The following is a 72089-nucleotide window of genomic DNA, read 5'->3' as shown; positions in this document are numbered from 1 at the left end:
ACAGCAGACATCATATATTGTAGTATGGGTGGATGGATCGATACCTACAGTACAGATACTACCACTAGAAGGTCTTGTTTTGATATCAATATATCAATACTCAGTGGGATCAATTGATCCACTCATGTTTTGATCACATTCTGGGCACATGCACGCTTTGCTCCCTTGCTGCTGTTGTGTGCATGTACAGAACAATTCATACAATGAACTGTTGTCATTTACCATTAGAAACTGTTGTGTTGTGTAGAAGCATGTGAAATTATATATATATATATATATATATATATATATATATATATACACACACACAGTTCTGATAAGGTCACTTCTTTGAATCAGATCAATTTTGTGTTGTCATCTGTAGCTGCAACACAACAAAAGTTGACCCAGGTTTGACAGTTCAACCATGCATTGTTGCTGCACAGTGCATCAACACAGTGGTTTCATGGTTATTGGATTCATTGCTAATGACAGAGTGGACTAAAATAAAGAATTTTATCAGGCTTAATGTAGCCATTACCCATTGATTTAAATATGCACTGAGCTGTGATGTCAGTCTTGCAAATTGGATTGGGGCATCCCTATCATTAACTCAGTAAAGATGACCACACATCTATCCTGTGCACAATGACTTTCAGCTGTACAGTTTTCACTTTTTGTTGATGCAATGAAAGTAGTCTCACTAATTTACAAGCTTTCATAAATGGCATAATTTGTGTGAATTTTATTGGACTCTTACAGTAGACCTTAAGATAATTTAAGATTTCTTAAAATTAAGCTTCAGGATTTACAATTTCTTCAGTCTCTTAAAACCTCGGTGTATTTCTTCAAACAGCCTCCCTTCCTTGCTGTCTGCCAGTGTGTTGGCCAGTCTGCCCTCTGCAGTAGATCCCAGTGTTTAATCCAACAGATCTCAGACAAAAGGCCGCTGAGAGCACCATGTCTGGCACCACAGGCACTATGGGCTTCCTGTTATGCTACATCATTTGAGCCATGATAAACTCAAACTCAGCTGATCTTGGAGTAGCATGCAGAACACATTTACATACAAACAGGGAAGAACGGATACACACCAACATATGGATGCCTACACAAGCATATGTATGGCATTATGTGTGCCTGCATATTTTCTTCATACCAGGCAATATGTTTCCCCCGCCCACACTATTGTCAGGGAAATTAGCATAGCTCTTGCAATAAGTTGCAGTAGATTTTCTCTAAGACACACAGAGGCAGAGAAATTAAACAAAATGTTGTGGTAAAAAAAACAGAAAGAAAAGCATCATGGGTGGAGAGACAAATGGAACAGGTGCAAATATTGCACACAAAGAGGCCAAACAGAGAAGCCAGTGTCAAGCACATGGAGGCGTTTGTGCGAGAGCAGAAATATTTAGAAGGCTAAAAACAGTGGTGGCACTTAGACTCCACATCCATCACAGAGGAGACTGCTGTGTTTGTCCAAAGGAGAGGACTGTGTGGGTGTGAGCAGACTGCAAAGTTAGCTGGCTAGGTGGCTGGCCATGAGACGAAAATCTTGTGGATTTTACACACATGCACGCCCTCACGCACAAACACTAGTGCAGTGTATGAGGATTTCCAATATGATGGATAAAACTGTTGGACAATGGGAGCAAGAAATGACTAATTCCACTGAGAATTTTAGATATTTTAATTCATTTTTAAACAAAAGAAAAACATGCATCAGTCTGGTAGTTAAATAGCTGGTGAATGAGGCAGTGGTATTTTAATGCAAGTCTCAGAGATCATTTGCAGCAGCAAATTTGAAACAAATATGATGCTACTTAGATTATACATATTATATATAATGTTTATACTGATTGTGTTGATGGTCAACATTTAATTTGTTTATAATACATGCTTAAGCATGATTAGCATTTTTTATGGTTCTGTTACTAATGGACCTCGTGTGTTTTCAGTCTGTCATTTGTGTCTTTGATGGCATCCACAGATTTCAATTACATTTTTCTAAAAGTTTCTGCAAGCTGCAGATTGTGTTACAGTGCAGCCATGAGCTCGTGCTAATAACCGAGAGGTGGATTCCTTTAGCATCAATACTGGGTTCACCCATTTCTATCTAAGCAGGTTTCCAGGTTTTTCCATTATTAGGTAAATCTCTTTTTCACCACACCAATTAGTTGTTATTGTAACAGATAAGACTGTATCATATTAAACATCTTAAAAATCACTCTCTCTAGAGTCACCAAAGCCAAAAATTTCTCTAATATTAGGTTGTCTTTTAGCTGAGGAATGAATTCTGTTTTACGTCCAGAGTCAAGCTGTTGCTTCACTTTCCAGAGGGTTTCTGAAATGTCACTGCCTTCAGAGCTGAATGCCTGAGCTCTGACTGGTGCCATTTGTTAGGCCACAGCAGCTTAGTGCCTGTAAAGGTTTCTGCTTCCCTGGATCTGTTCCAAAGATGTCAGTGCTAACATACAAAGCCAAAAAGGTTTCCAACCTGCAGGTTGGGACCCACACAGGAGTCACTTTTGTTTTAGTCCACCCCCCAATATTACCATCTAGAATGACCTTTACAGTCAGTTTTATTAGCTCAAATGAATTACAATAGTTCAATACATTAGTTCACTGACATTTTTTGGGTTGAGTTAAATCTTGATAACACACATTTATAATGCACCTTGTGGCACATGGCTCAAGTTGACACTGATCTTCACCAAACTATGGCTCTGGAAAATGGACATTTTGGAGGGCTCTAAGGACTTGTTACATACATAAGATAATTAACTGCTGAAAAGGTCTGTGGGCCTATTAAAAGGTTATGCAACTCTTATCAGAGCTTCTTGCTTCAACACAGCACCTTTGGATTGTTTCTACTATTTTGAGCAGAAATCTCTCTCAAATCCCTCCCATAACCTTCTCTCTGGGCCTTTAATACATTTTTAATCCAGCTTTGCCTGCATGGGGACATTTGCATCTTACTGTAATGTCATTACCTTCAAGTGTTATTTTGCTAAAAACCATAGGGGAGAGAATGAATCATTGTCACTGAGCTCTTTGGATCCCTTAAGGAAGGAGGAGAGACAATATCCCTCCTTGACATTCGATGAATAATCTACTCTCCGTGAACAGGGCGTCCTTGCTAGATAACAAAATGCCACGCATGTCAAATCGGTGAGAAAATGACTGTCCAGCAGAGCACAACAGGCTAACAGCCAACACCACCACAAGGTTTCTATCACCAGTCCCATCAAAAGATGCCTCCCTGCCCAGCTAGAGAGCTGTGTGCCAACACTTCTGTCGTCTTCGAAGGCTCTTGGAGAGCGAGGGAAGGAGGAGAAACTGTGTGCCTTTCATAGTGATGGACAGAGTTAAAGTCTCTGCATAATGCTGAAGTAATTTTCACAGCATATGTTGCAGAAAATTACATCTGCCTGGTGTGAAGACCAGTACACTGTGCACCTCTAGATCGTATAAAAGATGGGTGAATGAATGCTTATGTGTTTGTATGTGATGGGAAAATTTAACTCTTGGTTAGTTTATGAAGTCACTCTCGCAGTCATCAGTGTTTTCACTTTGTTTATATTTTCTTAGTCTTACTATGTACGTGGAAGCTACTCCTCAGGAAAAATTTACCAAAATCAGTGACTGATGACTGAGCTGTGTTCCATCTGCCACTCTATACCAGTGGCCCAGCTCAGTTAAATTTATACAGCGAAAGGAAAACACCTTAGAGAGACACAGAAAGAGAAAAGAGACCTTTCCTGTGACAATAAATAAATAGGTTTCTGTACTTGTCACCTTGATATGTGTTTTGCCCAGGTATTTTTACCATTAGTTTCGACATAGTGCATCAGAGAAACAACCATCGAGGGAAAGGGCTTAATGAGCTCTTTGTCTTACTCAATTTTCAGGTCCTATATAATGCCTTTTTTTTTATTTGGTATGTTGTAAAGTGGTTCTGCTTTTTAGCTTGCTGTTTCTGCAAATAATGAAATAACTACTGCACAATCCCCCCAGGAAAATGAGCTGTGTTTGTTTTCTAAATAGAGCTTACTCATTATTTATTCTGTTATTTATTTGCTCTATGCTGTTATCGCTTGATACCGAGGGTGTAGTGGTAAATAATTATGGGTAAATTATGATCATCTCAGGGCAAAACAACCACAAGTATAAGCAAAGATTAATTCTTTTTCTTTTTTTTTTAAAGACCCACTTCTCATGTAACTTAATAAATTCATACCTCAAAACAAAATAAGTTGTTAAAATGTTGCATTTAGCTTTTCCAAAAGTGACTTGTGATGGTTTTCAAATCAGTCATATCTATTGTATGGTTAAGGTAAAGTTAAATTCACACAGTGGTAACTCCTTGTTTAAGGCCAAAGAAAGACTGTGTTCTTGGTTGAAAGAAAATAATATTAACCGTTGGTAAAAGTCAAGATGGACACCAGATCTCCAGAGTCTAAGTCACACACTTGGTGTGTACAACCATCCATCCACACTGGCCTGCATCCATATGCTACCTTCACACACATTCAGATGTTGGGTTCTTCTGTTGACAAGTATGGTGACCTGGTGACTATTGACTGTTCATACCAAGGGGAAAGCTCTATTAGTGCTACTCTTCATTTGGCAGAACAAGGTTATATAAAACTAAATGATCTGGCAATCTAATATAATTGTAGCATTCAATTCAAAACTGAACCTCAAAAGCAGGACACAGAGAGAGATGTCTAACAGTTTAAGAGTTTCATTGGAAGCCAAAGTCTTTAATCTGATGAGGGAGGTAGAGGGAGAAGCAGTTGCAGGGGTGGGTAGCTAAGGGCTGAGTGGGACTGGGCAGAGCAGGATAAGAGGCTCAGTGAAGAAACAATTTGAAAGACAGTGACAAACAACAGAGGTAGCTGATGAACAAGCTCTGAAGCACAGAAGACGTAAAAGCAAGAGAAAAAACATGCACAAGACCAAGTGAGAGCAAAAGCTGAGGACTGAGCTGGGGCTGAAATACTGCAGCAGGTTAAGGTGTTGATTAGGTGATGAGCAGCAGGTGTGCAGGAGACTTGGCAGGAGCAGGAACCAGGAAACCACACCCAGCAGGACACACACACACCCATACACACAGAGACAACGAATGAGGACAAACAAATCACATAAGGGAGGGGATCAACAGACGGAAACAAAATGAGAAGGAAGGGTGGAACAGCCTTTAACAATAGCTTCTGTTTGGTTCTCTGTTTCCCAAAAGGCCAGCACTGTCAAGATGGATGGCTAACAGTCAATGGCACAATATTCTTTATTCTTGTTAACCAATCTAGTATAGTTAGTTTTCTGCAAGCTAATAGGGGCAAGTCTATTGTAATGAACTAATTTTAGTCTAAAATTTATACAGGCTTGTGTGACCGAAGCATTCAGGTGTAACAATGCTACACAACTCTGCTTTTGCCAGTGATTACACAACATGTAACATTTATCAAATACTGTTTCCTTTCCTAACCAGGGTGCTTTTGTGGCGTAAGCCTGGCCATGGGTGGGGCTCTGGATGTGAGCCCCACCCTCTGGTATCAGTTGTGTGCTTTGTGCGACCGCCCTCAACCACCTCCCAGTGACATCTCTAAATAAATGTTGTGCTTCAATCATTCAAAAAATATGCCGCCCCTGAACATAATCCAGCCAGTGATTATTTTTCCCCACAAAGCGTATTTGCTGTTGCACATAAGTTGTACAGAAATGTAATTTCTCTGAAAATGACTGACTGTACAAGGTAGATTAAACCAAGAAAATCCGAAGGTTTGATGCATTGCACTGCAGTTTTGTTGGCAACTTCATCACCACTATGAGCACACAAGTTGGTCCAACACGCATGCTTTTCCTGACCTTGTATGCTTCCACCCCACAGGCAAAATCCTGCCTAATGCATATTGCCTTTGACACACTATCCTCCAGTGGTTTGACATCTCCCACACTAGACCTATATAAACCTGCAGAAATAGATGGGTCGGCAAACTTTGTCCTCCGTCTCAGCACGAACTCAGTCTTCAAGTGCTGCATGATACCTTGGTTTTATGAAATACAGATACTGTTTTCCATTATGTACACCTCATGAAATGCAGCTTGATGAAACAGTAATCTTCTTTACTGAACATTCAATGAAATTATATGTTTTTGTAGATGGAGCAGGGTAGGGTTTTTTCTCCCTTCTTTTTTATTGCATTGTTCTCTGCCGTCAAACAATACATTTTATTTGGCTTCCATGAGTGCTTCCCTTTGCTGTCGTTTCTCTTCATATTAAATTAAATCAAAATGTCATGTGTTTTGCCGCAGTCATTACTTTGTAAACTTTTGGACTTCCAAAGTAAATAAAAGTATCTCTCAGCAGCCTTTATTCCTCTCATATTTTCGTTTTTATTTTTCATTCTCACAAGCAGCTCTCTTGGATTCATGCCCTCGTGAAAAACACTGCCTTTTCTCAGTGACATATACAGTATTTTCCATTTGTTTCTGAGTGGTAGTTTGAACATTTGAAGGTGCATGAATTCAAGAAGAATGACTCAAGAAACTTACAGTTCACTTAAAGACAGAAAACCATTTGAAGAAGAAATTCAAATCATGCTTCACAGAACGTGCAGAACACAGTCAGCATTGGAGAATTTCATGCTCAGGCATGTCTGCAGAAAATCTGTCAAAAGGGACAGTGAGCCTTGACACAGAGGTGAGAAAGTATTAGAGCAGACAGATGACATTAAGTGTAGTTGTATAAGAGGTATAAGATATTGTTCTCACTGAGAAAGATTCAGTCAGTGTAAAGCAGTAATACTTCTGCGTTCTGAGTAAGTCACACCACAGACAAATGTGCTATTAACAACCAAATTTCAGTGGTTAAAAAAATATGCAAATACATAGAATTAGGAATAAATAAGAAGCTCTCTCTACTCGGGGACGCTGGGGGCGTGTCCGCTGAAGGCGCTGAAACCACGCCCACTCTAATGCTGCAGCACAGTGACCGTTAGCATCCAGTTTATGCAGTCATATTAGTGATGTTTATTAATAGAGAAAAACAAAGTATAATGATGTCACACTGAAACTAACTTGGTGATAACAAGTGTGTTATTATGGCAACAAGTGTGTTACTGCCTTACTCTAACCAATTTGATCCCTCATCTGCAAGAGGTTACACACATAGACACACACAAACACACACTGATAGACAGTGAGCAATTTCAGTGGGACAGGAGGGTAAAGGCCTGGGCAGGAGATGGTCAGTTCAGAGGATTCCCGTTGAAAGTGTTTGTAAAACTAACCAGAGTGAAATGGTCAATAACCTTTAATAACCCCCCCCCCCGGGCAACCCTTAAGGATAAGATTAAGGATGGGATGGGAGGGATGGTATCTACATGGAAATCTTTGGATATGCAATGTTGATGGCTGAGAAACTATATGGAAATGCTAATGACTGTACAACATCTGTGTGCTTTTTGTGTATGCATACTACACTCTCTTCTGTGACCCTAGTGGTGGGCTTGTTGTCTTCATTCGGTGTTACATGATTGCTTTGGACACCTGTTATGAGCCAAGCGGTCGTGCTCTGTATATCTGCTTTCCGACTCGAGTCGAGCGGAGATGTTTAAATGTTTCACCAGCCCCACCCAGCCCATTCCCAGCCAAATCCATTTCATCCTCTCTGCAAGCTCAGTTACAGACAGATCCTTTCATCCCCCAAAGAGGTGCCCTGCGCTTCAGTGAAACAGCGTGACAGACAAAAGCTTGGGGGGACGCCTGTGGCCAGCCCACAGTCTCATCTCCTATCCATAATCTAGCCTGCCTCTGCCATTGCAGATTACCTCCATGGAAACCAGTGGTGCTTGGCTGTGTGAGCTGCTGGCAGCAATGGCAGCTGCATATGTAATGACACCATATTCTTGCACTGACAGAACAAGATAAACATTCTCTTCTTCTCAGACACATGCAAACATGTCTGCAGTGTTACCCAGAGTTTTTGTTGCTGGGCGATTTTGAAAGTGAGAGTGAAAGGTTATCATGTCTCTGTACGGCTGAGGACTTTAGTCCACCGTACATGGACGTAATCCGCACTTCCAAAGAGAAAGGGATTACTGGAGATGAAAGGATTCTGAACAAGAGATTTTAAAAGGACTATTAATGCCACCATATGCACAGAAATTCACAAGCTTAGGCACAAAAAATATGGTTAGACTGAAGTATGGTATCAGTCAACCTCTACAACATTTGTTATGAAGACTAGAATGAAGTTATTGCTTTTCCGTTTTTTTCACCTTTTTTCAGTTTTCTTCTTCTCGGTTTTTGTCCCACTTCTTTCCCCCCTGCTTCTTAGGCATTGTCTCCTTCTCTTTCTGGTCATTCTTTCTGTATCTTCCTTTCCCTCCTGTGTGTTTTCTTTTTCTCATTCTCCTCCTTCTGCTTTGTATCCTTATCTTTCCTCTTCACCCTCCTCTCCTCTTCCTTCTTTTCCCGGTCATCCTTTTGATCTCTTTTCTTCTTCGGAGTTGTTTTTTCTCCTCGTATCCTTTATCCTCTTTCCTCTCGTTTTCCTTATGCTTTGTCTTTTTAGATTTCACCTTCTCCATCCTCTTCCGCTATTATATATTCTTCAGCTTTTTTCCTTCTTACATCCTTTGTTTCTCCTTATTTTTTCTTTTCATTCATGTCCTTTTCTTTCCTCCACTTCTCCTCCTCTCTCATTTCTGTTCTCCTTTGCCTGCTTCTTTCTCCTTTTCCTTCATCTCCTTATATTTGTTTTTGCCCTACCTTTCCTTCCCCTCACTCTTCTTTTTACTTTTTCACATCTTTTGTTTCCTTTTCCTTACTCATTGTTTGTCTCTTTCTTCTCATTATCTTTTTCCTTCATCTCCCTATTTTCCTTGGTTTCCTCTTTCTTAACCCCTTTCTCCCCTTTTCCAGATCAGGTATATAAATTGTGGAAAAACATGTAGTGTTTGTTTTTTTCCCCCATTTTTTTGTGGGCAAATAGTGAAATTGAATGATCAAACAGCAGCAGATTGAATATTGGCACAGAATATCAGCTATCAACAGCTTTTATCCATGTTTCCATCCCAAACCCAAGAATTAAATGTGACAATAACATGTAATAAATGCCAGCAGCTACTGAGTGTGTTTACCTCATACAGCATTAAAGTGCCAGTCACGTTGATATAGCAATAACAGAGACACTGACTAACACCGAAACCTACAGTATTATAATACAGGCATGCTGATTAAATAACCACCCAACGACACTTCCTACAGTCTGCCTGCTCATTTATTTTTAGAGGTCCCTGCAGTGTTCAACACACTGAAGCAATAATTCTGGCAGAGCCTTTGATTTATCCATCACAGCACAGAAAAGCCATAATACATATTGCTGTTTTTCATATATGTGGGCACATGTGTGTGCTTGAAAATTAATATTTAACAAAATTAATATGTTGTGGTGGTGTCTGTTTACTGTATATCCCTCTGTGAGAGGATAAATCCTGCTGATGTGTTGCTGTGATTCATGCACTCATGCTTTCCACACAGGGTTGATTTAGTCGGGGAGTTATGGGTCATTGAGGAGGGCATGTACTGTACTGAGGGTCTGGAATGATGGCATATGAAAAAAGACCAGTGTGATAAGGCTGACAAACTACTTTTTCGAGCCCTGTTTGTTATTAATGAACAGCTAACAAGACAAATGCACAGTGAGGGTGAAAATGTACACCTCAATAATCAGGACTTCCCTGCGCCATGCCTCCTCACTCTCTAAATCTTCCCAGCATCCCTCATTCACCTGGTAGTTTATTGACAGTGGGAAATATTTATTCTGCTGTCTGTAAACTGAGGTTAGCTATGGTAATGCACCATGCCTTATTGTGAAAAACATCCTTTCGCAACACCAATCCTTCAGTAAGACTGATCTCTGAAAGGCCTCAGAAAAAGAGGCAGTGGTGTTATGCAGAGGGCTACTGAGAAATGCAGAATGTGTTAGGAGAAGAATCCCTCTGTAAGAAGTAAACAGAACAGCAGTGAATGGCAGCAACTGTGTGTGATAAGTCCATGTAACCAGTTACTTATTCAGAGTATAGAACAGAACATTTTCTTTCTGACATTTTATCTCTGAAGAATACCAAAAGCCTTCTGTTTATTAAAAATTTTCAGACATTGCTCTCAGGGTTGGCACAGTTCCGTGGCTTGCTGTACTAGATGAACTTGAGTTCAAGTACTGGTTGTTTAAATGAAAAGTCTCACTAAAACCAGCTGTAACACTGCTAGTAGACAAGCACAGATAAGACCCAAAGTCAAGACTTTACTAGTACAACAGCAAGCTAACCTCTGTGTATGTGGATTAATTACTGATGAGATGCAGCTGGCAGATAGATGACTGTAACTGACCCAGACAGGTGATCTACAGAGATGCAGAAAGAGGGTGGCTAGTGACTAGTGGGCAGGTGAGGAAGGGGAGAAGAATCTAGAAAAAGTCAGTCTTCTTGCAAACATCAGCGGTTTAACCTCACCATAAACTGTGAGTCAAAGTGTTCAACCACTTCTGAAAAACATGACATTTTCCTTCATGGTTGGGCTGTGTTAGCCACATCTCTATGATGCAACACAGATACAAAAAGTTGGACATTGATCTAATCTCAAAAATAACCAGCAATGCAAGTGGCTGATCTTCAAGAGGCAAAGCTTTTCTAATTTTATTTTAATGGTTATATGCTTTTCAGATTGACTTAAACTGGGTTCAACACAGAGTTAGTGCTGAAAGCTCAGCTCAGTGCTGATTTGCTCTCATCTCATTTATGAAAAAGAACTGTCAAATTCATCCTGATGAAAAGCCATACTTATCAAACCAGAGCAGATATGAAGTCTATGGAGAGCTGTAGATATTCTCCATGTTTAAGTTTCTTGTTCAGCCTTACTGTAATTAGAACAGGACTAAATTTAAAATAATTGAAACTGTAAAATCTAAGCAGTATTCAACACTCAGGGTAGCGCTGCAGTGAGGCTTACCATTATTACTCTCTCTGTAGGAAAGCAGCGGTTCATGCCGCTGCAAAGTAATTCTACTGGTGATCATGTATAGACAGCCTGAGGCTGTCTGGGTGTGTTTGTATTTGAGGCTGCAGAGGAAGGAGAGGGAGAATGAGCAGGGTCACCATGACACCAAGTTCACATAAAAGTTATATTTTAGCAGCTGCACAGAAGGAACCAGACAGTAAAGTGTGGTTAAAATCTGTTTAGACTGCAGCATCTGTAACTTCATCAAGATGAAATTTAATCACTGAACAGATGAGGACCTAACCTGCAAAAAATGTTTTTCCAAAGATTTAATATGTAACATTTTGTTTCCTCAGATGTTCCTGGAGCTGTTTGATCAGCATCCACAATTAGCAGAAATTTTCCAGCTGTGGCAAGCTCCTCAGTTGTGCATTGTAACCAAACAAATTTCATATGCATAGTGACATATTTGAGTTTTTCTCAATTTTCCAATGTAATTTTTTCAGTGCAGTGTGGTGCATTCACACCGGAAAATTTAGAATTGCTATGTAGAATGTAATAGTGACACTGCTATTTTTTTCCAGCTCTTGGGAGCAAACAGGACCCAACCAAGGGCAGAAACAAGATTATGCTTTAATAACATGACTTACTCCCACTTGACTCTGAAGCTTTACAAATGATCTGGTTTAGCTCACCTAACACATACAGCATCTGACACATACCCAGAGAAAAAAAATTCACCTACAAATTTCATTCACACCCAGCCATTATCCTGTGTCCTGGAGGGATAAAGAGCTAATTAGAAAGAGTACAGGGGTCCTTATGAAGTCCAGAAAGGTTGCAGAAGTTTGCTTTGTAATCACCTAGATTCAGAGAGTACATGCTCTCAGGGATATGCCTTAATATCAAACCAATTTTGAAATGATTTACCTGCAAGGGAAGTAAACAATTTAGCAGCGGCTTTTATCGACTGGGCAAAAATTGCTTATTGTGCAAGAAGAAATGCAACTTGAGTAAACTCCATTAGAAAGAATGTGCAAGAGGTATATCCCATCGTTTCCCCTCCCCCTCTATTGTTATCATTACTCCTCATTCTCCAAATTCTCTGTGCCTGATATAACCAATAATAATTCAGCCAAGAGAATCCATTTTCTGTGTTGCTATTATTAAAATGCTAGACTATACTGTCAAATTCCACTGTAATTTCTCTCTCTGTGTTTATCTGTTTCTGTCTCTGAAATCAATCATCAGTAATCATAACAACAAGAAAGATGGCTGTCTTTCTTTCTAACTCTCCTTGTGTCTGAAACACCTGCAGACAAACCTCAAGGTCTCTATTGTCTCTCCGTAGTGAATGGTGAAACTGCTATGGGAAAGAATGACCTTTTAATCCAGGTGGCTCCATGTGTAGTGTGGCACTGGCTGGCAGCAACAAACCTCTTTCACATGATCTATCAGAAAATATAGTTGCCATCTGGATGAACAAGCTCAACTGCAGGGTGTTTTTACACAGAGAAAATACCAACTTTATCTCATGCAAGGATGGTGAATTTTACAGTTTCTTATTACGGAGTATGGACACTGTGGGGGAAAGATGCAGGCATTTTTTTGTGGCTATGCCAACAAGTATGATGGATAAGGAATTCAAAATCACTAAACATCAGAGGTGCATTTTACCTCCAGACCTCTGGTGAGGTATTGAAGTTCCGGCTGATAATCAATCAAAGAGACAACAGTCGTTCTTGCAAACACACTGGTATTGGTTTCCTTTTTTGAAAAATGTAGAAAGCGACATGCTGTGGGCCTTAAACTTTATCAAAGTATAATAAGTAGGGCAGCTTTCACAAGTGAAATTCTGCCATTTGGACTGTTTGGTTTCATTTCTGAAGGCAATAGAATGACTCGTCCTCTTTAATGACTATTTATAAAAGAAATGTAAAGTTTGGGAAATATTCACTCAGTGGCCATTATTATCAAATGCTTCCCTTGGTCCTAAGGATCTCTGAATAACTAGCACTGGGATTTAACCCTTAAGACTCTTAAGGTCAGTGCAATGTACAACCCTGAGGATGGGCAAAAACACCATGTCAGAATCCATTCCTGTCAGCCAAGGACAGAAATCTGATGCTGCAGTTGGCACGTGTTCACTAAAACTGGACAGTTGAAAACTGGAAAAACGTAGCCTGGTTAGTCTTCTGCACTCTTACTTCCCCCCTTGCTACATAAAAGGTGGACTACACCCTGCATTGGCACTTAACGTTCAAATTGGAATTATGTCTGAAAGTGTGACATTTTTCATTGCGTTACTTGTTGGTGGACTGGTTTATATTTATTGTTCCATCTTTTGAATTGTACTGATTCAATCCTTTATGCGTACATATGTTTTGATGGCCTTCAGTCTCAACATTTATATATAACCTGTTGTTCACATTGTTCCAACCTGAAATCACTTGCAGGAAGTTATACACACAGTAAAAACCATCATTTATTTCCTCAGTTACATTGATTGTTTGTTCCCAAAGTTTGAGCAAAGAGGCCACAGCAATTGATTTTGAAGTGATGTGAATTCAAACTTTGGCTATCAGTGTCCTGCAAGCCAATCAGAGAGCTCAATAATCTGGACAACAGAAACCAAAAGTGCTTACTTCATAACGGGGGGGTGTACCTTACTTTTACTGAATTCAAGCTGCATCCTCAGAAACCTTTTTCAGATCGGGCCAAACAGTAGTTCATCACACATGAATAGCACGGGCAACATAAGGGAGCCAGAGTCATCCTATGCATTCCACAATATGCAAATAATATTCCAATTTAAATTCATGTTTGTTTTATGACTCACTGGGACATATATATAACAGCCAGTTCCCAACTCAGTGTGCAGTTTTTTTTTTAACTACTCCACAGGCACAGTTATTGCTATCACATCTGATCATGATTCACTGTGTCCTTGCGATTTATCATGAAAGGCAGGTGATGACATTCCAGTTCTCTGGATGTAGCGAACGTGTGTGAATCCAGTGACCCATACAAGGGTCAGAGCCATAATGTTCACACTGCCAAAGACCTGGCAAAATTCCTCCTGAATTAGCTCATAACAGTGCAGACAAAGCTCTACATGTAGAGCTAATGTGCAGGACTTGTCACCCAGGTTACACTATCTCTGTACTGTGTAATGATGTGAGAGCATCTCGAGCTCTGCCGGCTCTTTATACTGCAGAATGGAGATTCACCCAGCGCAAAGGAAAGTAATAAATTACTCTGGCATGATCTGAGTTCTGCATAAGTCAGGAGGAGCCACCATGGAAGAAACAGATTGTAGATTGTTTTGTGTGCAGAGGGGGAATGGGGGAGGTTGGTTGTGGCGTTTAGATTAATACCTCTGCCTGCTTTATAAAATGCCTCTGAATCTGTAAGTGCAATGTAAGCTATAACGTAAATGTGAGATACATTATATTCAATACTACATGTATGACTTTGGGATTAAGCAGTGATTTGCCTATTTTGTCAGTGAGTGAAAATATTACTTACTGTGTGATATCCAGGAGCTCTTTGACTCTCATTCAGAGATGGCACATGCAGGCAGCTGTTTATGATTAATGTCATTACCCTGCACACTGGTAGAAGGAAGTGCCTTGTGGTTCAAACCAGCAGCAATGAAACAGAAAGAGCTGCCATTTGTGGGAAGATTTAGTAAATATATAAGAGTGTGATACCACTAAACCAGAAAAGAAATAAATAAAATAAATAATAAATAATAAAAGCTATATTCTCATATAATACATACAATGATTGATGATTAATAAAAACCCAAGAGGGAACTAAATGTCAAAATACTAAACCCTGAATATTAATCATCAGTCGATATTAATCAGTCAGCTAGGACCTTTCTGCTCTAACTTGCTGAAATTCAACAAATGTTTCTGACATCTGACAATGTGTTTACAAATCAAACAGGCACATTTATAGATTTGTAAACGTCAGCTCAGCAGCAGAAAGCTTTATAGCTTTATAGAAACACTGGAAATTTACTGAGCTGTATTGCTGCTCTCAACTCTTTAATCTCTCTGAGCTATTAAAGCTGGCAGAAATAGTACAACCTATCTACATTTGCTATTGTATCACATTGTTCTGTGTGGCATTGTTTTATTTCTGTTCTACCTGAAAGTCAGTGAACCCAGATCCAAGCAATGCCCCTGGTAAGACATTCAAAAATCTTAACTGCACCAGAACAGTTGACCTTCTCATAATTTTGTTATTCATGATTTCTGTTTGAGGATAGATGCTATGGCTTCTGAAGAGCAAAGGGATTGTGCATGCAGATCTAAACTTGAGAATGTAATGATTAAGTAGCATTTACAGCAGCCATTAAGGGTAAAAGTAATTGACTTTGGCTTAGCCTGTGAAGTCTCTGAAGCACAGAGGGCTTCACACATTCAGACCAGGTGGTGCAGATAAGTACCTGGCCGCATGGCAGAGCTCTGGTAGCAACTTTAATAGAAATCATCAATAGAATATCTTTGTATACGTCTAGGACAGATTATGTTGCTCTTAGAAAGCAACAAAAATGGAAAACACACAGGTGTATTAAATAAAGTTGTTTATTTATAATAAAATGATTAAAAACAAAACCAAATAAGTACATGGGAGGCATCTTTAAAGTCTGTAGTGTAGAGTGTGGCTGAGAGAAAAAACACAAAGCAGAGTTGTGTAGTGTGAGGAGATCTGCCCCAGGACTGACTGCTGCTCTAGCTTATATACATGCAGCACACTGGATTCACGGGTGTCCTATGTCACTGATTACTCTCCCAATTGATCAGTAGCCCTGAAGACAGAAAGCACAGCTACAGCAGAATGAACCAAGCAAAGGGAACTTATCTGACACCTGACCTCACTGGAACTTACCTGACCAACTTTATTCAACCACTTGCTGAAGAGTGACAGTTGGGAAAGGTACTCTCTGTACCTAACATGTCATGATGGTTTATACTTAAATACTGCTAAAAGTAAAGTACCATGTCTCTAAAAGCTGTCAGAACACTTTCTTTTTGATATATATGGTCTACAGTTGGGGATGATAATTATAAATTCTAGTTAAGTAGCCTACAGGCATGATTGATACATCATTTGGCATTCAATATTACTTATCATGAAAGTAGCGACCTGAGTTCACCTCAGGTCTATGTTTACAGTGCAGAAGCTCTCAAATGAAATGTGGGCCTAATTACATTTTATCTGATGCCCTGCAGTGGGCCCTGCCCTCTGAGAAATTAATATCTGAGTGTCCACTGCACCCAGTCTCAATTACATTTCTTTTCAAATGCATCAGCTGCCATCCTTCTTGTTAATGTGCAAGGCGAGAATGAAAGTGTATACAGTTCTGAGTTATTCGTCATGCCCCAAAGACAGAGCGAGCGCCTGTGCATTTCAAAAAGCAGCAACAAAAACAAGAGAAACAGACTTCTTCACTTACATTTATGAGCTGCTTAATGTTTTACTTTTACTTTTCCTAAACCTTCAGTGTGGATGTGTTGTGTATGAGAATGGCATTCAGAGAACAAGCTGTCACAGTGTTTGAAATCACTCGATATTTACTTGGCGTTTCCTGTTGCGAGGGGTTGAGATGAAGTTTGTCACTGCAGCCAGATTTCTGAAATGAGGAGTGACATGCTGAGTTTTGTTGGTCGCCTGCTGTGGTTGTGTTGCATATGTGTCTCCTTGCCTCCACCTCTTCCCATTAAGCTGAGAACTGCTTGTTTGCTGCGAATGTGTGTGGTGTTCTTGCAACATACAGTAACTACATGCCACAGCTCCTGCTAGTAGGGAGACTTGTTGCCCCATGGTGAGTCACAGACCTGTCAGCGATGACCCCGGGTTGCTCCTGTGGATATTAATGTGTGGATAATGAGCATTACATCTCCATGGTCACCTGAAATAATGTTTGTGCGAATATAAGACTGGCTGTGTATGTGCATAAAACAGAGAAAAGCAACTACAGTAATACTCAGCAAAATAAATTAGAAATGTAAGATATGCATGTGAGATTTCCATCTCCATAACTGCACGTGTGTGTGTGTGTGTGTGTGTGCGCCCATAATAGAATGCAATGAATAGCAAGTAGTGCACTCTGCAAATACATGTTTAAAAAGATCTGCTCAGCATCAATAGGGGAAAGAAAAAAAAAAACTGAATAGTCAAAATTACTGAGCATAAGCTTGACAAATAGTAATGTTTCATAGAGGACAAAATGAGGTAGATTAAAATTAAACTTTGCCTATGTTGTATTCTATGTGGTCAACACAAATAAGTGAATTACAGATGAGCCTATATTTTCAAGTGCATGCTGTAGAATTTAAGATTTTGGAGTGGTTCTTTTTTAGACATATATCAGTAATGCTGCTTGATTAACTGAGTGATTGGAAAAGTCTGCACAATATTATCACACAATATTAATGTAACTTTGACAAATATTAATGCAGACTTGATGTTCACTATGAAGGATTACAGAGCTCAAATTAGTTTCAGGGGTCTGCTAATTGATTCTGATACAGTACGAAAAATGAACAGAAGCCAGTTGCTGCCTAAAACATTTGTCAAACATACATCCAAAAACCCTAAATCATAGCAGCATAGCCATGATGTACTTAAAGTATCATTTCTTGTTTAATCTGGAAAATCCATCAAATGGACCGCAAGCTGCTGATGTAAATATCACTCTTTGATGTGGAGAAAATATATATATTTTAAGGATTAATGAGAGTGCGCCCACGTACTCTTGGTCAGCAGAACTGTCTGACAACTTTTACTTTGTGAAACCACATCACTGCTCTGCCAGCCTACACAGCAAGAACACCCTCATGTATGACACTGCTGTCGTCCCTGTGCCTGTGATAAGTTGCCAAGAAAAGAAACAAAATGAAATAACATGCCAGGTTGGTTGCTGCATGGTGTGCTGTCCGTACATGTAGTTTAAGGTGGTGTATTTTACAGCACAGTCCAAACTAGGCACTGATGGTATGATATTTGGAGGACTGATATTTTTTGTTTCTAAAAAGTGGACGTAGCATCACTGATATTCAGAATTGATAATATGATGACTAAGACAACTGCAGAATTCACCTGAGACCTAGAATAATGTTGAGGTTAGCATCAGTTTTACAGAAATTAACTATAATGACAATAATACAATAATAAACTGTGAATACACGCCTATTGTTGCTTGGTTTTTGGTTATTACATGTTTCAGCCCTGGAAAACCAAAACAAAACAAAACAATAAAAAAGCACTTTCAGCAATCATTTGACTTCTAGTTACTCTAGTGAACTTCTAGTGACCAAGCAAACAAACAAAATGTTGTCAAACCTGTTTTTCACTTTTTCTGATTTCCAGTAGGGTTGAATATGTTTAGATCTATAGATCTCATCACGCTTTATGAGAAAATGTAGTGTTACCGTAGAATAATTGAGTTAGTTGTGGACTACAGCACCTTTTTTGGCCTATATTTTATACACATTGTCAAATGTACAACAATCAACTGATTTACTTTTGATGCTGAAGCCATAAGAGGCGGGCCTCTTCTCTAAAAAACTGAAAATAGTGAAATGTGTCAGTTGTAAAAAAAGTATGTGTAACATGCATGTCTGTGTGTTCTGGTTTGATGCCAAGGCTTGAAAATGTCCAATTTTATTAAAACACTCACAACCATTCCTTGACAAGATGCCTAAACAATCCTGGCCTACATGCACACATGCATATATCATACAGTTCATTTTTCCCATTGCACAAGTAGCAGGATGCATGACAACAACCAAGTATTTGTCTTTATATTGGACCCCTTTGCAATGAAACTGTAATAATGCATAATGCAGCATAATGGAGAGTTGCTTGCCATAACATGGCCATGTCTGCTGTTGTGGGGAAATACAAAAACTAATACAACCACAATACCAAAGTGGTCTGAACAGCTTGTGGTCATGTTTACAGGGTGGTGAAGGACAGTAACACTGTAGCAGAATTGCTAGGATTAAAGAAATAACCTGTACAATCTTTGGGCCACTGCTTAAGCTGCTCAAGTAAAGACCTGACACTCAATTTCCAGCAAGGCCATCCGCAGCTGCTATGAAGGCTGTTGTCAGCACCAGGGGTTAACTCCATCTGCGGAAGGACATGAGGGCGATGAGGTGGCCATGGCCCCTTCTGTGGCCCTCACCCTCACACCAGAGTCTCATACTGCCTATACTATGCTACAGATAAAGGATAAAAGCAGTAAACAGTGCTGATCCACAGTGGCAGCAGTGACAATGGATATAATATGGAAATACTGTACATCATAGTTCATCATTTCCTTTCTTAAAAACAGACCCTGAATTGTTTTTCATTAACAGCAAGAAACAAGATGCATTTTCTGTAAATAAGGTAATTATTCAAGAATGCATTCTGTCTGAATTTGTTTATTTGTAAAATCTGGCCACCATTCAGTGTCTGCTGTGGCACAGTTGCCCTTAATTACTTGTCAAAGCATGAGGCACCGCAAGTGTTTCTGTCTCATTTATTAGCGACAATCAGAAATTCACACTCCCTCTGTGCTATTTCAAAGCACAATTCACATGCATTCAGAGATGAAAAAAAGAAGGAATCTAAAAGGGTAGAAAATATCTTGAGTAGAAGCTTATAGCATGACATAAAAACACTTCTTACTCACCCACTGTGCTTCTCCAGAGACTTTTAAATCCCGCATTCAAACAGAGAGGCATAGCCACGAGCTTGGAGGGGTGGGGCTTTATAAACTCAGGGTGCAGGAGCAATGCAGGCTCGTATTACTCTTCACAGTTGCTGCATTTATCCCCTAATTCCTGATTATTCTGCAGTGAGCTGCTAGGTGTGCTCAATTTACAACAGAATAGAAGACAGATTTCATCCCTGGGGGCGCAGCGGCTGAATGCATTTCTTCTTCTTCCTTTCTATTTTTTTAATTAGAGCTTAAAAGTTTAACCGTAACTGCTCAACCATTTGGGGCAGTAGTGGTGATTATCATGGGCAAAGTATTTTAATAACAGATCGTTTAGCATTTTTAGTTGCAGGATCCCAGTAAAGGGAGTTATTGCGTGCTGGTCCTTTTAGGAAGTGTATAAAGTTGCACGTTCAGAGGAATTCCCCCACAGAGAAACAGCTATTTTAACTGGAAAATAATTATTCAGAAGCCATGCATAGTCTCAGATGGCTACACTTAATAAATAGTTCACATATGTTATTTCTACAAAAGCAAATATATCATAAACTTGTCCTGACATCAAATATGTCTTGTTATGTTTTGTATTTTTCTCCACTTTGATTTTAAGTTAAGGACTATTTTGAATCTGGACATCTGTACAGTTAATGTAGGCTATTTGAAAGGTTAATATACAGTTGATGTGGTGCTGGTGGCTGGTGTATAGGATCATCCTCAATGAGTCCATTATCTTGCATGGATTTGTGATAATAGCAGTGTGAAATGACACATTGAAATTCAGTGAGTTTGAATTTTAGGAAAGAGGTTTAAATGCAGCAAAAATATTCTCTCTCACTCTGAAAATGAAACTATAAAGCATAGAAAAAAGTTCCCTTTAAAACTGTTTTACCTCAAATACTTCATCTTCAGACTATCAGACAGTACTTATACATAGAACCATCCTAGATACAGAAGAAGCTGTCACCAAAGTTCCACATTTACCTTCAGGAAGTCCTATTTTTCTTCTGAGGAGTTTTATCTCTTACAGCACAAAGCAGCTTGTTCTTAAGCTCTCATTAGAACAGTGTCTGCTTTTTGGCCAGATAAACGGTGAAGAAGAGCGATGGATGGAGGGATGGACTGGTGGGTTGGGCCCCAGTGCTGTAGACAATAAGTTATGTTTTATTGGCAGGGACTAATTCTTCATTCCTTTAATTGAAGAAGTAAGGGTAGATCAATAGGCTTCACCAGGCTGCCCTGTTGTGGCATGCACTGACATTATAGCAAAAGACCAGGCAGCGCAAATAGATCTTTTATCAGCGACAGGGCTTAGTGTGTTTACAACACATCCCTTATCTTTCAAACTCCCATCTGTCCTGGTGCAGGAATCCAATTATGTTCCCAATATTAACCCTTTTAGAAAATTAACCCCACACAACACTACTCTTTGAACACATGAAAGTGGGTGAGGAACCTGCTGCCAGTGTTAAATGAGGAAATAAATAATGGATGCCGGCTTTGCCTTTCTCCCTCTGTGCGCCACTGATCCTACCCACCTGGAGGGCTTCTAAATAAGATCCTACACTGGCTGAGCACAACACAGCAGTTCATTGATCCTCACCCTGTGGTAAGGCCTCTTCCCTCAGGTGGGCATATGAAGGTTGAAGAGAAAGGGCATAAAAAAAAAACTACACAGGAGCCAGACACAGACATACACATACATATAGCAGGTGGAGGGCTGCATGACTCACCTGCCCTCCAGGAAAAGTAGTACAGATCAAAGGAGTCAGCAGCTTGGATGTACACGTATGTGTGTGTTAAGGCTGGTGGTAATCTCCAAGGGAAATCAAATATGGCATGTTCTCAAGAGCTGTCAAATTGCTGTTGAATCTATGCAATTAATATGCTCTGTTTGTTTAATGGGTCCACAGCAGATGGAGCAGCTTGTGAGTCACAGTGGAAGAGGATTGTGGTGGTAAAACTGGAAACACACAGCCCACAGAACACATGTGCAGACAGTATGCAGGAAATCACATGACAATGCTGACCGGTTCCAATTAAGGGTATATTCTGGGGTGGCAAATGGAGCAGTAGAAATGTTTTGACATGTTTGACTGCACATAATGCAGCAAAATTGCAGCTTAAGACCAAACCAAGCATACTAAATCATAGGTAACAACTGTAGAGAGCACCTTATCAGTTAAATGACAAGTACTTAGAACCAGTGACTGAATATACACTGGAACAGACAAATTATCTGTCTGTGATCAGCAGACCAAAGCTAGCCACAGTACTGACTGGTCAGGGGTCAAAGCTCAACAACACTAAAGACCATTTTTCAACAATATGTGGACGTGGACCATAAGTTAAGATTTTTTAGTTAAACTATGGTTTTCTGCAGTCAAGAAAGGACTTTCACACTCATACCAGCTTGTGCACTTTTGCAATCCATTTTATCACAAAATAATGAAAGAGGCGGGCAATTGCAGTCCTCTGGATACATACAAATGTATAACATCAATATTGTACAGTTCATCTCTTCAGCAGAGCAATCCCAAACGTGCGTGCACTGGAGATACTTTCAGAACCTGTAGATTCTACTTCTGTCTCCAGTGGCCTTATGGCATGAAAAATTTAACCACACTGGTTGATCACAACCAGCTCACAGATTCTTCACCCACTGCACTACTACTGAAAATATGGACACATCCAGCACAAAGTATTAGAAGAGATATGACCTACTTTTTCCATGATACTTGCACCATGGCAATTTAGGGAGCACAGAAAATTCTCTCAGAAACACCACGAACTTAACCCCTCTGCAGATTAACATCCATACCTGACCAGACAGAAAGTCCAAAGTCAATATTTTAAAACTAAAACTCACTTTCATTAACATGAAGCAACATACAGACGCTGCTCACAGACTAGTCTGCATCAATAGTTCATCAACCAGCCATATTGATTGAGGAGCTACTGAACCAACTGTAAATATTAACAGATGAACAGCACAAATGAGGGTTTCACATGAGAGATCACTTTAGTGTGATAATGTTAATAGCATGTTTTTACTGTGTACCTGCTGGTAGTCCCCACAGATCCCTACATGGTTGCCACAATGATCTGCTTCAATTACATGAAGAAACACCCCTAATTAACTATTTATAGTAAACAACTTCCCTTCAGATGGTCTTGGTAACGCAACGAAGTGACGGTACTACTACACTAATCAGTGCAAAACCAGTATTTATTTCGCTCCTTCACAGGCGGACTGTCAAAATAACGGCTTGGACATGTGTACCTGCTTCCAGTTGTACTTTGTTTGATTCAAAATTAATTGCTGAAAAAAGTGTTGCCCACAAAATTCAGTACCACAGAAGTAGGATAGTCCACCCAGTATCAGTTGTTGCTGAATGAAATTGCAACCATAACTAGTGAAACATCCCTGAATGGAATCATCCTTGATGGTGGATACTAGGTGCCACAGGGCATCTGTGTAACCAGAGGAGGCTGCATCAGAAGACCTTTATCCGTTTCTAATCTGCTGCTCTTGTTACAGTTGTAGATTATTCACAGTCACATTTTCTTTCTCGATCCTTTAGAGGATCAGTCACATTTACCAGATCCTTCTCCTCTAGCTCAAAGATCTGCAGAGTTCAAACTGAGAATGAGAAAGATGAGGAAATTTTCAGGGGTACTGCTGGCATCAAACCTAATATTGTTGGCCGCTATTACGGGAAAACCGCTCCTCACAGACAGATACAGCCAGTGGCCTTTTAGCAATCTGCACTGAACTTGGCTTTTTGTTTCTTCTCACTTCTAAAATCCTCAGTTACAATGGTACTTCAACTTTTAACATACAAAAAGAAACTGATAAATAATTGCGTCTGCATGGAACTAGAAAGTATTATTTACAGTTCACCTGACCTAAGCCTGTATTATGAAAATGTGTCATGAAAATTGCATAAAAATTTGTCAGGGCCATCAGGTCCTGCTGAGCTCTGGTTAGATCTGGTTGGATCTGGTTTCATTATAAAATTACAACATAAGATTATGTTTTGTGTCTTTAATTAGCTATGTTCTTTTAAATGAAAGCACTCTGATATAGGCCCTGTACCAAAATGCATTGGTTGGATACAATGCAGACTCTTTTGTGAAATGATGGTTGCAGAGGTATTTTTCATGGTTGGTTATCTTGTTAGCGACAGCACACCATTTATTCAAGTTGTGTTTTCCTCTGTCGGCACCTAAGTACAGCATAATGCTAATTTGTAGCTTTGCTTCAGTCACACTGTATGCACATCACAGTCACTGTCAGTGCTGTGTACGCACAGAATGTACTGAGGTACAGCTGGTGGGGGCAGATAGACAGACACCTCAGACTTGATGAATTTACACACACCTGCATGGAGGCAGCTAGTCCATCTAATGCTGAATCAAACGGTATGTTTTTTTTTTTTCAAAAATCTTATCACTGTTGCTAGTCTCACTGTCAGCTCACAGTTTCACTGTCCCACAGGGAAAACCCTCGATAGTCCAGATGGTAAGTCCACCCCCGTCTGTCTCCACTTTCTTTGACAGGAGGAAGGTATCACAGAACATCTAAAAATGAACAAAAAAATAAGATGTGCAGCTGAAGTCGTAGAGTTTTATTCATGCTTGATTAATGGTCCTGTTTTTGCTCAAATGGGTAGTTGAAGGTAGAACTTATAGTTCACAGATAAGAGCTCTGGTCAGCTTGGTATAGGTTTAAAGTCAAAAACTAAGCAATTATTAGAAATTGCAGAAAATCCCCAGGTCCTCTCATCCCAGTGTGAACAGAACCTTATAGAATCTTTATGTTTCCAGGGGCATATCTGTCCTTTGAGGTACAAAAAAAACTATAAGTTTCTTGACAGACCTTTTACACCATCGGCACAAAGGTAAAAGCACTGGCTTTTGTCTTGTCTGGGGAGAGTCAGTGATGGGGGAGTTGCTGATGTTCTGGAGCACAGTCAGGCCTACAGCCACAGCTGGAGAGAGGCATACATTCATCAAAACACACCCACGCGCGCACATTCACTTACTCACACACACCATTACCTCGATACCCTCTAAGCAACGATTGGGTTGCATAGGCTCAGGCTCTAATTTAATGTAATTTCATTTATCACTCTGAATTAGATTTCATGTTGCTACTTAATAATTCAAATCCCCTGGAAAGCATTCTTGGCTTTCATCTCACTTTCAAGGAACACTGCAAGATGACCGGAGGTATTGGGCACTGCAGAGGCCTTGATTACTTTGTAATGGGGAACAGGTGATATACGTAAGTAAACACAACCAAGAGAATACACACTCTGTAAATGTCATAGTCCATGAACTATAGTATAAACCATACTACTTGATGGAATGGTTGAGTCTCCAATTGTAGTTTTTCAAATTCCAGTGCAGGTTGAGCTTGTTACTGTGTTAAGTTTAGATCCCCAGTAACTCAAGCACAACCCATATGATCACACAGAAAGTCTCTCTCATGTCTGACGCCCACTGTACAGTACAGCTTGGCATAGATCAATATACTTTACATTTCATCACTTCGGTGTTCAAATGTTTTTGCTATTTCATTCAATGCCTTTGAGCAGGCACAGAGCCGTGAATGATGATGATACTACCAGTGCTGTTTGTCATTTAAAATGCAAGTGGTGCAAATGAAAACAAAATCACCATCATATTCATTGGTGTTTTTATACTTTGTAGTGCAGGAGTATTGATCAGGACCTTATTTTTATCAATTACCCAAGGGCAACTTTTGCTGGGAGCAGTACTCTCTTTTTGAGAAACATTCTGATCACATTCACTCTGTTTCACACATTCAAACTTGGAAGCTGCCCAGTACAACCACACCCTGCTCTCTTGGCCATTGAGCAGGTGGGGGTTCAGGGCCTTGCTCGAGGGCACCACTTTGGTGTTCTGGTACTGCTTTTTAACTTTTCCCAATCCTGCTTGTCCGTGGGTTGAACCACTGCCTGACCAAGCCTGTTTCTCTAACCTTTGGCCTGGCTAAAGGTAATTTCAGCGGAAATGGATGGTAAATGTGAAATACTGTGCACACTGAACTTGTCTAATGTCTATCCCATTTCTGTTTGTTTAGTCCGTTGATATGATTGATATGTATTAACAGAGAGAGTGCCATTATCTCAGCTGTTCAGTCGATTTATGGTCTAATGTCAGCAGTAGATTTATGATCTGTGGGCTTGTCATCATAACAAACTCATAGATATGCCAAGAATTTGCCAGGTTCAAGGACAACAATAGACAAATAATGTCCTGGTAGATTTTGTATTTATTTCATGTTTTATGTATTTTTCATAGTTCTCGTGATGTTGAGGTTTTGTGGTGAATGCACTTTCAGGTAAAGCAAAGAACTTGTGACTACAAGAGAGAGAAGAACATATGTGTAACATTTTTTTACAGAGCTGCTTCTTTGGTCTTGCAAATATGTGTTTGAGTACAATAAATTCCCATCTGAGTCGAGGATGATGGCCCTGAATTTGTTGCTGTATGTAAAGGTGAAGAGGTGAGTGAGGAGATTGTTTTAATAGATGATAGATAGATAGTTAAATAGAATGCGGTGCTCTTTAATATTAAGCACAGGAACCACTCAGTCATGCTAAGATGAATGCTTCAAATAATAAATTACAAAATGCAAATAAGGAGTAGATTAGTCTGTGTTTATGGGTGGCATTTAATTTTAATTGGTTCATTATTTCCGGAAATTACATTTTTAAACTCTCCTGACTGCCACAGCTGTGCATGATGCTGTGTCGAGGGAATCAGGGCCACAGGTCGAGAGCATCCCTCTCTGCAAACCAGACTCCTGTGTTCAAAGTATCACTAATTGTGAATTTTGATGATCTTTTTCTTTCCAGTGTTAGCACTGATGATGCAAAGAAATTGATCCACTGAAGGGAATGCAATGGTGTAGATCTGCAAATTCGGCAAACCAAATGATTGAGCTGAAGCTGCTGATTGTTGGAATATGGTTTGAGATACAATTCACAACTTTTTGTAACTACAGCTTTGAGGCAGTACACTTTCTGCTCATGCTCCCCCATTTTCCTCAACTGAAGTTGCAGTCTCACCACTTGTCAGTCATCTTGATGAGTCTTGAAACTGAACTACATGTGTTGAAGACAACAGAACCAATTTACAATAAATGTGTGTTTTGCTTTCTTTCCTTCAATTACTGGTGTTTGTGTGACATCTCTTGTGTGTAGCCACCAACCTTGCATAGCTGGATCTATGTTGGATGGATCAGAAATCTTTTTCTATTCAGTGTCATCTTAAATCATATATACTTCCATTTTATCGAAGTGAATAAACTTTTGTCTTTTCATAACACTTACACACATTAGTGATCTTAAAGCCTGAAAAGGCATCTTGACATAAGCATTCAACTAAATTCTAAAACCATCTCATATTTGTAGCTCCAACAAAGTACTGAGCAAAAAGACACATGAGGGAGTGTTGACTGTAGCATTTTCTCATCAACTACTTCAATCCATGCTTGACAGTTCATGAGTGCAGATGCCAGTATCCTAGAGTCACCCTTTATCCAGTCAGGGGGCTATTAATATGCATCTCTTTAATCCAAAGACAGACTTTCAGTGTTTAATTCTAATGTTGTTTTGACTGTTATGACTTTGTTGAGTCTGAACGCAGCACTACAATACAAATTATTGTGCTGAATTCTTATAGTTTGTTTGAGACCAGTGCTGCTGCTTGTCAGCCAGAACTAAGACAAACTAAGTTCACAACTGGTCATACCCACAGCATGTTATGCACTCAGGTAGAAGACAGTGACCAATGTACAGACAAATGTATACATATTATGTGTGGTATTTATTCATTGCTCATTGAAATAATTCATCTTTTTTAATTGTAGCGTATGCTGTGTCTCCTGCTTTCACATTTATGACAGCTCAGGAAAAGCCTCTCCAGGCAAAGCGATTAAACGGCTCCTGAAAGTGTCAAAACTCAATAAAAACCTGTTCTAAAAGGAATAAGGAGAGTTAAGCCATGTTGAAAGACAGACATAATAAACTCAAAAACACAAAAAATCCAACTCAAAAATGTTAGCTGCTATTGCTAATGCTAGGTTAATGCTAACCTTTGCAACAAGGAGGAGGTTGAAATGTACACTGGCTTGAAGCCCGTAGTCATGGAAATAAATGATTTTTGGAAAATTGTCTCACTCTGGTATATTGACTATTACAGATTCAAGCCTGGTTTATGACCTTTGTTACTCTTAGTCAGCCGTCTTTCTTTGACATCTTTATGTTCAGTCTGAGGCTATGATACAGAAATGCCACAGAATATATATTAAAATATATGCAGTGAAATTGTGTTATGAAATGAAGCTAAAGCTGAGTAACCTTTGTTTCACTTCTGTGACATTTATGCTTTATTAAGGGGCATGACATGCAGTCCAGAACAACAAGGGGTCAGAAGAAGGTTAGTGACACAGCGCAAAGGTTGCGAGTTGGATTTGAACACAGGTGCATTTCCTTGAGCTCAATAACCTCAAGTACACATGCTTGGTGGTCTATAGGAGATAAAAAACAAATCATGCATATCACACATTGTTTGAGATGTGCATATCAAATAGCCCTCCTGGGATCATTTGCTGTCATCAGCAACAAGGGCAAAATGAACCCTGGAGTGCTGCTGTGAAACAGCATCGGTCCCACGGTGTGCAATATAGAGCCACTGCTGCCTATAAAATGTCACTGTGCCCTCGTTAGATGACTGGTTTTCATCAGGATAAGGCTTGATTCAGAGATAAAGTGCCCCTCCTTATCGGCCATGACAGTTCTCGCTTGTTCTATCACACACAAAGTGTAGGCGCATGCCACGTCGTTCACAGGACTCCCCGCTGGCATCAATAGCAGCAGGATTTTTGAACGGGATTTCACTGGTCTCAGACTTGTGAGCAGCGATCCCTGATGCAAAGCTGTCTTATCTGACAAGTGTGTGAGAGTGTGTATATGGGTTTATTTTTTTACTGAGCGTATGTGTTCTTGTCTATGAATTTGTGTGGGGGTGTGTGTTCACTACTCCAGATGACTACACAGACACTAGTTATCTCAAATCAAGAGCATGAGGGCATTAGAGTACACTCCCCCATAACACCCTCCCTCTATCAAACCTCTCTTCTATCCATCCATCCATCCATCCATCCATCTTTCTATCCACTGCTTGCACTCTATCATCTCCCTCCCCTTCCCCTTATCCTCCATCCACAGTACAGAGCTCAGACTTCTAGGGAGATTATGTCTGCCTGTCAGCCTCTCTGTTCTGATAGGTTAGAGCATTTAAAAAAAATTTTTTTATCCCCCCTTGCACACGTGAAAGCTGACATGATTGGCACTCATCTCAAGTTCTGATTGTTGTGCTGTGTGCAGATTTTGTGGGGGAGTCACTTTTTAGATTTTGATACAGAAGCAAAGCTCCACTGGCAGCCAGAACGATGAGCGCGCGGCAAGCAGTCAACGCCTCTTTATCGGTAAACGCAGGCGTTCTTGTCTCCAAAACGTCTCCTCCCGGGAAACATCTTGTATTGCTGAGTCATAATGGAAAACAGTTCAGTGTTGCCACAGCTGAACTCGGAAGAAATCTCACTAAAGGACTCGGTTCCTCTAGGAATGCAAAGAAAACAGAACATCTATTTTAATTGAATTGATTTGGTTGATATTGACTTAATTTGCGCCGGAAGATTCATGTAATGAGTGGCCAAGGAAAGATTTGAACCCAGGCCAGAGGTGGGCATGAGTAATTGCACAAGTTAAAATTTCTACCATTACTGCATACACTTTACAATCAAGGGACATTTCTTTCTTCATTACTGCAGTGCTGCTAGACAGAGCTATCCCATTACTTTTTCCTGATGGCCATCTTCCATTTTAATTTTTACCCAAACAGACTGACTTCATTATTGCTGTCTAATGTACAAAGGGAATACCATTCTAATTCCATAAAAATCCCTGCAAAGTTCAATTTCTGAGCTGTATTGTTTACTACTTATTTGTGATAGACATTGCACTCTTGAAACTTCTGAACACTTAGAAAAGTTGTAACAACAGCCCCTGTAGATGTTAGGTAGCTGGTTTGCTTTTTTCTCAGGAGATACTGAATTAATGACCCAACACAAAAAAGGAAGTCTGTTTTTCTCCCATTTCTTACCATTACCAATTCATACTTACTCAACCCCCCTGCCACCATGCTATACATTTTTCTGTTTTCTCTGGTAGAGTTAGTGGGCTGTAATGCTGCTGTTGATGAAAACACCTAAATGTATTATTAATATAATACCATACAGTTATTCTTTTGCAACCCAGCACCATGATTTAGCTTTTTAAAATTTGGAACTTTTTTCTACCTGCCTGAGTTTAACGTTTAGACCCATCTCACTTTGTAGCACCCACTGTTCTGACATCTGTCTCCTCTGACTGTCTACATAGCTTCCTAGTTCTGTAGCAAGCAATCAAGGAGGTTACTTTGTTCCAAAATGGTGCCACTCACTTTTTAGTCATTCTCTGTAGCTAAGGCTGAGTATACACACAGCTGTCACAACTGTCATTTTTTGTCACTTTCACATTAAACAACCTTCTCTCCTGTGGATTCTTGTCCAGCCAACATAGTGGTGGGCACACTAAATGATGTGGCACCGACGAGGAATCACCACACATTAAAAGATTTTCTACTTGGATTCACTCATGAGGGATATCACAGCACAAATGTGAAACATACTTTGTTTTTCACCCTTATTGTGCCAAAGTAGAACTCGAGAGGGAAGAGCAGCTTGCTGCACTTATTGTGTGTGCACTCGTTTGTGCAGCAACACACAACAATGATGTCAGAGTAGTTTGAAGAAATGCAAAGCAGTACGGGTTGAAGCAGACAATGACTGCAATCAAAAACAGGAGGTAAACCTGTTAGTTTGATGTTCAGTGCTTATTAGAACTAAGTTATCTCCCACTGACTATTGCTCATCACTATCAAAACATATCTGCAGTATGTGTCTCACACTGAAAAAGCCACACATATAATATCTGTGCTAAAAATCAACCATGTTAAAACATTTCCATGAATCTAATCAAACTCCCTCCCTGACCATCTCTGAATTAACAAGCTTTGATGACAGATATGTGTAATTACAGGGAAAACATTATTTCACTACCTAATTTAAGAAATGTGTCTTGGACAGCAATGGACTGCAATGGATTAAATCCAATAAAACAGCAATTTCTTAGTGCTCTTAAAGGGTCAGTTCACCCTAATTAGAAAAACAAAACAACAACAACAAAAGATTGTAAACTCAATTGTGGTTTCATATGCTGAGGTTTTAAGATATCATCCTGTGCTCAAACTCAACAGCAATGTGTCTCTCCGGTAACAATGTTACGGTTGACCTCAACTCAGAGAATTCACAAGACTTTTCCACAGGGAACTATTTCTTTGGTAGAAAGTAGTTCCACCTAAACCTTCTACATGGCTAACTACAATGACTGAAGGGGGTTGGGGGGGGGGTCATTGTAATTTGGGTGAACTGACCCTTTAAGTCAACCCTGATAATTGCCTAGTATCAGTAATGAAGAGGAAACCAGGAAACTGTTTGTGGAGTCATATCCAGCAGCAAACTTTCTACTTCGAAGACCCTTAACGGGCAATGCTTCTGATCCTCATCTGCTAATTGGTGCTCATGTGCTATTGGGCAATACTTCCTCATTGATCATCATCAGATGTTTCAACATAACTGATGACATTATTCAAAACATGTCAGTAGTTCATAGAGTTCACCGGCTCATTATATTATAGTGCCGTTGTTGAAAGCAGCTCCAATATTTTCAGTCTGAATAAAACCATTTAGGCTTAGAGAACATGAAATAATAATATAGCTGCCAACAGTACTGCTAAAGGACCATGAAGAATCTCATGAGCTATACTTCCTACTTAATTTACAAGTGGAACAAATGAGATACAAAGCCGGACCATTGCTAGTTTTATTTATGTTCTTACATTCTGTTCTTTTTATGCAGGCAGTCTTTTGTATCTTTTTTTACAGCTTACCTTTCCACATGTACCCTCAGTTCAGTGCATCTGCACTGTCGTTGCAATTCTTACCGATGAAAATCACTGCAATTTGTGCCATTAGGTGTCCTTTCCCACAACCATCCAGGCGCCTCTCTGAATTCCTGCTGTCAGAAATACCTGCAGTCTCAGCATGAGCCTATGAGTCACCCTCATCCTCTCAGGGGACATAGAAAGGTACGGAAAAAGAAAACCTCCAGCTCCCCAGGAGGATCTAAAACTGCAAGAACATTTAGGTACTATCTTGGACAGTGCTATGGCAACAACTGTGTTGCCTTGTATCAGACTCTCCATCTCAGCATGAAACAATGAATCAAGGCGATCCTTGGTAGGAAAGTTCATAGTGGGAGACAGACAGACAGACAGACAGGGGAACTGAGCGAAACGGTACGAGAAGCTTACTGGCAGTGATGGTGGTGCCAGATGGGAGAGGGAAGAGCTGCCCAGGAGAGGAGCCAGTAAGCAGAGACAAGTGGTGCCAGCCCAACTGTGTCTAACAGGAGGTCCAGCTATTTAATCAAACCCAACACTGAAACCGCACTAGTGCCAGATGCAATTCAAATCCTTATATAACCCAAACGCCAATTAGTTTTATATAGATTTCACACCACACCCTCTGTCAAAGATGTTAGGATAGCTGCTCCTTATCATTTGGGACATGAGAGATGTGACAGATTTCAGCATTATAAGATACTGGGTGATAGGATCTAGAGAGAAGGCTGAGCTGAAGTGGCAGACAAAGAAATGTAAATTCACTTATTCAAGGGTGCTATATTTACACAGCAAGCACTTGTTACATTACGTGGGAAGTTTCAACATTTGTCCTTCACTTAATCCAAAACTGGCTTGCAGCTGGCTGTGCCTGCTGCCCAGATTCAAACATCCTGTCATTTGGAGTGATTGAGCTGCCAATACTCTTCCACCCACAAACACACCCGGTGAAGAAAACTAATGCTAACTAATAACAAGACTATTGCTCAAAATGTCAAGGTATCCCTTTGAGATAGCTGATGAAATCATCTTGTGCTGCTCTATAGGGGATGAAGGGACAATCCAGCAGAGGAGGGGACAGCGAGTTTCAGCAAGAAATAACTGGAAATACCTTGATTAAATTCAGAGGTGTGAGATTTTCATCAGTGTGATTCAGCTCAGTGGGGGTGTTGAGGTAATAGTAGGGGCCAGGAGTCTCTCCTGTTGACAGAAAGGACACACTGCTTGTCAGCAAAGTCATCTTTTCCGCACACAACATCTGTGCTGATTTCGTGCTGCACTGTAAGCAGGCCATTAATCTAAAGCAGGACCACTCCTTATCGTGCAGAGCGACAGGCACCCTCACACTGTGTACGGAGAATGAAAAATAGATATCAGGTTTTTTTTTTTGCCTTCACCGCATTTGTCTCTGTGTCTGTCTCTTTGTGCACCTTATTCTTATCAACCACCTCCTCTCTCTGCTTCTATGAGGTCATTTGAATTTGACATGGTTTTTGGGTCCAGCTCTCTTAAGCAGTGCAACACAGAAATACTTCTTCCCGAAATAGCACCATGCCTCTTGACCCCTTTTTTTTGGAGTGCTGCAGTCTTGGCATTGGATCGATGCACAGTGGTGCTGATGCTGTGGCATTTCCACAAGGAGATGGATGTTGTGGGGTCTATAAGGCAACATAGTGACATTTACATAAGGAAGAATGGATGCTGTTGGGCCAGGGAGGAAAGAAAAGTGGGGGAGGAGGAGCGGCACAGCGGTTATCACCCCATCCTCACTGATGCTCCTTGACAGTCATTTTGCCCCTCCTGCTGTGGTACAGAGATGGTACATGAAATATTTTCTTTACACCGTCTGCACTTCCAGTCAGCAAAGGAACCAAGGTGCTGACATATGTCAGCATGCTGCATCCAGCACTGGGGGGAGGTTAATGAATAGATTTAAATAAAGATTTAAATTTTTTCAGTTGATCAGAGCAACAAGATGATTCAGACCTAAGCTCGCCTGCCGTCTTGCGCACAGTGGGTATTTATAAAAGAGGACAGGATGTGCAGAGGGAATCTGAGCACAGCAGAACTCAAAGCTGAGCCAGCCAATCTTGAAGTTATTCAATCAAAAATGAGTACATTTCATATTATGAGTACCACATTGAATGTGGGCCAAGGTGTGCTGCCCACAGAAAATGTTTTAAAGCTCAGGAAATGATTACTTAAAATGTACTGTTATATGTCAGGGCGACCTGCCGCAGCCTGCTTCAGATAGTGACTTCTTCCTGTCGAGGAAAAGTTTTGCTTTGAGAAAAAGTACAAGCTTGCAATTTGTCTCACCAACTATTAGGAATCACCATTATCATCACCTCAATGGTTAATATTACCCCAAATTAGATTTAAATGCATCAAACATAGGCAGATTTTGATTGCATCGCAAAGTGTCTCAAGGCTGAGGTTTCAAATAGAATGTGCTCCATCAGAGACTTTTCTCTTAAAAATTACTAAAATGATAGCAATAGACTTGATAGGATTAATGGATTTGGTGCATTCCATGACCAAAGATTTTCCAAATTATGCCATGGAAACCACTGGCTTAGGGTTGTACGGCTGAAACATTAGTCTGATATATTGGAGCATCTGACCTACTGTGAAATCATCACTGCTTTTCATTGAAGATTATATTGGATAAAATGGATTGAAATGGAGCTTCAGGTGAATTATTGAATTAATCTATGTTTTGATGCTTACAGAAAAATCAGAGTGGGTTCAGAACGCTGAACAGACCAGTGAGATATATAAACTCGAGCATGTCTTATTACATGAACAAAAAATGTAATTGTACTGTAAGAGATATTCTGTTTAAACTTGATTTATTAGCTCAGAAGTGGATCTGTGTCGACTCAGGACAAAGGCATTTACTGTTTGCTGAGTTATTTTATACTTGGATCAAAGTAAGGATCTTGCACAGTAGAACTAGCGCTTGATTTGTATCATATCCTTCACAAAAACAATCTGACTCTGGTGTAACTGTTCATGCAAAGGCTATTATTTAAACCATATTAGAAAATAAATAATTAAATCAATCAAGTCTCAGAGGTATTGCTGATTGCAAATGTAACAACATACTCCATCATTATCATTTTCTAATTCTAACAAATTTAACAGGCTCATAATGTGTTAATAATTCCTCGTGAGCGCTGCATCCTCCAAGAGAAGCTATATCCCAACAATAGAGCAGCCTGTGCAATCTACCATTCAATTCTAATTAGTTCACAGGCTTATAATGTACTTGTCTTTTCTGGCTGAGGTTTTAACACATCACTGAGTCCAGCTGGTTGTTTTTTATCATTGAATGGTCTCATCAGCTCAATATTCCACTAAGCTTTTAAAGCAGCGCAGCAGGGAGATTTTTTTCTTTCAAATTGAAAACCCTAATCTGTGCCAGAGAGAATATTCATATCTGCTACTCTGTTGATTCAGAAACTGCTTGCCCTGTCTCTGAACTGGCCAGTGAGCGTAGGAATGTAGAAGAGTGCTTCAGTTCAGGAAGGCGTCTGGCTATGACGCTGCACTTCTGTCTGGCCAACTTTTACAGCGTTGCTACATTTGTGGTGCCAGTGTTCACCGTCTCCAACTGTTTGAGGCCCATCTGGGCAGAGCTTTAAGAAATCTAAATAATTTGTTGACTTGCTCATTTGAATTTGTCCTCCTGTAAAATATTTTTGTTTGGTTAAATATGAACACACCACCAACAACTGCAAATACAGTAGATGATTACAGAGATTATGTTCGAGGTTCTGAGTATTTTCCTCTCACAGATTCCAACATAAAACACGTCAAAACAGTTTTATCTACAGCTGGAACCCATGTAATATTTTTAAAATAAAGACTTAGGGTGTTCCTTTTGGCCTTTATGAATGGAGGTCAAACATGTTGTTACAGAAGTTGACATTTGAAATAAACAGATCTTATCCCACCCTTCATGCTCTGTAAATCACAGACTCAGATCTCCAGTATCTGTGAACAAATAACCTCACTGTGCTCAGTAACTGAACATCTGGGTCTTGAACCCTGCAAATGTCCCTGCTCTTAGAAAACACACATCACACCTTTACAACAGTGCTGAGACTGCAGTGAGGGGTCTATTGAAAAGCTGTTTCTCCTGCGCCATGTGACACATAACATCTGCAAGTCATCCGACACATTGCAGAATTATCTCTCTCTCTCTCTTTCTCTCCAGAGATGAGTTGTGCCCTGAAGACAAACTGCAGTGATGAATCTCCATAATTGTCTCCCTCCTTCACAGTTTGCTGTGAAAGTGGGGACTCTGTTGTCAAGGCAAGCAAAAAGTAGCCACATCTGTTAAACGGAGCAGCAGTTTTCAAATTCACAGCAGGGAACCAGGGGTCCCCAGCAAACTCATGCCTTGTTACCTGATAGAGACTACACTCTTGAGTTGAGAAAAACAATGCAGTCCTCCTTTAAAATTAGATTGCCAACTACTCTCAGCAGATTTTGCAACAGGAGATATTTGAAAAGTTCTGGGTGTTTGGACACTTTTCTTCCCTGTGAAAACACATCACCACTGGATTCCATTCTAAATCATATGAATTCAAGTTGATACTGCTGCCATCATGCCTCTAGGTGCTCAGTGCCTGATACTCATGAGATGGGCTTTTGGTATGAAGTATCACTTTGTCACAGAAAGTCACTACCAGTAGCCAAAGTAAGGACCTGAAATAAAGGTTATTAAAATAGGTATGCAGTGGAATTTTAGATCTCGGGTAGAACTATTTGGCTTATGAGTGCATCCCACTTTTGTTTGTTTCGAGTACTTGCACAAGGACATGCATGAGGGTGATGCAATACACAGTCCAATGACAATGAAAAAACTGTAAAGTAAAAGTAAAATTGGCTTTGCAAATGTTTTGTGAGTAATGAAATGCATGACACCTTCGGTCAACTTCAAGGATTCACACAATGCATTCTGGTGCATTTACTGAATGTAAATACTACTTTTTCTTGTTTATAAGAAACCTCCATAAGGCATCTTTCACAAAACACTGTGTGTGCATAAGCCTGGTAAAATACCAACGTTCTCTCTGAAAAATTAACAGTAATCTGTGTTTTGCACAACACAGGATGTTCACCTTTTCATTATTTTAAAATGTTTCAGGAGGCAAAACATAATCACACAGGATACATACCAGTCTCAGGTGTCAGAGGTCCTGTGCCTCATACACCCCTCTCTTACCTCTCTGTCTACTTGATACCATGAGATTGGGTATAAATAGCATGCCACTTTCAAGTAACACATTTGTGCATTTTAAGTTTTTTGTGAGTCATTTAATGCTGTTTTAATTAGGGTTAGGGGTTAGTCAGTTGAGAAATGACGTGGCATGAAATGACACATGGCAATAACACGCAAAATGACTGAAAACACTGGTGTGTTACTCATACACCATTTGGAGATACCAGTCTGTCTCTGTGGTAGTTGAACATACCCACTGGACTGGACAAACAAAACACTGCTGATGAACACAGTTCAGGCAGCAGTTTCTCAAAATTAATTCAGTGGTGTATATATATATATATATATAAATGATTTGAGAAGACAGGTTGTTAAGAACCATAGGTAATGTCTGCAAGACCAGAGTGTACATGTGATGACTTTGAACTTTTAGATTTGTTTCCACTTTTAAGTAAGAGATTAAAATCTGTTTTAAATCTGTCCTGTTAGAGACTTGTGTTCTGTTGCCTGTGTAATAATCTCCAACAAATTACAACTAATGCACTTAATTTGCAACAGCAATTTATGCTCATTGGCAATGTTCAGTTGGATTCAGTACAATGTTCCTTCAGAGCAATGAAAAAGTTGTAGTGGAGGAGGCCAGGGTGGAGGGCCAAGGATAATAAACCAGTTTCTTTTAAAAGCACTGATTTGCATCTCTTCTCACCATCAACACATTAGTTACTAATGAAAATTTGTATGCCATTAAAATGCAAAGTCAGTTCGTAAATTCAATTTCAATAATTCTATTCTAAACTGAATCAAATTAATTCATTTATGTGCAGATATTTCCGTTTGTAAATGAATGTTAAGTTAAAATGTGCCTCTGTAGTGATTGAGTTCTGTGTACAACATCATGCTCCATTTGAATCGACTTTAGCTGATTGTCTGGTTGCTCATAATGCATTTTAGCAATATAAAATCCTTATCAAAATGGGTATCAAATCACTATCATATCAGAGGCAAGATAACCAATACTGTGCACAAGTATGCACATGGCCCCTATTATCAGGCAAAATAGCACATGCCAAAGTGCTGGTGATAATAATGGGTAGTTTACATGACATTGAAATCATATAGAACCTCTGATATGGACTCCTGTAGGGGGCCCTCTGCATCACTCCAGAGCTGCTCTATCAGCAGCCATCAAGTCAGTGTGATGAGCTCCTGGCGCGTGAGGGTAATGTGTGCTGTTGCGCCAATGTCCTTTCATTCCTCATTTCACTTTAAAGCTCTCTACATGTTGGCTCAGCATGATGAAGTTTGGATTTCATTCCTCCCTCTGCCCCACTCCAATCTGTCTCAGTCAGGGAGAACCACATGTCCTGCCTGTTAAATTTTTGGATAACACATCTCTATTGCATTTTAATTGATCCATTGGAGCTCATAATAATAAGCCTCTTTTCAAGTGTATTGTTGCATTAAACATGATGCATATCCCACATACTTGGATATGACATCAGTAGAACAGCATATATGATGACACACACACAAAAAAAATTGTAGTGATATATGAAACCATAAAAATGAACACTGCGATGACCGTACCAAATAGAGAGATATAAAATGTTGTTGTTGTTTATTTGGCTGCTCTTGGCATTCTTAAAGCCCCTCTCTGGTACTCTTACTCCTGTTCATTTTTGCTGTGGTTAAAGATGCATTGTGGGGAGTGATGATCTTGTTTTCCACTTGTGTAACTACTGAAACAGCCTTCTCTGCAAATTCCAAAAGCTTGTCCCTGCGAAACACACACACACACACACACACACACACACTAACACACTAACTGTGGACATGTAGCCTATTATTGTCAGAAAAACTGAAATATGGAATGACATCCACAAATATACTAACATTAATATAGCTACAAGCATGCCTTCACACACAAGTAGACTAGACACACACGCATATAAGATATTTTCTTTATCTGTGGCTTTTAGCCGGAATTAGTCTCATGTTAACATTTGCTAAGACTGCTTTGATAGATCTGATCGCTAGTTAGCTATCAACCACTGAGACTTTTGGCTAGTTAGCTTGCTAACAAGCCCATAACCTCCCCATTTCAGGGTCAATGACTCAACCAAAGTACCAACTCAATGACTTAAAGAGGAAACTATGGCCAGACACAGAGACAAGTTCACTCAAGCTGACTCTTTGGTGACTAGATATTTAGATTAGATACTTCTAGATAGCTGGATAACAAGCCAAAAAAAAAAAAAAAAAAAAAGAAAAACACCTAATCTCAGGGTATACTGACCTCAGTTTTTAAGCAACAGTCCTTGGGATCCTTAAGAAAAAAAAAGAATGAAAGAAAAAGAAAAATACAACAATTCAGTGGCAACTGGCAAACTAAAACCAAAGATGAAGATCATATAACAAGATCAACAACATATAACAAGATGGTGAAACTGTATTTCTTCCAGGCGGGAATAAATTTGGAACCTCAGCAAGGAAAATAAGACAAAAATATCCACATGGCAGTACAGATAAATGAAAGTGTGTTTTTGTGATTTGAATGAACTAACCCTTTAATATTTAATTATAACATTGCAACAGCTTACATCACAGAGTAATGTTTTTAGGCATTTCCTGTTCTTTAGCTGGGATAATACATTGTACAGTCAACCAATATATTTTGAGCAAGTTCCCTAAATGACCTCCATGTTTGCACGAGCTGGGAGATGCAACTGCTGGGCCTCCATGGGAATGTGCTATTTAGCCAACTTTGTTAGATAAGGTTTGTTAAGAAGGCAAACACAAGCACACACCTTCCCACATACATTTGGTTTCAGCCGGGAAATGTGATTGCCGGTGACAACTGTTGTGACGTAGCAGCCTGCTAGCAGGTGCTTTGGGCTCCTTGCCCACTCTCTGAACTGGCCACAGAGGAATATCTGTCAGGCCTGGTTACTGGCATTGCTATCTAGCCCCAGCACTCTCAGTGTATTTGGGAGCTCAGCAGAAGAAGAGTGTGTATGTGAGCATGTGTGTGAGAGATCTGAGTGTCAGGGAGTAGAAGCTACAGACAATGAAACAGAAAAACATGTAGTCACTAGGGGAAGACCACCTTCTCAGAGCTTCTGCTGTGCAGATGCATGTTGCAAATTATAGACTTGAATTAGCTCCTATATCAAGAGAAAACGCCTCACATGCTCCTCTATATCCCCATGACTTGAGTTTTTTTTTTAAATTTCTCACTGAGGAGGAGCATGTCTTTGGGATAACAGTGTTTAAGTGCTGTGTTGAGTATGCACAGAGCACGTCAATACATTTATACAGTTCTGCCTGGATCAACGAACTAGCAAAAGCTTTGCTGCTGAATGTTCAAAAAAAATGACTAAGATATAAGGTGTTCTAGGGAATTACTCTGTTGGTTTTGGGGTTTTTGTGACAGTTTTCTTTCTTTTTTTTTCAGCTTGTTGTGTTTATGATGTATAGAGATAATGTGTGTCACCCAGAATGTTAGGGGAGCCAAACAATTATGAGACTGGCAGTGCTTCCAATGTTATTTTGAAAAAGACTTATTAATTTAATGTACAAGCCTGGAATTATCTAGAGAGCAGGAATGAACAGCTGCCAATGCTTAGTTTTAGTTTCCCATTGATTTACACCACACTCACTATCCTCTAACTCAATAAATAAAAGTTATATGCATGTTTTTTTGTTTGTTTGTTTGTTTGTTTCTTTTAAATATACTAACTGCACAAACTCCATCCATTGATAAAGATGGGGAAATTGGGTTAAAAGCCCAGGAAAAATTAACAAGTGGACAGTGAGTCTCCCCCCAAAAAAATATACTTTTATGTCTGCAGTATGAAATATTTAATGAATGCACATTTAAAAATGCTTGCTTCATCTGAGATAATTGAGGTCTACCTCACTCATTTCCAATAATTATGTCCAATTTGAAAGCAGGTATTTTGATTGTTAGAAGTCTGGTGATAACACAAATATGGTGTTGAGGTATTGAATCCGTCAGTATTCAGCTTCTGAGAGCAGTGAGTCCAGGATTCGCCTCGATTCCATTTGCAGAATTTTCCCATCACAGAACATTCAAATTACCTATTTAGCAGGTGTCTTTCAAAGTGTGGTGATTGCAAAATGCATTTTTAAATGATTTGTTATTACCAATATTAATGTCTCTCTTTGTATGTCTCTTTTTCATTCACTTATGGGTGACATTAGGAATGGGTTGTATGGATGTGAAATAAATATGGGTTAAATAGTGGTTTGTTACAAATTAGAGGTTGTAGAGTCTGGCAGGGTGGAATCAATGCATTTGAGAAGAACATATGCCTAGTGTACATTCAAAGTTTTCTTTTTCTTACCCTAAACCCATTTAGCTTGGCTGCTCTACATTGTGCTGCATTATCCTTGTCAAGCAGCAATGATCTCTCCTGAATGGCAATCTGGCAGTGGGCTTTCCAATATGGAGTGATGAGTGGTGTGTCATCTGTAAATTGTCCCACATTGGATCAGACTTATTGATTTCTGAGTGTTGGCGTTTGGATCTTTTGAGCTCTGCGCTTCTGCGGTAGAATGATTACTTTTTCATCATCTCATTGATATTTCATCATTATTGTACTTCTCCTTCCTTCCTTCCAAACTACTACAGCCAACTGCCCTTCTGGAAAGCAATTATGCTATGGATGTCTATCATTTCCCTCTTATGAAACTGTCCATGTGCCAGGCCTCCTTTAGAAAACAGAGATATTATATTCATACTGTAGATGGCAGCTCCACCATTTTCACTTGGAGCTGTTCCTGTGTGCTCTGTGACTTATTTTTGAGCTTTTGTGCTTCACTCATTGGCCATGCAGTGTCACTTCCTGTTTGTGCTGCACCTTCCATGCCTGCTGATGTTTTTTCTGCCATATGATCCCATTTACACAGAATAATGATAATGTTTGTCACACCTTTCTTACCGAGGTAAATAGAAAGATGCATCAACATCATTTTTAAATGCAAATGGCAGGTTGGTAAGGCAAAAATCTACATTTTAAAAGAATACCTACACTCATTACAGTTCTGCCTATGGATTTATTGTGGCAGTTTAGTGCATGGCTGCAACAATGTGCAAAATTATAACAATTACAGAAAATACAATACGGAAAATTGTTTTGAAAAAGGAATCAGGATATTATGGAGCAAAAGGGAAAAAAGACAAAGACAAGACAGATCACAGTGTATAAAAAACAGCTTGTACTCTATCTTCAGACTGAAGATGGTAGTACATCGTCCCATCTGGAGGTGTGGTAGGAGGCGTGTTGACTTGACAAGAGTGTTTGATATGTTAGTGGGGGAGAGGGAGCCTGCTGAACTGCACTGCAGCATCATGTCACATCATGACATCAGATAAAATGAGAGAAAGCATCCAGTCAAAAAAACCTTAAAAGTTAAACAAGGCAGGATCTGAATGTTAAATTCCACCTATTTTAAAAGTCTTCATTATTGCCATTAATAGCAATTCTTGTCTTCAGTGTGCAAATTACCAAATTTCATTTTAACTGGTGCAAATGATTCCTGCATCTAAGGAAAACTCCTACAGTAAATGCTACTGGTATTCTATAGCATGGTAGTGTTAAAACTGTGGTGCAGACCCCCCTCTTGAGGCATAGAGGCATCATAGTGGAGCAGCTGTGGCTCAGGAGGTAGAGCTGGTCATCCACTGTGGTTCGATACCCGGCCCCTACTGGCCACACGTCAAAGTCTCAAAACAATGAAACTCAAATTGTTCCCTCCTGCTGCCATCGGCTTGTATGAGTTTGTGTGTGAGAATGGAAGGCATCGTGAAATGCTCTGTCTTGCTTTGATAGAAAAGTGCTATATAAGTGCACTTACCATTGTAGAGTGGGGAGTGTTAGAGAATGTGTAAGAGAACCAATGCCAAATGAATGATGTGTTTAGGAGCAAGAATGCTTTCAGGCTTGCAATGCAATCAAGATTTGGGTTCAAAGTGTTCGTTTAAACCACAAAACAAAATGTAAAGGGAATAGAAAAAAACAGATGATACTCTATCAAGACTTTAAAGTTGTTGTTGTTGTTGTTGATGTTGTCTGTCTTGCTCTGAGTTTCACTGTCAGTGTCAATGTAGTGGGAGAGACTGTCTTTTGCTTCTAAAAAGTCATTTAAAAAGAAAACATGCAGTTCTTGTTTTTGATATAATATTTAAATGAAACAATATTTAATGTTAATTTGCAGAGAGTGGGAGTAATACATTTTTCCTGCTTCAGAAAGGGGCCATGGTAGCAAAAGGTTTGGAAAGAACTGCTTTAGTATAAATTAACATTCTGTATTAACTTCTGACATTACAATATTTTTGGCTATTCAAGCCCACAAAATTACAATGTGTCCTCTTGCTGCCATGTGTGAAATTAACTTGTAGCACTCTAATCAAAATATATGGGCATCTGTGCAGTTACACTAATGTAGATGCATGCATACGGACACACTCACAGACACACAAAACATATACAAAAGTGGTGGGAAATGTACATACACCATGCATATAACACACATTCTTCCAGCATATGTTTTCAATAGCTTGTAGAGAAAAATGCCTGACAAGGTAGTCCAGCTAATATGCTGATGTATGGCAAAGGCATTCCCTCCAATGTATGTGTGTGTGTGTGTGTTTTCCTTACCAAAAAAAAAACAAAAAACAAAGAAAACCTATTCTCCCCCTTTATCTGTCTACCTGTAACAACATAGGACTGCTGTCTGGTCTAACTGAAGTGAGTGGAGTGGTCTCTATGCCAAATGGACACATTAAAAGGAGACATTAATGGACTGAGGAGCAGCATAAATCTACCAGCTGAGCTTTCTACTCCACAATGCCTGTTTGAGAAGCTGATGTAGAAGGAGAAGACGAGGACACACCAGGTGAGGAATATATCTCCAGCATCTAATTATACTGACTCTAAGTGCCAGTGACATCACACATCCCACATGGAAAAAGGGAAAATACTATTATTTCTTCGTTTGTGTGAGGAGTGTTGTTTTGTGTGCTTTTTTAACATTTTTATTTTATTTTTTTAATTTTTCTATAAAGTATTTGTCATGACATTTCTGCATTTTTAAATTGTGGAGGCAGGCACCTTATACAAAGCTTGCTTTCATGTGCAAAATGGATTAAAACAAACAAACAAACAAACAAACAAACACACAACTGTTTTTGTAGATAAAACTGCTTTAGGGTAATTTATAACAAACATGGTTTAACAGTACTGTATATTTTCTCATATCACTTATAAAACATGCTAATATGGATGAAATCTTTCCAAAGCTGCATCGCAAGCTATGGAGTGTGTAGTCACAATGTGAATGTTAGCAGATATTCTGGTTCAAAGATATGTGGTGTGATCATTCCACTCAGTATTAAACAAAGTCTTAATGCCTACTCATCAACCCAGAAAAATGCCAACAGGTGTTCAATAGGCCCATTTGTGCAGCAGGGAAATGGCTGTTGCAGAGATGCTTGACATCAAATATCCCTTCTTGTTGTGCAGAGCAGTAGACAGCAAAAATGATTTTCATTTTATGCAAATTCAAGATAAGCTCTATAATCCTGAAAGTGAATCATTCAACATCTTACATGACCGATGACACACATTAAGAAGAAATTATGGGACTTCTTCAGCCAAATGCAGGTAACACAAGCACTTTGACAAAATGAGTTCAGATTGGAGAGACTATGAAGGCAAAAAAAGCACTTCCACACAGAATTAATGACTGTTTTGATGCTCTCCATTGGCAGTTGTTACAGCACAGTGGAGTCCAATCATGTGCTGTGGACTGAGAGGATTTTCTTCCAAACAATTGTGACACCAGGTGATTTCACTGATTAGTTGCTCCCTTGTACCTTGAAGAAGCAGTTAAGTTAATCAGTGAAAAACAACAACAGCTGACATGCTTTGCTGGAGCAAAAACCTTTAGAGGCTTGGCTATCCAAAGCACATTTAAAAACACAAAAAAAGACAGATTGATCAAAAAATTATGATGATTATGATGATGATTTCTATATACTGTACAAAGCATGAAACAAACAAGGAATTCATAGTTTCATCTTTCACTTTCATTAACTACATTTTATTTGAGAAGTTTGCAGGCCTATGTTTGTCCTGCCTTTGGGAGACAGCTTAAAGCAAATTAAAAGATATACAAAACCACTTTCAGAATGACATCAGTCACATGAATTCTATGCCATTTGTTTAGTCATCATGTAACTTAGAGGTGACTCAAACATGTCTGACCCATGTGTGTAAGTTGTGTTTAAAAATTCAAAACAGAATTCTTCTTCTACTGCTCTGCCTTCTCCCCTGCCTGGTTCACAGCCACTACCAATAACAGCTTTCATATCTAAAGGCCACTGCAATCACACATAATTATAATATAACAAGACCTTGACTAAAAGCTACCTCAAGTAAAATTCCAACCCCTTCTCATCTGGCCACACATTCTTCTGCAAAGAGCATTTTTGGAGTGGGCGTAAAGGAGCAGTGAGTGCATGGTACAAACACATCTCAGCAGGCTGCTCAGTGGACTCTGGTGTATTAGTGGACTTTGTTGTCAGAGGAGATCTAACAGGCTAACAGGGAGGATTGAGAATAAAGTTTTAAATATAAAATGACTGAGCCTCCAAAAGATTATTAACAGCATTAACAGCAACCCACCACACGTGGGAACAAGAATGACAGACACAAATCAGCTTTATAGCAGCATGCTGGCCTCAGAGTCATGAGCTGCACCTGGTGCCACAGGTGCAATAATGAGCACAGTGATTAGTGACTGGCTTTCTGAATTGGTTTGTTTGAATCAGGGCGGAGTTGCCACTTTAAAGTGAGAGTAAAGCAAATTCAGAAATTTGTCTCTAAAAACAATATTTATGTTAAAAATACTTCTTGAAAACATGTGAAAAGACTCTGAAACTGTGTATTACTGCATTGTGGAGTTAGACCATTTCACAACTTTTCAACAGGATGTTGACTGTCACTGTGCCACCATGTTAGAGTGGGCGTGGTTTCAGCACCCTCAGCAGACACACCCCGATTGTCTCAGAGCAAAGAGAGCTCCTTATTTTTTCAAGATTTTGAAACCTTATTTTATGTATTTGCTGTTTTTTTTTTCTTCAAATTTAGCTGAGTGGTTAATAGTACATTTTTCCGTGGTGTAACTAACTCAGAGTTTAAATTACACTGAAGTAGATGTATGAATGAACAGAGTTAAAGTGGTGCACTGTGCAGGAGGTAGTAGACGACAGTGAATGTTTTTTGTGTTTCCTGCCTGAACTTAAGCCTCATAACACATCATCAGTTGATCATAATTCATCTGTAAATTCGAACATCTGGCCCATATAGATTATACAGAAAATATTTCTGCATTATAGTTGCACCGATCTTGGTATGCTGTGTCCCACATAAAGGTCAAACAAAAATCTATAGGATCAAGTTTATTGATTGAAAAGTCATAGCTGTCATCTTCTAATCCAAATTCAGCAGCATACAGATGTTGATGTCCAATTCTCATTCAGAACGTGGCACCTACTGACAGTATGTGTTTGTACAGTCCAAGTACATTCTCAATAATTGACCTGATGGGGCAATATATTGTATTGATGTCAGGCAGCTCTTGAACAGTTATGTATGTAATAAAAAGTGTTTGTGTAATCTTGAAAACACGTGGTATTTAAAATATTGTTAGTTTTATTTAGTTTGGTTTTATCTACAATTTTGATTTTTTAAAAGAAGCTATTTTTGCATAGCGTGCATTTTACAAATTGAACCAACTTGAGCTGTGAATGGAACTTCCAATCTTAACGGGGCCTGCACACCCACACAGGTGTTTTCAGTAATTCTGACCGATTAGACCTCTGCTCAGGTCTGCTCAAGCTGTTGAAGATGAATTCACCCTAATAAAAGCAGTTATTTTTCCAATAAAAAGTAGTGCAGGTTTCAGGTGACTTTAGGAAAAGTTGACAAAATAAAATTTTAGTCAGTACGTGTTTTCACACTGCTGACAAATAGCTACATTATAACTGACCACCAATGACTGCGAGAATCCACCTCATGCCATTAATGTTTCACTAAGATTTCATTTGTGTGATTCAAATAAGCTTGTCTTCTGATCCATTTGTACTTTATCCATTTTTATCAGCCAATATGAGGGTGTGGGGTCTCTCTTAATTTGTTGCACCTGAGAGGAGGTTAAATCAGACAAGTTACCACAGGTGTGTAGGAGCAAAGTCAACATACATGACCATTCTCACATTTCTGCTTTTCAGAAAAAATGTAAATGTAGATGGTGCAAAAGTAACCATAAACTCATAGCTGTTTCTTTCTTAAATTCAACCTTTGAAACAACAAAAATGTGTGTGTGTGTGTGTGTGTGTGAGAGAGAGAGAGAGAGAGAGAGAGAGAGAGAGAGAGAGAGAGAGAAACCCCCCAAAAGAAATCAATTTCTTTCTTTCGTTGCTTTAAGTCAAAATCCAGCAAGAATCAAATGGCTCTCAGTGCCTTTCCTTGGATATGACCCATAGGAGCATACCAGCAGTAGGTGTACTGGAAGTTTGTTGTGATGATAACAAAAATAAACAAACAGTTGAAGTAGTAGAATAATCATAGATTTAAAAAAAATATTGACTATCAATCAAGGAGATGAATAGTGGTCTCCTGTGTGAACATCCTGCGTTTTATCGACCCATCTATCCATCCCAGCCTCCTCCTGATGCAGATTTTATCACTCTGTATACTACATCACCTGACTTCTTTAGTCTCACCATAATGACTATGGCTGCTAGAAGCTGTAACTATGGGTCACAATAGCTGGTTGCACAAAAGACCTACAGGCTTTTTACAGGACAATCTCTCGTTGATCTACACTGTTGGGACCTTATCAAAGGCTGCTTGTGGCTGTATTTTATTTTTCAGGTTTCTGCCTCTGTTTCCTTTTACTTAACCTTTATTAAATTGTTATTGTTCTTGTAGAGTGTGTTGTGACCTTTTGATACATTGCTGTAATTCAAAAGATGTGTGGGTAACAAGAAAATGTGATGTGTATGTGTGTGAGCAGGAGATGGAAACACAACAAAGATCTTTAGCTAAAAGCTTTATTTAAATACTTGGTGTTAGATGCTTGTGTTTTTTGTTTTAGGTTGCTGAGACATCTAAACAACACACTCTAGTCCTTCTCTCATTTATTTTCATGTCACATCCCACAAAAATTTAGCTAGTCTGTCAATTTGGGAGCCATGAAGATTTAATTTTCTGATTGCGTATTGCACTGTTCAGATTTCTCCACTATCAGAGATATTAGTGGTGTAAGACAAATCTAAGATAATCAAAAGTCAGAATTAAGTTAGAAATAATATAAAATGGAACCTTAAATGAGAATGGAAGACCTTGTATGTGGGCTTGTTGTGACAAAACTGCATCTGCACATGAATAATTTATGCTTTCATTTACTTTGTTAAAGGATAAAGCTTTTACAAAAGCAAAAAAAAAAGTTGTAACATTAAAAAACAGTTTTAAAAACATATCATTTCATAGTGATTATCTGTTGTACATTACAGGATTCCCATGTGAATATCTCCAAGAAATACGAGAACTCAAAGCAAAACATTGCTGTTGCTTTCCAACGCTGGACAACTCTGGGTGAGTAAGGGAATGAAGTTTAATGCTGAACTCACAATGTGTCTGCTAGACTGGTAAGTAAGCAGCTGTTAATGCTAATGTTAGCAATGTAGCCAGTCCTGGCCCTATCCAATTTGGCGCCCCCCTTACATCGCAGTAAATTCCACTCCCAGTTTACATACACTCACACAAAAAACTGAATAGCTTTGTCTTTGACATTTTCTTATATCTTATATTATTTAAACAAGTTAACAAGATATAATAAAGAATATAATAAAGAATAAATTAGAAATAAATAAATACATTTTAAATACAATATAAATAGCCTACACAATATATAAGATTTAACTACTCACAAAATACAAATGTAAACAAGTGACATTAAATAAATTATAAATACAATAAGAAAAACCCGGCACACAGCACAAAATAAGATATTAAATAAACTGACACAAAAAATGACAAGTATGATAAAAAAAATGTAGACAAATGTATAACACCTGCTGAATAGATCTAATCTTTACAAATTTCGCTGAGGAATGTAAGGTGGGAGAAGGTACCTACATGACTATTTTCCATAACGCTCGGCTGCAGTAACATTAACTGACGTTAAAACTAGCTATTTATTGATTAGCAAACCATGTTAGGCTAAAGGCTACTATCGGAGCCTAAGTTAGCAAGTTAACACAACACTCGGCCAGATAACTAATGCAATGCAACAGAATTTAATCACAATATTGTTACTGTACCTCTTTTTTTTTTTTTTTTCATTTCTGCCCTTTCCCTGGGCACCAGAGAGTTTGGGTCGTTTTGACATTGTTGATAAGGCTTTCTGGGGTCACGTCAGAAGACTTGACCATCCTCCCCAGAGAGCAGATACTGGGAGACTTAGGAAAGTATTATTATTATTATTATTTAATAAGCTTTGCCATGCAGTTAATTAATTAATAAATTAATGCTTTTAAATTTTTCATATTAAGAAATCATAGTACTAAGTAGTTTACTATAAGTTACAATACAAAGTTACACTTTTCTTTCTTCCCCCATTTGAGGTGACCCCTGGATGGACGACACACTTAGCATTTGCCTATACTGCCTATGCCACAGGCCGGTTCTGAATGTAGCAACAGACAAACCTATAAGTAGCTCCTTTTAATGCAAAGTGTAAATGCACACAGAATGGACTGTGATTGGAATGGTGGTGGTAATCTGTAAACTGTGACCACATTCTTCAAGAAAATTTGAAAAGTCACCTAATTTAGCTCCTCTGCTATCTCAAGCTGCCTGGCAAAAGCTATAAGTAGTAGCAGTGCCTATCAAGCCTTTTCTTGCAAAAAATGATTTTAAGAAAAATGACACCTGTCCACAACATTGCTTCCCTTGATCTGGGACGCACCTGATGAAGTGAAGCGAAGCTTATAAACAGGGCTGCCAGCCCAACTTAAGGTGGGGGCACACATTATGACTTTTTGACTGATTATGCATATGATCTGAGTATGACAATTAATCAGACCATTTGGATTGGTTGGACCCAGTTTGTTATCTGGGTCAGTTGGTGTTGACAGTGAGCAGATAAAATCAGGTGGTATCTATAGACACTTGTGTTGCCTGAGGCAGACATACCAGGAAACAAACAGCTTCACTTGAATTTTGCTTCAATTTACAAAGTTCACTCTCCTACAAATCCCTCTGCAGGCTATACGGTTATACAAACCTCTTCATCCAGGATTTCACCCAAACTCTTTTTTCCTTCTTTTTGGGCTTTTCAGTGCCAGTTGCCCTACATATAAACAGTACAAGCTGCTGGGTGTCGTCCATGTTTGTTCTAGTACAAAAATCTGCAGCACTTGGTGCTGTCGTGGGATTTGCAAGGTTATCTACTGACAGAATTCCAGTTGTTACTGACTGAATCTGTTGTCTAGTACATTTAGGTTCATGCTCCTTCCTGTCTGTCAAAGACTAAAAAATCTTTGTAAGTTGGTGGAAACTATGTGGGATTTGTCCAGTCTGAGTGAGTTTCAGCTAGCCTTCAGATTTCTCCCAAGCTTAATTTGCAGGTTGAGTTGATTGATTTGATTTCAGTGTGGGCACAATTGAGATAAGGTTTGTTTATTAATAACAGGTGTAAATGTTAAGGCCTATGGGTCAAATGTCAGATACAGATCAAATGTGTCAATGAGATACAAAAAAGCTTGACTACTAAGTTGAACTTCCTCTTCCCAAATGGAATGAAGCATCATAGACGTCAACACAAAGGATGTTTTCAGGTCCTTGTTTACCTGTAAAGTTAAAATAACAAATAAATTTGCCACAGTATTTCACAACTGAAATCAATGTTTCCTACTAGGTTTTAATAAGATAGTTTGGCTGTGTACTTCAACAACCTTGAAAATGGGTTTACAGTACATGAGGAAAAAATTCTGAACCAAGCAATTATTTGTATTCCTCTATAAAGGAGTTTTGGGAATATCAGCCTATGTCATGAACAAAAATCAGCTCTCCCACATGGACCTAATAGATATTCTTCACTGCTTGCTTAAAGTTTAATCAGTAAGATTTTATTATCTGCTTCCATTTTGTGTCTGAAAGGAATTCAGCAACTTTTTTTTTTTTTTTTTTTTTAAACATGTCACCAAAAGAACATTGTTAGAAAGACATTAGGCATTTTAAACATATGGGAGTTGAAGGAAGTCTGGGGGGAGTATACAACTAATATTCCTAACTCATGGGGAATTATCAGAGACACTTAATGCAACAATGACAGCTGACAGAGTTTGACAGAGTCGGAGAGACATGATGAGACTGACAGTAGTTGGTGAGCTGCAGTTTTGAGTGATTCAACACTTCCACTCAGTGATTTATTCTGTCTCAAATGATGCAGAAAATTACTTCATCAGAGCTCCCATGTTAAATGCTTGTTTGTTGAAAAGTGCTGCTGATTTGAATTGCAGTCATGATGTGAAGTTTGAGGTACCAGGTAAGTATCTGTTTATAATGAAGTCTGAATCATATTTTCATTTACAGGACAAACCAAATGTATTTTCCAAACAGATGCTTTTTTTTCATTATTTAAAGTGTCTTTGAGAGCCATACCAATTGTCTCTGCTCATGCTGACCCACATTCAGTTCATTCTCTGCTTATTTTCTGTGTTCAAAAATACTGATGGTGCTGCTGTAAATGTAAACCATACTCTTAAATAAGCAGACCCACAGAACAGGAACAGTAATTAAACTCGGGAAGTGGATATAGATCAAATCAAAAAGCAATAGAAAGTATTAGTATTTCTAACTTGTTCCTTTAAAAGAGTACCTTTATATACTAATAAATAGTTTTTACAAATACATCTTGGAGAAATGGTAGCTGCTGCCTGGATGTGATTAGGTTGAAGCTACTAAAACATTTTGGTTTAGGTTGCTTGTGGATCGGATTGTCCTGTCTTGTGCTTCCAGTCACTTTCTGTAGTATTTAAGCAAGACAATAATCTTTCCTAATAACCTTAGCTAAGTATTTTGAGTATCTTAAAAATAAAAAAACGGAAAAGTTATTTATGATTTAGTTGCAAAGTAAAGAAAACAAAGAAATACACTGACAGTCAAAGTTGTGCAGATTCATTTAGTATGAATATTTTGTGATTTTGCTGATACATGAATTAAAAATGTTAATAAAATCTGGGCATTAGAACTAAACCAAAACTTATACAGTACATAGATATAGTGAAGAATACATATGATAAATGCATAAGGAGCAATGATATAGTACAAGTAGTACTATATAGTAGTATAGTACACTTAATTAGAGAAATACTATCCAAAAAAGGAGAGAAATTCTGTGTGTAAAATTAATACCAGTTGGAAGAGCAGTGTTTCATTGCCCGCAACCTCTTAAGCCTCTACACTGTTGGGTGTGTTTGGGTGAGGTGCTGTGTTGTACCTGTAATGTCACGGGGTACTGCCACTCTGAAAAACACTTGTTAGTTTAGAAAAGTAAGATGTTAAACCACCAAATGACGGTGAATTGACAATTTTTGGCTGAATCCATGTCTCACTCTATAACAAGTAGCTATATATTCTGCTGCCAGTTCTGCCACATAAAAGAGTTTCACCAAAAAGAATTCAAACTCTTCTCAGGAAAGGAAAGAGCTATTATTTATTATTTTTGAGTAAATCTGGGTACATTTGACTTCTTTTCTTAATATTATGGATGTGCTTTAAGAAAATAATGTCTCTCTATGTCAAACAGTAGCCAGTTAGAGAGATTCCTCATGTGCTTCTTGTAATCCCATTTAATTTGGTGAATTTGTTGCTTGACCCATTAATGACCCCAGATGCAAATTCTAGAAAGCCTTTTGCTTTATCTGACAAATTTTGCATTTTCTCTTCAATCCCTCATTCCACTCCATGAGAAAATGACTATTATAAATGCATGCTTTGCACCACATGCAATTCATCTAGAGGAGAGATGACTTTTTGAAGCATTTCATAAGGATGGAGATACTGTTTCTGGATAGAGTCAGCATGCCATCTTACTCTTTGAGCTGCTTCCCACATGTACCATACACCCATAAATGTTCTGACCATTTTCTGTGTCAGTGTCATAGTAGGAGCAGGAGCCACAGATGGTTCTCCATAGAAGATGCTCCAGCAATTTGCCAGCATGAGCCTTTCCCAGCATGCAATGGGTGAGTCACCAGACCCCCAAATTTGAACCCAGGCTCCTTTCTCCTCCACAAAAATGCTTCTATATGTGTGGCATGCCCAGTTTATATGTGGCCTGTGCGCATTGTTCTGTCCTGTGTTTGTATGTACAAGGATGATTAATTTAACAGGATTGTAAATGGTTTCTGACTTCCTGGTTGTAATTAAATAAAGCATATTACAGAGATCTAAAAACTAGGGAAACATGATTCCTATAATTATTTTTGAAAAACAGTTGGAACTGTATCAGCACAATAATATTTCTGTACTGGCATAGAGATAACTGTTTTATTTTTAAATATTTTAGACAGTTGAAAGAATTTCTGAGACATCTCAGAAAATGCTGGATGCATTATATGCCTGTGGAATTTTTCCTCAGTCATTCTAGATAGAATTAAAAATATTTCTGGCCAAAGGCAGCACTCATTGGAATTGCAAATCAGTTTTAGTTAGCCTCCCTGTTGGGTGCCAGCTATGTTGACACCACAGATGGCTTTAACTTTTTTGGTATTTTAATGGGCATGATATGAAAAATTAGGATGGCAGTTTTCCCATTTGAAAAAGTCCCTTGCAAACTCAGTTCTCTTAGTTCAAAGATGGCCGCTGATGTGAACCCCTGTTTTCAAACGCCAACATGATCAGCCTGCCAAGTGCTGCCTAAACAGATCTACAATAGAACAGTGCATAGCTGGATGGCCAGAGGCCTTATCCTTGTTGCAGGGGACAGGAACTGGTCACCTGCACTGTTGAATCGGTTGCTTGTCCTATTGATGGGGACCCCAATCTGGAAGGCTGGACTCCCCATTTGATGATCATTCTGGAGGCTACAGTGTGTGCAGTTTAGAGTTCCAGTGCCCATGTAGAGTCTGCTGCTGACACACTTCTCTCTGGTCAAAGGAGGAAACAAAAAATAAACCCTCCAGTAAGCCACTCTAATCTGTCACTATCATTGCATGAAACGTAATGTGAATCTGTGACTCAACATTTTCATTGAAATCAGACCAGACTGAAGCAGCAATGAGAATATTATTGTGAAGAGAGTAGATTTGCTATTTCTATATAGAAAAAGACATTGGGAAGAATGAATTTTCCCCATAGGAAATATTTGCCATATACAAACTCAAAATTATACCTGCAAAACACACAAGAAAAGTCCCAAGTGATTTACTTTAAGTGTGTAAAATGTTAGATTTTCATTCACTCAACCATATGTTTATTATTGAGGTTGTAGTTAGTGATAGTGTTGTACTGGACTGCATTATTTTAAAATGTGTTTCTAATATTCTTCCCTGTCATGTTTGTAATTGGGGTGGGCAAAACACTGGACACACCTAATATGTAAAGTACAGTTCGACTGCTGCAAAGTATAATCTCAACAATGAACACATACGTATAATTTCGGTCCAAGTGTTTTTCTATGGATATCATTCTATCCATACAGCCATCCTTTGCTTATGCTTCTGCATCAGAGGGCATTCATATCTATCTCTTGTTTGGCAGGTGTATTTGAAAAAAAAAAAAGGCTGTGCTTTGAAATTTATTTTAAAAATTATTTGAATAATGCTATGAACATCAACAGTAATATCTTTGTTTTGTAACAAAATTTAAAAACATGTATTTCTTTTACCTGAAACCATTTTCTCTCAAAACTGTATGTAACAACATTTCTTAACAGCATCAAGAAAAACTCCCTTCCACTGTTAAACAGTAAAATAGGATCCATTTCAGTGTGGAACTTTATTGAATATTCCATTGTCAGACATCCTCATCAATCTGGACCTATAATCCATCACTGTCAAGTGAACAATGCATGCATTAATTTGGGGGAATATATTCCTTTTGCCTCGCACCCGCAGGCAATAATTTTAACAACTGTCAGCAAGTTCTAAGATGCTGTAAGTAGAGCTCAGATCAATCCACCCTGTAGAAAGGAAGCAATGCAGGGTGAGCACTGGTACATAGCTGAAAAGCATGTATCATACCCATACTTGAAATATATCAAAAGCACAGCACTGCCTCAAGTATACCTGGCTGCAGCCAGGTACTCTTGGTTACTGCCTAGCTATGATGATCTCACTAAATTACAAAGTCAATTTTCTCCCAAATGCTACAACTTTGACCAAAAGCAATAGCAGTTATAATAAAACTGTTTTCAGTAACTTTAAAGCTACATTATTCATCTTATGAGCCACTCTTAGGTAGAGGAAAGTTGATATCAGTAGCTAATGTGACACTGAGCAACATTAGCATTCATTTAGCATTGTACCTCTGCCCAACTGACAAATGTAACTCCAGTATTTACTTATTTAACTCTGTGTTGGTCTCTACTAACAGAGGGAAATAAGCTCCACTTTCTTTACTAGGAAGTCGTTAACTTCTCCTGTCATTTGGAGACGGTGTGTGTCAGCTGCCTGTTGCTATAGAACCTGCTAGATGAAATGGGTTAAATGAGACCTGACCAAACAGTAAATGTTCCATAAAACTAAAAGAATGCAGCAGTGTTTAGAAAATGTTTTTGAAACAAAACAAAGATAAAGAAAACAATGTATGCAAAGGTTGTATCGATGTTAATGTCACAGTGACTGAGAATCCATCACTCATGAGTGTGAATATATGGTTTTCCCATGAATCTCTGTTGGGTGGCTATAACTTGTTCTTCATGGTTGCTGCAGTGTGCCTAAGGGGAATGGAAAATAATATGTGTGTGCATGTACCGTATGTGTTGCTGTGTGCATGTCAGCGCATTTGTCTGTGTGTTATGAAGCCAATATATGATGCATAAGGGCAAAGCTGCACTCGATATTTCAAACCCTGCTCAGTGTCTGGGTGTCACTTCACCCTCTGACTGCTTGAAAGAGGCAAATAATGGGGAGGAAAGCAGATCAGTTCCCTGTTTTGAAAAGGAATCACCTTTTTAATTTACCATAAGATGTCTCTCAGCACAAAGAGAGATTTCCTCCCGTCGTTTTTCTGCTTCATTTGCACTCCGTGCTGTTTTCTGTCAAGCTCATCAGTTTTTGCCCATGTCAAAAGCTCTTCCTTTCTAATGGATTTTCTGCTAACAGATTTTCTATTTACGATAAGAGGATGCTCTTAGTCTTTAAAAGCCCAATTGAATGTTGATGGGAGTGTCTGTATTCCAAACATGTTTAACAGAATATTTTTGCACCGCCTTTGCCCTCATTTAATTTTTTTTTAATGATTTGCTTTTTAGTAGAATGTGACAGAAAATATAGAGAAAAAAGACTAAAGGCTTTTATAAACTTCACCAAACAGAAAAATAAAAGGATTATGACTGGATGTCAAGATTCTGGTAACATACTGTAACTTAGTGTTGTAAACTTTCAGAGTTTTATACAGTGCCCTACATTGAATGATATGGACTTCATTTTCTGCTACAGCATCTCTGCAAGTGCAGTAGACTTAAAAGAGCAGCTATATGAGGTGTCACCTTGTGAATATGATTTTATATGTTGCTCAATGTTGTGTATCCTTCCCACAAAATGCTGGAAGGCTATATGGTTACCTCTTAGTGCTGTCACTGCAAAATGATTTGCCAAAGTATTTTGCATTATCTTGACACAGGGGCTATGCCAGGTTTTGTGGGTGCTGGAGCCTAAATGCCCTCATCCCTAACCCATTTATGGATTATAAATAGAATATAGCTCGACATAATTAGTGATGGAAGAACATATAACATAATGATAAAGGAGTCACAAATAATAATAGCAAACCTCCAAATATGAATAATAAAACCAAACATTTAGGGATTCTTCTTTTGTTGTTGTTGTGTTTTTGGGCACCTGATGAATGTAAATTTACTTTCTCGTTAGCTCTGTTTTTTTTAATTAGTAAATGCTCCACTAATTTCCTGCTGCCAGTTGCTAATTTTGTTTTTCTAATTTTGTTTGTCATTGGTGCTCAGCAGGTGGTAGCATACAGTGGTCTGTGAGCACTTTTTCAATGAAAACAACTGCCTACTGAAGCTGGAAATGACTCTGAAGAGGATGGTGACAGTAAGCCAAAAAAAGTCAAGCTGAGGCCATGGTATGAGTATACTAATACTCCCCAAGGTGTCCTGAAACAGAAAAATATCAGACTCTGCAGTCAAACTCAAACTCCACTTCATATGGTGGATTTTTTTTCCCACCTCATCCATCATGTCTGTAGAACCTCAGGACACTTCATCGCGTATTGTAACTGAAACTGGATACGTTTTCGAGCACCCCTGGGCAATGATATGTGACACACAGTTGGAGCACTTCCATGGCTTGGATGGGCATTAAACTCTCAGATTGGATCATCAATACAGTAGATGGGAAACTGCATGAAAAAAGGTCTGATTCCTTAGTAAAAAGTCAAAGGTATGAGCCTGTTTATAAAAAAATCATTCATTTTTTTAGAAAACTGTTGATTTAAATTGAATTTGGCAACTATTAGATCATATTGGTTCCTAACCAAAATGACAAAGACTTTTGAATTAGTTGCTCCTCTGAAACACTTCACTTCTCCCTCATAACAGTGGTAACCTTGGCTTATGGTATTTTGTAGGATTTAGTGGTGTCCACTATTCGAAACTGGTCGCAGAAAAACATGAGTTCTAAAAGACTAATTTACATGTAAGAAAACTGGGTGCCATAACATACAGCACACCATTAGGACTGGCGATGATCCCTTTGATGATGATCTCTTTCATAACTAACTTTTCCCTGGTGATGTGTGGGATTTTTGTGTACACACATCATTTTGTCTCCACATCCAAAATGTACCACTAAAATGAATTTGAAGCAGCCCATTAATATGAGGGCGGACTGCTGCAGCCACTGTGTTTGAGTCAAATATGAGAGCAATCAAAAAGAACTACCTCCTCATCAATAAACCACAGTGATCCCATCCATCTCTCCAGAGCTATGATGGATAGACATGGACCAGTCTAATTAAAGGATGAATTATGGAATGGATTCAATTCATCACTATTCTGTCATTGCTATTAAATTCACAGTCAGTCCCATGTTTCCGTATCTGGGTTGCGCTGCTTTTCTGCATCTATCAATCATAAATCAAGGAAAAATTAGTCCCAGTAGGGGATCGTATGTAGTTTTTCTGGGCCGTACTTCTGGTCCAACAATTCTCTGCTTTAGGTAGTTGTGCAGAAATAGGTTTGTGCTTGATGATCCCCAGCGTGCTAAACCTTCTTGACTGCATATGGCAGCCGATATGGCATTAGAACAAACACAGTGGGAAAGACTATTGAATGCTCTCACAGCCAGTGCTCCACACACACACACACACACACACACACACACACACAGAAAATGAATAATAATAAGAAAATGCACTTATGCATATGCACACTGGCATAAAGCCATAAACTGTCATGCCTTCATGCATACCAAAAAAAAAAAAAGAAAAAAAAAAACAACATACTTGCACATACAGGACCCTGGATGAGAAATGGAGCCACTGCAAGGGTAGGAATATTATTGACTGGGGTTGTTAGGTTGCACACACACACAGCACATCACACAAAGCAGTGGCAAGAAGGTCAATTTAAAATGAGTGCCTTCTCCCGTCTGCATTATGAGGGATTTGTGGACGCTCAGATTGAGGTCAATCAACATTTTCTGTCCAAAAAAGAAAAAGTGAAAGAGGACAAAGAAGGAGACAGCTGGCAGCAATGATTGTAACACATCCAAGGCCAGAGGTATTGACAGACTCTTCAGTGTCCCTCTCTTCATCAGAGGACATAGTGATAGAGATATGGGGGACATAATGAGAGTCTGTCAACGGACTCAAACAAACTAGCCAATCAGATCACAGTCAGTGAATACAAAACACCCCACTAAGATTTCTGTCTGGTCATGTCCACTGAAGAATATCTCAACACTTTAAAAGAATTACGTGTACATGTGTATGCGCTTGTGTTTCTGTGAATATCTGTGTGTGCAACTGCATGCAAAGTGGGAAATCTATTATACAGCAGAACAAGGTCTCATTCTGCACATGAGCAAGGGAGAAAGAGAGAGAATAGCAGAGAAATGCCTTAGGCTGCTCGCAGTTCTATTAGCGAGGTTGTTGAAGGAGTGGAACGCAGTAGAATGGACCACTGCAATCTTTTTCCTCACAAAATTATGCAGATTCCAAAATGGCTTGAATGTCAACATTGTGCAAGATACTAACAACATGACTTTGAAAACAGCTCCGCAGCACCTTGAAAACAGGGAACTGCTTTAACTAACAAAACATGAATTTATGAATTGCAATTTTCAATATCAATTTTCAGATTAAATAGATTTTGTATGTTTCTGAGGAAATATGCAACTTTTTTCAAAATCTCATAATGATCTGACTGTAATGGAATTTTTAGCCCTGTTCCTTTTACTGCAGTAACACTGATGAAATGTAATAAGTGAACTATGACCTGGAGTCAGTGAGCACCATTAAGCAAACAAACCACAAATAGAAACACAAATCAATTATGCTCCCAGAAGGACATTAATTATTAGCAATGTTTTCCTATAAAGACTTTATCTTGATCTAACTTGCATTAAGAACAACATGGTGCATCCACAATTTACCTCATGGAGATTTATCAGAGGCTAAAAGAGAGGATATGATCTATCCCAGCAAATGAGAGCAAGACAGTTACCTTGGTTGGCTGAGTTTGAACTGTGTTGACTGCAGCAAACATAACAGTACTGGACAAATTGCAAACTGCAACAGTTGACTAACCCTAACCCTAGCTTGTCTTGTTGTAGTCTTGTGAGCAATGTCAAGGCAGAGATAATGACCTCAAGTTCACACATCATGATGGTCATGAAAAGCAACATATGATTTCACTGAGGCATGGTTTAAAATCAGGTAGGTTTCTGCTAAAACTGTTGACATGAGCTTAATGATGTAACTCAATGGTTTCCAAACTGGGGTTACATCATAAGTGACTTGTTATTCAGTTAAAGGATAAACAGTAAAATCACATAGCAGCTGAAAGAGTACACACATGGAGTAAAGAAAAATAACATATTAGAAGTTTATATATATATATATATATATATATATATATATATATATATATATTTAAAAAGGTGATTATTACATGGTGGCACAAGAATTAGAGGCTTGATTTATTCATGGTGGATTGGGCTAACTAATAAAAAAGGACAAAAATAAGGCAAGTGATGTGTGACTGATGCTGCCAACAACTATTTTTTATTCCCACCTTTTTGAAAAAATAATAATATGAGGTTATTTGTTGTTAACCCTGAATGCATAATGGTGAACTATGTCAGGGATCAATGCAAAAATACATGCAGGATGATGGAAATGACAGCAATGAGATGGAAATCTTTTAAAATAAAAAAAAGGATACATTACGATGTATGTACATGCAAATTCACACATGCACGAAGGCACGCAAATACCTAGCCACCTTCATGAATAAACTCCTGCATAAACCAGAACTTTTTTGTGTAGTTCAGCACTTCATGCATATACTGTGTTATCAGTAAAATTCTCACGGGACCCATCCACAGGCTTTATGCTGTGATATTTAGCCTTTAAGGATGCATGGGGCTGCGGATAAAGTGCTGGATCATTTGAGTGTAACAGAAAAGACAATGGTATTTGCAATGGATTTGCTGAGGTCAGTCAGAGGTCACACCACATGTGGGTCTGTTCTGCTCACCAGTGAGTCTAACCTTTGCTGTGCTCCATTAGCAGCAGAGACTGTCTCTTGGGGGGGAACAGGGTGAAAGAAAATGAACAGCTGGACTGATTTCCTGTCTCTTTGCTGTTTGATGCTTGGGGGCAAATTTGCTCATTTTCATACACAAAGTGAGCTGGATGGTTTTGTTGGCATTCCACATTGCACTTGAACGTTTTTTTTCCTAATGCATGCACATGGTCATGACTGCACATGGGTGGTTTTTTGTTGATATGTCAGGTGAGCTTGTGACTGGAAGGTTGCCAGTTGAAATCTCTGGACTGCCTGGGGAAATGTGGGAAGGGAATGCAAATGAGTGATTCTATCCCCTTTCTCAGCAGCAGTGAGGTGCCCTTGAGCAAGACACTGAATCCCTGACCGCTTCAGTAGAACTGCATTAATATTGTTGTACAGATTAGCTCCCAGTAGCCAACAGCGGACAGTTTTATCAAACCAGGCATCAGTTGCAAAAATAAAACAATCATGGTTTGAGATTGAGGTCAGTTTTTAAGAGAACCACCTAGTTTTTGTAGCTAATACCAATTGTAGTCTTATCATTTAGATGCAGTGAAAGTAGTTCTGAAGGGAAAACTGAATTTAATCTTCAAAACAATGGGAAACAATGGGGGAAAATTTGTGATAACTTTTAAAAGGTACTTATTTCTAAAGTTATGAGCAGTGAGTCAATCATAAAAATTATGAGAATTACCCTTTTATTGAAAGCTTTAGTGAGTTCATATTCTTGCTTGGAGGATCAGCTGCAAAGCTACACCTCAGTCCAAACAGAGCTCCCCTCAGTAGCTTGCAGAGCTCTTTAATCTTCTTCTCCCCATCTCTTCCTCCCCTACAGTACCATGACTTATCTCTTCATTGTTGGATGAAGTGAATAGAAAGAACTGAGGGTGAACAGGGTATGGTTCTCTTGTGATGGCACACTTATTGACAAGGCCACACAAAAAGAAGTAGAGATTTAGGAGGTGGTCGGCAAGGAGATGCTCAGAGCTAATGAAGTGTATCCTTCACTATTTATCAGCTGTCTTGTGACAACTATCAATGGACAAAATCGATACAGATGTGGTCAAAGATTCAGCAGTGCTTGAATGGGAGCGCTCACCTCAATCTATTTGTGCCATTAACTCTTTTCTTTGTGCCTGGCTGATTGTAATAAACTAATTCCATATCAGCAGAAGCTCTCCTATCCTTTCTGGCTGTGGCTTCCTGCTATATTTAACCAGTGTGATCCAGTATAATGCAGCTGCAGTTGGCAAAGCTTTATTTTAGCTGTCTGGCACTCGTCAAGCCTCGTGTTTGAGAATTTCTAAGATTGAGTGTGTGGCTTAATGCTGATTTTCCATACATGAGAGCCATAGGTTTTTTCCATCATGAGGATTACGTCAAAGATGACATAACTATAAAGAGCTATAAATCTGACGTTAATATATAGCATGTAGGAAAATGATGGTGTGGAAATCGGTGTGTGGCTGTATTTGCCTTTAAACAATTATTTCAAAGTACTATTAAAACATTAACAAAGTTCATTTTGGTGTCTACATTCAACTTACTGCTGCATAGTTTTTTTTTCCCATGATAAAGATAGATGCATCAAACCATTCACCAATATTAGATGATTCAGCAAACCCCCAGATTACATTCAATGACAACATTTTTAACATGCTAATTGAGTAACTAAACAATGCAGCTATGGTATGATAATGTATGACAAAAATGTGTATATATGCAGATTGTCAACACAGTTAAACATTAGAAATACAGTGTCAACAATTCAATATTTGGTCTGAGGTGGTGGATTGCTCCCTTGAGGTTGGAACTGAGTTTTTGCCCCAAGTGAAGAAGTTTAGAAGTAGTTTAGAAGTATCTCAGGTGAGGGTAAAATGGATGTCAAGATTGATTGGCAGATTGGTGCGGTGTCAACAGTAATGTCAACATGGTACGAGATTATTGTGGTAGGAGAGGTAGCAAAGCCGGAAGGCAAATTGTTTGATTTACCAGTCAATCTATGCTCTAACCTTCAACCATGGTCATGAGCTTTGGGATGTGACCAGCAGAATGACAGTGCAAATACAAGCAGCCGAAATGAGTTTCCCCTGCAGCTATGCTGGGCTCAGCCTTAGAGATAGGGTAAAGGGTTCAGGCATCCAGAGGGAGCTGAAAGCAGAGCTGCTGTTCTTTAACCTCAAAAGGAACGAGTTGAAGTTGGTTGGGCATCTGATCAGGATGCCTCATTCCACTTGAGCTTTTCTGGACATGTCCAACTAGTTTGAGACCCCAGGGTAGAGCCAGGACATGCTGGAGAAACTATCTGGCCTGGGAATGCCTCAGGATCTCCCAGGAGGAGCTGGAAAACATTGCTGCAGAGAGTCTGGACCATCATGGTTAACTTGCTGCACACTATAACCCCACCACATTACCATGTTGACAAAGATCTGGTATGCCTGTTCTGGATACACTTGGATATGGGTCATATCCAAGGGTAGGGAGAAACAACCAATATGGGTGTGGACATGACATGTATGGTATGTGATTATTAGGTAACTGAAACACATTAATTGTAGGTGTGTGCAATCCACCAATGCAAATCCCACTCCCTTACTTTCTGCTTCCCTATATGAAGCTAGTGATTGTATGTTGGCAATGAATGTTGCTGCTGGCTGTAAATTGTGAGCTGTGAAATCCTACATTATTAGTATAAGTTACTCGAGTATACTAAATGATAGTGATCTGAACACTGCTACTGAATGATAGCATTTGATTAAAATCATACACTGAAAAATTGTCCATTTAGGAATACAATTCGAAAGGAAGCTGGGCTATTGTTGCGAATTTGCTGTGGAATTTTGGGCAGAGGGATTTACAGTTTGCAGACGAAGAGTGAATATTTAAGTGGGTAGAAACTGTTGCACAAGATCAACAGTGTTTGTAAAGAAAACAATGGATATTGATAAGATAGTTTAGGGATTGATGATCGCCATAGTGCAGTGCACATTCCATTCATTAAATGCATATTATGGACATGTTGCACTGCAGTCTCAGTATTGTACTGTACCTGTTGGTTTTGTCTGTGTTTAGCTGTCTTGCACTGACATTTTTTCATGTCCTGTGTTTACATAAGCAGGTATTTTTACTTAATACTCACGATGCAATCTACCTCCTTTTTGTCTTGGGGAGCAAAACACTAATAAACAGCTAATCCCACTTGAATCCACTAAAATCTGTGGGGGCACTGAGGGAGAGTCCTCCCCAAATCTTTGAATTTGAAAGCCACATCATCTCATAAATACTTTAAAAAGCAAGAAATCACCAAGGTATTAGACATTACAGTGGGTGGGAATTTACTTTTGGAGAGACTCAGCTGGGTGGTTGATGGCATTAACTGCAATATTTCAAAGAAAAAAATACATCAAAGTGCTTTGCTGGCTCTTCAGTTCAAATGACTACTGAACCATGTTTGATGCAGCTCTTAAATTTTACTGAACTATCTATCAAAACCATCACCCTCTTCCTCTTGAACTGCATATAGCCAGAGGAAATGAAGCCATTAGAGGGTTCCATCACAAGAACAAATGTCATCACTGGTTTCATCTCCTGTTGCAAGAGAGATGCATTCCTTAACATCACAATGCAGAGCTTTTATTTGATAACAGGGAGGAAGAAAACAATAAAACTTGAATAAATTAGATATGGGCTGAGGCAATCGATAAGCATTTGAAACTGGCCTGACACTGCAATAATTATATTTTTTGTTTTGTGTTTTTCCTTCCCCTTTCTCACTTAACACACCCAGGAGAGTTGCACTTAAAGCTGTGGAGAAATCATTTCCATCATCTTTTAAAATTAATACAAATTCAAGCTGCAACTAAGCTGCCTGTTTATAATAAATATATTGAAAAATCCACCACGCTGAAAGAATCGCATGATAATATTTGATCGAAGAGAGAGTTTTTCCTCTTTTTCCCCCACCCAACTTAAAAGAGTGGTGAATGGATTCTCAGCTCCTCTGTCTTCTGGCAGTGTTATCATATCCTCCTGAAATAAGGCCATCTCACCAGCTCACACAGAGTGAATTGTGGATTGTATATAATTATTGATTCCTACTGAAATATTTCATACTGAGCAAGATAAATTAAATGATAAGAATCTCAGTCTTCTTAGTGCTTATTTCCTCCTTCCTTCAGTGTGTGTAAGACGAAAGCACTGACATTACATTTCTTATTTTTTATTTCATTTTGGGAGCATGAGAGCACACAGCATTTACAGACTGGAAAAGCAATTATCATGAGTTCTAAAGACGTTTGCAGACAACCGGCTCTGAAGAAGTTTGGCAAAGTTATTTTTATCATTGTGATGTTTTTAACCTGACATTTGCTTCAGAAATCCAACCTTTTACTAGGAGATCTACCTGTAAACCAAATGTGTTTGAACACATAGCAAATGCTCATTTCATCATTTACTCCTGCAACTCCACATCAAAATGATGAATAAACTGCTACTGTAATTGTTCCTGTACTAAAGATTTATCACAAATAGTGAATTCTGAATCAGAACTTGCTCATGACTTTCTAATTCCAAGCACAACCCGAGGCCAGCCTGTCACTGTTAGACAAAGTAATGGCATAATTGCTTTGATATTTGAAATATCAAATATCTGTCCTATAGGGATAATGACTCATGGAAAATACAGTGGTGCTGTTTTTGTCTGTTGTTTTCGTCTACATATCTGGCTCCTCAAGTGATTTTTCTGTTCTATGCCTTTGTGAAATTACTTCACTTTTCATGATTGAGGGAGAGGGAGCTGTCTGTCTGAGTGAAGCGTTGTGTCGTGAATCAAAAATGTGATGAACCTGAAGCCTTGCTGAAGGTAACTGAATTCATTAATTGTCAAGCAAAAATTTCCAAATTGTACCCTCTAACTCATTTATATTGACAGGTAGATGGATGTATTACTAGATAGGCAGACAGACAAGAGGACACATTTCTGCAGTGACATTCCCTGATAACAGCAACATATTCTCAGGGTTACATTGCTATGGAAACATTGATTCCAGTCAGGTAAGCTAAATGTCGGTTGTCTTGTATAACTTACTTAGCTAGGAATATTGACATCCTATGCCTTGCAGGCTTTTAACAATTGTCTTGAGGCCTGTTTGAGACATTTGAATAAACCATTTGAATTGACAGAAACGACAGCTGTTTTCTCAAAGCAATAATGAGGTAGCAAATTATAACGCTTTATTGATATTTGTGTTGCAAATGGTAAGAACTGCAGCAATTTTGTATAATACTTGGTGAGATTTAGCTATGTTAACGGCATTGCTTTAGAGAAGGTGATGTTGGTCAGTCGGTCTGTTGATCACTTTGTCCACCTCTTTGGTACAACTAAAATATGTAGTACTGAATGGGTTGCCATGAAATTTGGAACAGGTACCAATGGTGTCAAGAGGATGAATCCTACTGACCTTGATGGTCTCGTGAAATTTTCCTCAAGAACCATCATAGAGTTGTAATTTTTTGCTTTCTGTTAAATTTCTTTATTACTTAACTATCCTCTGACTTTAGATGTAGCACCATCACCAGGTAATTTCATTAATGTGTCCAATTCTTTGCTTTACAAAATAACTGCAAACATAATAACAGACTCAGCTGTACTTTATCTTTATTGGGAAATATTAAGCCTTTAGGTCAAAATACAACTAGTATAGCTGTAGACTCTATATGATGATATGACAGCATCCTAAACATGACTCATATGAAGTCTTTCATATGCACTTGTATTCAGTATATGATCATATCATATTTTAGTAGTATCAACATGTAAAATCATATTTTCTTTTGCAAATTCTGGAATAAAACCATTTCCCAGTTTTGACAAACCCTGTTACGGTAGCTGGAGTATACAGAGAGAAACTAGAACACAATGGCATGTAAATACCTAATCAAGGTTTGCATTGCATTGCATTGCTTGCATTGTTTTGTACACCTAAGTACAAGTAATTTAACAAAAAGTTGCAATCATGTCCTACAAGCTGAAATAAAAGTGAAAGTCTGACAACAGCAATGTGGATGAGAAATTGTTGTCTGGTTCCAGACTTCAGAATTGTCACCCACATCTCAGATTTGTACAGTAAATACTATTGATGGCTGTTTCCACAGGTTGGGGAACAGTTAACCAATCAGAGCCTTGTGGGCAGGATTAAGAATGCACAAAATAGCAACAGATAAATGGTCATAATGTGACAAGTGTAGATAAGATTGACACAGATGTACAAATTGCTGTGGGCTGACTTACAGAAATAGCAACGCCGACATATTTCTTCGATCAATGCTGCTAACAACAGGACGGCATGTTACAAAATACCCCACTCTCCAAACAGGAAACTAACGTGCATATCAAGCTGAATGGAGTGTAAAGAAAATTTACTCATTTTACTTTAGCCAAATATAGCACAGTGATAAGTACAGCAGTATCCAGGCAACCAAAAACGGGCTAATCCTCACCTGCTCAGGTAACTGAGCAAGTACAGAAATTACAGATGTGCAGTAAAAGACAAACTTGAACTGAGCCAGATGATCAGAATCAGTGACTGTTAGAGCATGCAGGGAGCTTAATAACCAGGTTTCTTTTTTGGTGTACATGTAAATTTACCTGGCTCTGAGTCACCCATTGAAGCCATCAGCAAACTTATGTGGGAGTGGCGACATTTGTGGCAGTGTGTTTACCCTGCACCAGTGGCACACTACTCTGTCTAGCACTAGCAGAAGTGATTAAAGGGCAGCTGTCAGGAGATGTGATTTTATCTCCGCCAAACAGGTGTAGAGCAGAGCTGACAGCAGCAACACTTACACCTCACATGGGATGGACTCGACCAAGACAAATGGAATTATGTCTTTCTCCCATTTTGTCAAGCGCCTTATCTGTCTGAATCGATGCAGCTTTCTCCTGCCCGGGGGGAGCAGGAGGAAATGTGAGTGCCACAGTTGCAGGTATACAGTAATTGGACTCTTCCCATTCTCCCTTTTAAGTCTGGAATAAAGTGAAACTTCTTCGTGACTGGAAGAGAATATAGCAAAGAGGGAGCCGCAGAGATAACAGTGAGACAGCTGAATCTTAAGCTCTACATCAACAGTGTTACTGTGTGCGCTTTTCACTCCGTCAATGACAAAATGTCACTTTAAATCTGAAATCTGTCTGTGTTGATACAGTTGAGCTGTCTGTGTGTACTTGTAATATAATCACATAACCATACAACTATGTGAGAGAAGTGGTCAGGATGTCCAAGAGAGTTTAAACAGAATTAAACACACAGATTAAGATACAAAGGAGACTCAAATGATGCATAGAGGAAAGGTGGGAAACAAGGAGTTAAAGCACATATGTGTGAGGAATATAAAATTAATTACATATACTGTATTATATACATATACTGTATTATACTTCTTCAACTTAAGCATGAAAGCTCATTCTAAACCATTTAAAGAGACAAGAAACATCTTAAGGCCCACTTCCAAGCTTTTATCAGGGCTTTTATGATGGTAAAAGCATCTCCATCGCATCCACTTTTATCAACATAGTAAAGAAACCTTTATATTAGATGTATCTGCAAAACGTTCATTATGAATATACCTTAATTTGGTTCCCCATACATTTTCTTCTCCAGGCAGCTTACTGTGTTCACAAGGCCAAAAACATGTCTTGAGGAGTCACAGCGACCTTTGACCATCAAATTTGAATCAGGTCATGCTGGAGTCCAAGTAAATGTTTGTGCCAGATGTAATGAAATTCCCTCTGGGCGCTCCTGAAATATCATGTTCACAAGAACAGTGACCTTGACCTTTGACTTTTGAATGCCAAAATATATTCAGTTCATCTTCAAGTCCAAGTGAATGTTTGTGCAAAATTTTAAGAAATTCCCCCAAGGTGATCTTGAGATATTACATTCAAAATGCCAAAAACATGTTTTGTGAGGTGATGGTGACACTGACCTTTGACCTTTAACCACCAAAATGTAACAAGTTCCTCATTGAGTCCAGGTGAACATTTGTACCAAATTTGAAGAAATTCCCTCAAGGCCTTGCTGAGATATCGCATTCATAAGATGATAGATGGACAATCTGAAAACATAATGACTTCAGCTACAACTGTCACTGGCAGAGGCATGAAAATCCATTTTGAGTTGAAGCAGAAAACGGGAAGTGTTGGCCATCTTTCCAAAACCATAACTTGGCCTTTTGTAGCGTAAATCTTACAACATGTAGGGTGCAGAATGTTGCCACCCAAGACTCAATCCCAACCTACCTCTGACTTCTGTGCATTATGAAGATGTCATACTGGTAATACATAAGAAGACTGTGTAGGAGATAAGGTTAGAATTATTCATCTCTATCTTTAGTTTGTAGTTTTTGGCAACAAGAAATGAAAACTACTGACCTTTAAAAAAAATGTCTCCATTCAGCTCTGTCAAGTTTAAGTACCCAATTTAGCAATCCAAATGACTTTTTAAGCAAAGAAGTGGTATATGTATTTACAATTGAATATAATTACACAATCCTACAGCAAATATTAATCGCAGATGCTGGGTGTACTTTTTTGAATGTCAAATGCAAAACAGAAATGTGCAGAACTTTCTATTTCAATGATGTTTGCAGAAGCACTTTTATTTACTGTATAACCATTGCGTTATCAGGCTCCAACCATGAACTCCTTTGCCATTTGGTTTGCCCTTTACATTTGCCAGAACTTCTTGCCTTTTTAAATGCAGAGTCAAGATGAGCAACCCCAGTGTGTGTATAGCACAGCACACAAACAGGCACAAACACATATTCTCACCTCATTCATTCACATTAGCTGCTTTTCACCCTGCTTATGCAGAAAGCCTCCATTTCCAGGTGTAAATTTTTTTCATTACAAGGGGAATTGAAAACGAGATGGGTACTACTTTTTTCCCTTTCTCCCAGTGATGAGTTCATGCATTTGAAGAGGAGCTTTGTCACCCGGGAATTAGCACTCCATGCATGCACCCTCTGCTCTCCCAGACGGCCTTTACATCATCTGAGGCTGAGAGAGAGAGTAGGTTTCATGCTCAGAGAAGAAGAGATAAAATAAGGAAGAAAAAGGAATCTTGTCACTGACATGCATGCATGTGCAATGAAGAATAAAACTAATACTCTGTGTATTGATAAATCCTTGCTCGACCAGTGCAAATACATACTTAATGAGCAGTTTGTCAACACATTTTTCTTTGATTTATTGTATTTCAATAAGACTGGTTGTATTTAACCACAGAGCTATCTTGGGAGGACTGAGAGTGCCTGGAAGACAGCACCTTGACTGAATTTAACACCCTGCAGGCTGCACTGTTCCTCCCACACATGTCAGCCGTGGCAGACAGCCTGTATTGAAATGAATGAAATAAATAGATATTATATAGGAGATGAAACTTCAGATGTGTGCATTTGCGAAAGCATGTGTGTGAATGCATGTGACCTATGTATTTTATGTGCATGGCTTTTGAAAGAATCTATTCATGTCATATTTCTGCTTAGGGGGTAGTGTATTTAAGCCGTGTGGGTCAATATGTGTGTATGTCCATAGCAGATACATTTGGTGTCAAAGCCAGCTGCCTGCTTATGATGGCAGTGCTCATTAGTTGGCTGTTAGGGCTATTCTGGACTCCTTGGAACTCTGAAGGGGCAAATACTTCAGAGGATTGCACAGTTGGCAAGGTACCTGTAAGACACCTGCCGTGGTTGGTATGTGTATGTATGTGTGCGTGCATGTATGTGTGTGATAGTGCCAGAACAAAAATGAGAGAGGACTTTATGTGGCAGCAAATCAAAGTATTGCCACAAAGGAATCCCTCATTTCATGTTGTGAGTAAAAATCTATGATTAAGCCTTTTGCACCAGCCGATGTTTTTTTTCTGTTTTGTTTTTCAGGAGGATATATATATATATAAAGCTGTTGAAAAGATTGTGAATCATCAAACAGCTGAATAATAATAATACTATATTGTCATTTTAACAATCAGATTTCCTTTTCACATTTTGACAGAGTAATTAGCAACCATGATCCGACATGAATGTACAGATTATGAAGCCTCTGAACTCATAATTCTCAAAGTTCCTTATTATTGGGTAGAGGCATCATTTGCAGTGCATTCAAAAGTTCAGATTCAGAAAAGTACACTAAATACAGAAAGGCATTCTTTTTCCCCTTTGCTACTGAATGCTTCTATGCTTCCTGCGTGGACCCCTATATCAACTTTGCTAAGTCTAATCTATTGATGCGGGGAGGTTTTACATTCATCTGGCATTGACATTATGCTAGTGAAAAGCAGGGAGAGCTTTGTGGATTTATCTTCGACTCCCACGCAGTTCTTGGCTTCTAATTTTCTGATAACAGCAGAACACGAGTTCTCCCCCTAAAAGACACAACTTGAAACTCGAATGTGCAATTACAGCAGAATGAAAGTCTGGGGCTCTTCCATAACATAAGACCACAATGAAAGCCCTGAAAAAAAAAAAATCCCAGTGGTGTTTTTGTCCAACTGCATTTCTTGTTACAGGATTGTGTTCCGAGGCAATAGATGTAGTGTTGATTTTTGGAATTATTTTTCACCCCAGCTGTTATGTGTGAAACTCTACCCTGAACCACAGTGGCTCAACGTCCAAATCCTCTGAAAGCGGGTTGCTAAAGTCAGTTCCTGCCCTGACTAACCCTTATCTTAGGATACAGACTGTTCTAACGTCTGACAAAATCCAGACAGATTAGCCCTGACTAAGAGTTAAACGAGTCACCTTCAAAGCCTCAAAGATTATAATCTGTTACCACAGAGCGAAAGGTCCTTGAGAGTGCAAGCTGTGCAGTCCACAATGTTGGAAAGAGATCACAATTAAGATGCAATATTTTCTGCAATGAAAATGATGGATAGGTTACTGATAAAATGCAACAGACAGGGTATTCAGAAA

The sequence above is a fragment of the Lates calcarifer genome, linkage group LG17, assembly GCF_001640805.2.
Source record: "Lates calcarifer isolate ASB-BC8 linkage group LG17, TLL_Latcal_v3, whole genome shotgun sequence".
Lineage (NCBI taxonomy): Eukaryota > Metazoa > Chordata > Actinopteri > Centropomidae > Lates > Lates calcarifer.
This window is presented reverse-complemented; position numbering follows the sequence as displayed.